This window comes from Rhinatrema bivittatum, chromosome 2 (assembly GCF_901001135.1).
Source record: "Rhinatrema bivittatum chromosome 2, aRhiBiv1.1, whole genome shotgun sequence".
NCBI classification, from domain to species: Eukaryota; Metazoa; Chordata; class Amphibia; order Gymnophiona; family Rhinatrematidae; genus Rhinatrema; species Rhinatrema bivittatum.
In genome coordinates this window covers 676261402-676333490 of record NC_042616.1, presented here as the reverse complement: position 1 = coordinate 676333490, position 72089 = coordinate 676261402, and the positions used below count along the sequence as shown (strand labels likewise).

Here is a 72089-nt window from a genome sequence, read left to right as displayed (position 1 = left end):
GAAGCCAAAAATTCTCCCTTGTGGACGGCCGCAATAACAGACCGCAGCGTCTCCATCCGAAACCGAGGGACGCGCAAGGCCTTGTTTACCCTTTTTAAATCCAAGATCGGCCTGAAGGTGCCCTCCTTCTTTGGAACCACAAAGTATATGGAATACCGTCCCATCCCGCGCTCGGCCGGTGGAACAGGCAGCACCGCCCCCAGAGTCCGCAACCGGTCCAAAGTTTGGGTGATAAGTAGTTGCTTTTCCCGAGGACCGCAAGGCGATATCATAAAAAGATCCCGGAGGGGCCGAGCAAATTCCAACACGTAACCATAATGAACCACGTCGAGGACCCATTGGTCCGAAGTTATCTTGACCCATTCCTCCCAAAACAGGGACAACCGACCCCCGATGCGCAGGACGAAGGAATGGGTCTGCGCGTCTTCATTGAGTAGTCTTGTTGGGGACAAAGCTCTGTGAGGATCCCACTCGCTGAGGCCTCCTGCCCCGAAAGGAAGGAGACCAAGACTGAGACCTGGACCCTTGTTGTCTTTGGGGAAAGGAACCGCCTCTCCCCATATGGAATCGTCACTGACCCTGAAATCGAGCCCTGGAGTTTCCAAAGGACCAAGATTCATGGGGCTTATCCTCAGGCAATTTATAAACCTTATTGTCTCCCAAATCCTTGATGAGTTGATCCAACTCCTCTCCAAATAACACCTTACCCTTGAAGGGAAAGGAACCTAAACGGGACTTAGAGGAAGCATCCGCCGACCAGCGACGCAGCCAAAGCAACCGTCTGGCAGAAACTGCCGATGACAAAGTGCGAGCCGAGGTTCGTAGCAAATCATACAAGGCATCCGCTGTTTAGGCGACCGCTGCCTCCATGCAGTTGGCCTGCTCCGCTTCGTCTGGCGGAAGTTCCTGAGCTGTAAGCAGTTGTTGAATCCAGCGGAGAGATGCCCTCTGCACCATACTGCTACAGGCTGCCGCTCGGACCCCTAACGCTGCAACTTCAAAGATGCGCTTCAACAAGATCTCCAACTTACGGTCCTGAAGATCCTTCAACGCTACCCCCCCCCCCCCATAACGGGGATGGTAGTATGTTTAACCACTGCCGCGACCGCCGAATCCACTGAGGGGACCTTAAGCAGTTCCGACGGTAGGGGATACAACTTGTCCATAGCCTTGCTAACTCGCAAGGAAGCTTCCGGAACATCCCATTCCTTAGCGACAATCTGTAATACATTGGAATGGAAGGGAAAGGTTTGCGGAGGGGCCCGCAGGCCCGCCATAGCTGCATCCCCCGTTGACGTGTCCGCTTCCTGCTGCGGCGCCTGGATCTCCAACTCCTTCAAAACATGAAGGATCAAAAAGTTGAGCTCATCCTTACCAAATAAGCGGAGAACCTGGGGGTCATCTCCTTCAACCGACCCCTGACCTTCAGCAAGATCCGCTCCTAGCGCATCCGGGGGGTCTGGGATGAGAACCGGGGCCTCCAGAACTCCTGCAGCTCCCAGTGGCCGAGGACATCTAGCCCCATCCTTCCCCTGATCCGGGACCTCCCTTGGAATCTTTTGGGGGGGGAGGGGGGTCATCCACCTCCCAACCTGCTTCTGCCTCCAAAAATGCTTTGTGCATCAACAGCACAACTTGGAGGAGAAAGGCACTGGCCCCTTAAATATTGCCACTGCGGGTCGGGCGGGAGGGGGGACCGAGGAGAATCTGAATCGGGCGCACTCTGCGGGCTTAAAGCCGGCGGCGAAGGAGGGAGAGAATCCTCCTCCTCCGACGCTGAATCAGGAGCCTGCCGTGTGGTCAAAATGGCCGCCGCATCGGGAGCCTACCGCGAGGTCAAAATGGCCACCGGCTCCCTCTCAGACCGGGAATCAGCTCCCCTTCGCCGCCGCGCTGAAGAAGCCAAAGAAGCACCGCTGCGGGCAACACTCGGCCCCCGAGAGGGTCCCTCGCCCCCGGGAAGACATCGGGAGCAGAGGCCCTCTCGGGAGAGTCGTGCCCCTGCCTTCCCACAGGCCGTGCAGGCCGAAGATCGTGGCATGAAGAGGACGGCAGTAGTAAAAGCGTGCCAAAAGTAAGTACCGTCCCCAAAATGTAAGCGTGCCGGGTGAACCAGCCACCCTGTCTGGAATCCCTGGTCCAACGCACGGCAGGCCGGGGCTGCAAGCACCAAGCTCACTGCCTGTCCCCAACAGGGCTTACGTGGCCTTCTTAAAACAAATAAAACTTGTTACTGTTTTTTTTTTTAAACAGAATTTCTAAAAGCAAGCCCCCCTCCAGAGGAAACCTCTGGGAAACAATCACTGTGGGGGGGGGGGGGGGGGAGGGTGACAGGCCCACCTGTAAGCTCTCCCCCTGGACCTAGAGGGACACTAATACCGGGAAAACACTTGAGGGCATAGCCCTCTACGCCTGCCTGATAAAACTGCTACCCGCTGCGCGGGGAACAGAATGAGAAAAACAAGATAAACTATACAGACACCTACTTTTTTTTATTTTTAAAGCAAGCAAACAACCAGTTGATCTAGCCAGCGTAGCCTTAACCACTAGAAAAAACCTGGAAATTCCAGAAGAAATGTTAAGACAAATCAGGACCGCAGGTTATGCCTCTCAATCTGCTGGAGTCAGAGAAAATACTGAGGGATCGCAGGTGGCACACCGGTATATCTAGGGGGTGCTGTTCAGTTTTTCTCTCTGACTCCATCTGCTGGAGGGGAGGCATAACCCAGCAGTCTGGACTGATCCTGGTACGTACAGGGAACAGTGGGTTATGCACCGCTACCAGCAGATGGAGATGGAGCAAAGCTGACATCACGGTACATATACCCTTGCACTGACATCAGCCCACCAGCAGGGCTGGTGGAAGCACTAGACAGACTAGGTGGCCACCTAGGGTGCCACCGGTCTAAAGGGGCGGTGACAGCACAACTTCTCCTTTTTCCCGCCCATGCGGCCCGGAAGAGGAAGCAGTGGATCCGCACAGGTGGGAAGAAGAGGCGACCATGCAGGAAAAAGGATAGCGCATCCCCCGGTCCAACGTAGAAAGAGGAGGCATTGGTACCAGGTTCGCACGGTATTCGAGAACAGGAGGAACAGAAACAACGCCCCCTCCCCGCAGGAAACAGAGTAACATCAGCGCCAGTGTCCTCAAGAAAGAGGGTGCTAAAAGAGGAGGCTGCCGCTGGACCTGTACTTCTACTGGGAAGGGGGAGGAAGTGAGTGAGAGCATGCGTATGTGTCTGTGAGAGCATATGTGTGTCTATAAAGGAAAATTAGTTTCTTACCTGATAATTTTCGTTCCTGTAGTACCAAGGATCAGTCCAGACTGCTGGGTTATGCCTCCCCTTCAGCAGATGGAGTCAGAGAAAAGCTGAAAAGCACCCCCTAGATATACTGGTGTGCCACCTGCGATCCCTCAGTATATGCGATATCAAAGCAGAAGTAACCAAATGATCACTTCCGGCACAGCCCCCATTTTTTTTTTTTTAACCCACTGACCAGATCAATCAGTAACATCCTTGAAAAACAGGAAACAATTCTGCCACCTTATGCCCTATAGTAGAACACAAAACCAACAAACTTACCGTTCAAACTTTCTAGATACTTGTAAGTATAACCTGTAACCGTAAAGTACTGAACACGAGCGGACTCCCAGAAACCTTGGGTGGGCGTCTGGACTGATCCTTGGTACTACAGGAACAAAAATTATCAGGTAAGAAACTAATTTTCCTTTCCCTGTACGTACCAGGATCAGTCTAGACTGCTGGGATGTACCCGAGCCGTCTTAACTGGGGTGGGACCCCGAACGTCCTGCTCGAATCACGCTGCTCCCAAAAGACTCCGTAGACGGACCATGAACATCCAAGCGATAATGCCTGGCAAACGTATGCAAGGATTTCCAAGTGGCCGCCCTGCATATCTCTTGGCAAGACACCAACTGGCTTTCTGCCCACGAAGTCGCTTGAGAACGCAATGAATGAGCCCTAGGCCCATCAGGGACAGGCTTACCACAGCCAACATATGTGGACGCGATTGCGCTCTTCAACCAGCGAGCGATAGTTGTCTTAGATGCCTGAAGACCTTTCTTGGGCCCATTCCACAACACAAAGAGGTGATCCGACCTCCGAAACTCGTTGGTGACCTCCAAATACCGCAGGAGCACCCGACGGACATCCAAACGCTTCAAGTCCCGACCTTGAGAAGACTGGAGTTCCTCCTTCGAAAAAGAAGGTAATTCCACCGTCTGATTAACATGAAACGCCGAAACCACCTTTGGCAAGAAGGAAGGTACTGTGCGTAAGGAGACTCCCGACTCCGAAATACGCAAGAACGGCTCCCTACAAGAAAGAGCCTGCAGTTCCGAAACACGAAGAGCTGACGAGATGGACACAAGGAATACTGTCTTGAGAGTTAAATCCTTCAAAGAGGCCCTCTTCAGAGGCTCAAAAGGGGCCGCGCAGAGACCACGGAGAACCAAGTTCAAGTTCCAGGAAGGACAGGGTACTCTCACCGGAGGACGCAAGTTCCTATCTCCTCTCAAAAAACGAGCAACATCCGGGTGACACGCAAGGGAAAAACCCTCAACCTTACCTCTCAAGCAACCCAGAGCCGCTACCTGAACTCTAAGTGAACTGTAGGCCAAACCCTTCTTCAAACCGGCTTGCAAAAACGTAAGAATATGTCCCATGGAAGAACGTCGTGGTGAGATATTTAAATCACCACACCAAGAGTCAAAAACCTTCCAAACTCTAGCATAAGCAAGCGTAGTCGAAGACCTGCGCGCCCGAAGAAGAGTAGCAATGACTGCGTCCGGATAACCCTTCTTCCTCAACTACCTCCTCTCAAAAGCCAAGCCGCCAGACAAAAGTGATCCGCCAGATCGAAAAATACCGGACCCTGTCGAAGGAGATTCGGAAGATGACCCAGCCGTAGCGGACCGTCCACCACCAGATTGACGAGATCCGCGAACCACGGACGGCGCAGCCATTCCGGAGCCACGAGAATCACAAGACCCCGATGGGATTCTATGTGCCTTAGCACCTTCCCCACTAGGGGCCACGGAGGAAACACATATAGAAGGATGCGAAGAGGCCACAGAAGCACCAATGCATCTACGCCTTCCGAGCCGTGTTCCCGCCTTCGGCTGAAGAAATGCGCCGCCTTTGTGTTTAGCCGAGTCGCCATCAAGTCCAAGAGCGGGACCCCCCAACGCTGGGTGATGAGATACATCGCCTCGGCCGACAGCTCCCACTCCCCTGGATCTAGATGCTGCCGACTGAGGTAATCCGCCTGAACGTTGTCCACGCCCGCAATATTTTTATTTATTTATTTAGCATTTTTATATACCGACTTTCCAATAACAGAATTACTGATCAATTCGGTTTACATTCTAAACAATAACATTGACAAGTAAATGTCTTACAATGAACAGGTCGATATAACCTGGATTAGTACATATGGGTTAATAACATAAGTAGAAGATACGGTGCCTAATGTAGGCTAAATAAACAGTTGATAGTTATAAGACTGGGTTTTGATATTAGACTGCCAAAGTTCAAGTGAGTTCTAGAGATGATCTAAATAGTTCTCTAGTGGATTACCACCGAAGGGATCATTGGCAGGGATATTCCGCAGGTTGATGTTATGGGAAAGCTTGGTTGAATAACCAAGTCTTGAGTCTTTTTTTAAATGTAGTGGAGCATTGCACTGATCTGAGTTCTGGCGGGAGAGTGTTCCAGAGTTTGGGACCAGCTGTGGAGAAAGCTCTTTTGCTTAATGCTGACTTCATCGGTGGGATATGAAGGTTGTTTCTATAGGCTTGTCTCACTGGTCTGGTAGAGGTGTGGAATTGGAGAGGGATTTTGAGCTCGAGTGGTGCCAAGTTGTGTAGTGCCTTGTGGGTTACTGAGAGCACTTTGAAAAGTATTCTGAATTTGACGGGAAGCCAGTGTAGGCTTTTTAAGATGGGTGAGATGTGGTCTCTTTTGTTGGACTTGGTTAAGATCCTTGCTGCAGCGTTTTGCAGCATCTGTAGCGGTTTTATGGCGTTAGCAGGAAGGCCTATGGGTGGCCGCGATGCGTGACAAGTGACGTTCCGCCCAGGCCATCAACAGTGACGCCTCGTCCGCTACCTGACGACTTCTTGTGCCTCCTTGCCAATTTATGTACGCCACCGTGGTCGCGTTGTCCGACAGAACTCGCACCGCTCGACCGCGCAACATCGGAAGGAGATGACACAATGCCAAACGTATCGCTCTGGTCTCTAGACGATTGATGGACCAGGTGGCCTGGTACGCAGACCATGTCCCCTGCACCGCTCGGGACTGGCAGACCGCCCCCCAGCCAGAAAGGGTGGCATCCGTCTTCACTACTATCCAAGACAGAGGCTCCAGGTCCACTCCTTGCAGAAGATGGTCCGGGGTTAGCCACCAATAGAGACTGGACCGAGCCGGCTCCAGCAATGGCAACTCCAGGTCGTACTCCTCGGACCTGGGATCCCAACGAGAAAGAAGCGCTCTTTGTAAAGGATGCATATGTGCAAAAGCCCACGGTACCATCTCCAGAGTAGACACCATATGACCAATGACCTGCAAATAATCCCAGGCCGTAGGTAACGGGAGGTCCATCAGGTTCCGCACCTGTGTCATTAGATTGTTCATGCATTGACGCGGCAGAAAGACCTTGCCCACCAAGGTATCGAAACGGGCGCCCAAGAACTCCAACTGTTGGGACGGTTGTAGTCGGCTCTTCATGAAGTTGACTACCCAACCTAATGCCTGAAGTTGCTGCACCACCAAGCGAACCGCCTGTTTGCACAATGCTTCCAATTTCGCCTGGATGAGCCAGTCGTCGAGATAGGGATGTACCAGGATCCCTTGGCGGCGTAGGGAAGCTGCCACCACAACTAGAACTTTGGTGAACACTCTTGGAGCGGTCGCCAGTCCGAACGGAAGGGCACAAAACTGGTAATGGGTCCCCAACACCATGAACCTCAGGTATCTCTGATGATCCTTTCGGATCATCAGAGATACCTGAGGCGTATCAATGTGAAGATACGCCTCGGTCAGATCCAAAGAAGCCAAAAATTCTCCCTTGTGGACGGCCGCAATAACAGACTGTAGCGTCTCCATAGGAAAACGAAGAACGCATAACGCTTTGTTCACGCGTTTCAGATCCAAGATTAGCCTGAACGCGCCCTCCTTCTTTGGAACCACGAAATATATGGAATACCGACTAGTCCTGTGCTCGGCCGGCGGAACCGGCAATACCGCCCCCAGTGCCCGCAAGCGGTCCAAGGTTTGAGCGATAACCTGCTGCTTTTCCGGAGGACCGCATGGCGATATCATAAAAAGATCCAGGAGGGGACGAGCAAAATCCAACTTGTAACCGCGCCGAACCACGTCTAGGACCCATTGATCCGAAGCTATCTTGACCCATTCCTCCCAAAACCGGGACAAACGACCCCCGATGAACGGAACGGAGGAATGGGCTTGCACGCCTTCATTGAGCAGCCTTGTTGGGGGCGAAACTTTGGGAGGATCCCACAGGCTGAGGCCGCCGGCCACGAAAGGAAGGAGACCATGACTGGGACCTTGTCGCCTGCTGTTTTTGGGAAAAGGAACAACCCCGTCCCATACGGAACCGCCGCTGACCCTGACAACGAGCCCTGGCATTCCCAAAGGATCTAGACGGACGGGGCTTATCCTCCGGCAACTTATAAACCTAATTTTCTCCCAGGTCCTTAATGAGCTGATCCAGCTCGTCTCTAAACAATAACTTAACCTTAAAGAGAAAAGAACCTAGCCGGGCCTTAGAAGAGGTGTCCGCCGAACAACGACAAAGTCAAAGCAACCGTCTGGCTGAAACCGCAGAAGACATAATGCGAGCCGAGGTCCGCAACAAATCATATAAGGCATCCGCAGTATAGGCGACCGCAGCCTCCACGCGGTTGGCCTGCTCCGCCTCGCCCGGTGGGAGCTCCTGTGTAGTAAGCAGCTGTTGGACCCAGCGGAGGTTGGCCCTCTGCACGAGACTGCTACAAGCCGCCGCCCGGACACCTAAGGCCGCCACGTCGAAAATGTGCTTCAATAAGATCTCCAACTTTTGATCCTGGAGATCCTTCAACGCTATCCCCCCCGTGACGGGGATAGTAGTGTGCTTAACCATGACCGTGACCGCCGAATCCACCGAGGTGGTCTTGAGAAGATCCAAGGATTCCGCCGGTAGGGGATACAGCTTGTCCATAGCCCTGCTCACCCGTAGCGAAGCTTCTGGAAGCTCCCATTCCTTAGACACAATCTGCCAAACCTTGGAATGGAAGGGAAAAGTTTGAGGGGGGGCCCGTAGGCCCGCCATAGCCACATCCCCCGTGGACGTGTCCGCTTCCTGTTGTGGAGCCTTCAAAACATGTAGAATTAAGAAGCTTAACTCGTCCTTACCAAATAATCGGAGTACCGGGGGGTCATCACCTTCCACAGGTCCCTGCTCGTCCGCAACTAGCCCATCGGGCGCAACTGGAGAGTCCGGAACGAGATCCGGCACCAACAGACCTCCAGCCCCCCCCCCGCGGACGAGGGCAACGAGCCCCAGCGTTCCCCAGATCCAACACTGTTTTGGGGATCTTCGAAGGAGAGGGACCTTCTGCCTCCCAACCTGCTTCTGCCTCTAGAAATGCTTTGTGCATTAGTAGCACAAACTTAGAGGAAAATGGGACTGATCGCTTTAAATTTAAATTTTCCCCCACGGGACCAGAGGGGGAGGGGGCTCGACGAGGCTCCAAATCGGGCAGACTCCGCGGGCTTAGATTAGGTAGAGAAGGAGGAGGGGAGACTTCCTCCTCAGACGCTGAACGCTCTGCCTGCCGCGTGTCCAAGATGGCCGCCGCCCTCCTCTCCAAGGGAAGCGGGGCTGAAGATCGGGTGCCCAGTATCCTTCACTGCCGCGCTGAGGAGGGGAGAGAGGACCCGCTGCGGGCAGCGCTCGGCCCCCGAGAGGGTCCCTCGCCCCCGGGAAGACATCGGGAGCAGAGACCCTCTCGGGAGAGTTGCACCCCTGCCCGCCCCCCCCCCCCCCCCCCCCCCCCCCGCAGGCCGAAGATCATGGCATCCCGAGACCGGGCTGAAGAGGAGCAGTCAAAAGCGAACACTCGCCGGGTGAACTAGCCACCCTCTCCGGAGTCCTCACAGGCACGGCAGGCCGGGGCTGTAACAGAGAGTTCACTGCCTGTCCCCAACAGGGCTTAAGTGGCTCTGCAGAATTAAATTTAAACTTTTTTTTTTTTTACCGAGCCCCCTTCAGGGAATTAAACCCTGGAATAGTGGGGGGAGGGTGACCGGCCCACCGGTAAACTCTCCCCCAGCCTACGGGACACACTAGTCCAGGAAATCAAAAAGGGCAATGCCCTCTATGCCTGCCCAGCCACTAGCCTCCACGCTGGGCTAAGAAGCAAACAATCAATCAAATATACAACTTATCTCCAACAGTTTTCTTTCTCTTTTTTTTTTACATAAAGAATCCCCGGGAGGGAAGAAACCAGTTGATCTAGTCAGGGACGTAAATAAGTAAATTCCCAGACAAACAAACCGAACCAGGACAGGACCGCAGGTTATGCCTCTCAATCTGCTGGAGTCAGAGAAAATACTGAGGGATCGCAGGTGGCACACCAGTATATCTAGGGGGTGCTTTTCAGCTTTTCTCTGACTCCATCTGCTGGAGGGGAGGCATAACCCAGCAGTCTGGGCTGATACTGGTATGTACAGGGAACTGCGACAGCATGTCTGTGTGTATCTGTGAGAGCATGTCTGTGTCAATCACAGAATGTGTGTCTATATCTATGAGAGCATGTGTGTGTCTATAAGTGATTGTGTGTGTAAAAGAGCATGTCTGTGTGTGTTGCTGTGTCTGAGAGAGCATGTCTGTGTGTGTTGCTGTGTCTGAGAGAGCATGTCTGTGTGTGAGCATATTTTATGACTGAGCATGTGTGTGTATATATATATATATATATATATATATATATATATATATATATGAGAGAGAGAGAGAGATTGTGAGGATCAACCTCTCCCCTAATCCATGACAATCTTAGGGCATCTGGAAATCAAATGATCCCAGGTATGAACAGCCCGGGATTTTTTTATCCTTTTTAAGTTGTAAGTATTGGATGGTGTTTGAAATATTTTATTGGTCTTTGGAAAATTTATATGAGTTTTAAATTATTAGATGTTATTCTATTTGGCACACACCAGCACATCCATTTTCGTACAACGCAATCTCTCTCTCGCCGCCAGATCCAGGGGGTATAGCACTTTTAAGGCTCACCCCCACTTTAAAATTAGCTTCCAGGGCGCCCCATTCAAGATCAATCAACTCTTCAATAGCATCCATAATGAGGAAGAAACACGATGCTTTATGCAAAAAAATTAAAATGGGATTTTCATTGGCTAGACATGGAATCAGCACCTGGCACCCCCAGCATCTTCAATGTCTGGGAGATCAGAGCCAGGCTCCAACCCGAGGAATTTCCCCATTCTCCAGGGATAAGGATCACATTCATCATCTGTGCCATCTGGGTCCCTATCAGGGTGACCCGCAGCAGATCTAGACGTACTCCGATGCTTACCCGCAGTACCAGGTACGCGGGGATCTGCAGCCTGCAATCCTGAACGTTTAGGTTTGGCTGGCACTGCTAACTGCGCCTGATAAAAGGAATGCAGCCCTTAAAAAAAATTCCACCCAAGGCAGAAGGATCCATACCAAACCAAGGGGGGTGTTGGTTCTGCACCCACAGAGTTGCTTTCCCCTGCTGACAAACCAGTTAGGGGAGCCCCAAAACCAGGAAAAACCTCTGGCAGTTCCCCTTCTAGTCCCATTCCTGAATCATGTTGGGAAGGGCCAGACTCAGCAAAATCAGTTGGAGACAACTCTCCCCGAGCCTCCAAGCAGCGCTGACACAAGATAGAGGGGACGACACGCTGAGATACCCGAATATGGCAAGCAGCACAAAGGGTAAGGCGCTTAGGCTTTTTTTGCTATTGGTGCCATGGATAAACACCCACTAGCAGCACACTCCCAAACGCGTATGACAATTGTGCGCCCAGCTGCGCTCCCGCACAAGCAAACCGGAACAGAGTGCTCAAAAAACAAGCTCTCTCCAATAAACGCACACTATGGACGCCCAAAATGTAAGCTCTCACATAAGCACACACCTGGGCGCACAAGCGCAAACCAACGTCACACTTTTTTGCGGCAGCCTTGTGCATAGAAAAGCACGTGAATGCCGCCGCGGCCTACCACGTGGCATCTAAGCAAAGCCTGAGAGCAGAGTCTAGTCAAAAAGGTTGTGCAACTCTCCAAGCTGCCATGACTCCCCAAGCTCCCCTGGAGACGGGAACAGACGTAGGATCGGTGCGCCGAGCTTGGAGACCAGAAGGGGAATAGAATCCTTTTTCTTCTTTTTATATATTTATTCTTTACCTGAGCTCAGCCCATCCTGGCCGAGTACATAGTCAGTCGCCAGTTGCAGGGGGAGAGGGCAAAGGTCTTCACCGCCATGCTCGGCTTCCTGCACTCGGTAACCTCTCAGCTGTTTGTCTCTCTACAACTAAGTCCATGCTGGAAAACGAGCTACTGGACCAAGGCACTCTACTGATGAAGGGATCCACATATATCACCTCAGGAAAACAGAGGGAGGAACCTTAAGGTATCACCACAAAAGAGTGGGGCAAATTCATTTCCTTCTCCTTCTAATATTTTTTGTAAGTAATCCCTAGTAGGAAGATGCAATCCACCATCTGCAGGAGACTGAGAATACTGGCGGGCTGATGTCAGTGCAGGGGTCAGCTTTGCTCCATCTCCATCTGCTGGTAGAGGTGCATAACCCACTGGTATGGATTAACCTGTCTGAATGCTAAGAAACTAGGGTAATGGAAATCTCCCATTATTATCTAGCCCAACAGCCTGATTTTTTTAGAATTGTTCCATCACTTATGTACATAATCAAATGATAAATCCTGCTTACAAGTTATCATGAGGCCGGCCCTTTGCCTCCCTCCTATGTATATAGAACTTTATCTACACTCTCCCTCTCTTTATTTCCCACTCCCAGTTAAGGCATCCTTGTTATAATGTAACTTTTATGCTCCTTGAATTGTCTCTTGTTGATTGTTTTGGTTATAGTTACTGCCTAGTTCAATGTAAACCGAGTTGATTTGATTTGTATCAAGAAAGTTGGTATATAAAAGCCTTTAATAATAATAATATTATTGTGTTGCCAAATTTATTTGCATTTTTAATTTCGGCTAGCATTGCAGTTTGTTTTTTCATCTTGGCCAGGTGGCCGTAGCACACCCCCACTGCAATACCCTTATCTAATACATATGAAATTACTTTAGATAAGGATTCCCAACAGTGCATCTAATATCTTTATCATGCTTGACTCTATGCCATCTTTTACATATAGTGCTACCCTTCCATCAATTCAATCTGCCCTGCCACGTTGATATAATTGATATTCTGGTATCACAGTGTGCCACTGGTTATCCTCCTTCCACGACATCTCTGAAATGCCAATAATGCCATATAATCTAACTCACAAATCTTACTATTCAGAATTCTGGCATGCACATGCAAATATTTAAAAGTATAAATTTTAGTTGTACTTTTCATGTATCAAGAGTTGTCCTGTTGAGTTTGGAATTTTGCTGGAGAACTTGGGGTTTGTGTGTGTGACCCAAAAGACTCCTCCTCTCCACTTTCATCTCGCCCATACTTCCATTCTTTTGTCTTCCACCTCTCCATCTCCAACTTTTATTCCTCCACCTCATTCTACATTACTATAATTTCTCATTCCCATCCCTCCCTTTCTTCACTTACAGATTTTGTCCCTTTCCTTTTCCCTAGCATCCTTTCTCAGCATCATCCCCTTATCTATCCATTCACTTTCTCTCTCCTATCCTTCTATTCCGTTTCCCATTCCTTCTTTCTAAACACCATCCCTCATCAAAGTCTCATTTTCCATTATTATATCTTGCTTCCACCAAACTTTCTTTTCTCTCCTCAGAATTAATCCTTATGTCTTCTACTCGGCATTCATCCCCCTGCCTCTTTCCTCCTCCTTCCATTGAGCATCCATCTCACTGCATCCCCCCAGCATTTATTTTCTGCTTTACCTTCTTCCACAGCATCTGCCCCTCTTGCCCCCTTTCTCTAGCATCTGACCCCCCGTTTTCCACCTACCCCTTGCCTCTCCCACTTTCTTGTCCATCTACGTCCTACCTCTCCCCCACCATCTGGCTCCTACCTCTTCACCAGCACATATTCATTCCTTGATTCTCGCTTCAAGTTTCCCAACATTCGCGCTCTTCTAATTCTTGCCCTTCTTTCCCAGTATTCACTTTCCCCTGCCAGGTGTCCACTTTTCCCAGCATTTTCTGACCCGTTGCTTGCCCCTCCCCCAGCTCTCCACTGTTGCATGCCCCCTCTTCCCAACCGTTCACTCTGCCCTGTTACTTGTTCCCACTGTTCACTATCCCCATCTGCTTCCCCTGCTACTTACTCCTTTCCCCAGCATTCGCCGTCGCCTCTTTCTTGCCCTCCACACGCTCAGCATCCACTCCCCTCCTTAACATACCACCCCACCATCCCCTGGATCAGAACCTCCTGTGGCTGATCTAACAAGCTTTGAAGTTGCTCATCATGATGCCGGCAGAGAAGAAACCATGCGACGGGCGCTCCATGACAAGCTCGGAGGCAATGGAATTTAACTTCAAAACCCAGATCTGGCCAGACATCAGTAGCTCCGGCCAACCTCGCCCTCCTCCTCTCCAAGCGCCAGAAGCAGTGTTGCCAAATTTGGATGCTTTTTACATTTATAGGCGGTTTGGGTTTTTTTTTTTTTTCCACTACGATCTCGCTAACAATGAGCCACGACTCGTTGCCTGCCTAACTCACACCATAGAAAAGAAAGGGGAAGGCGCACTGCGCATGCGCACCAATACAGAGACGTCACTGGCTGCCTGCTGGCGAGAAGATCCCGGAATCAAGCGGCCACCTCTGACCTTCACCAGGACTCATAATACCGCGCATGCGGCCTGTGGGCTGCCGCTGCTCGTATCTCAGGTATTGTAGTCTTTCCTGGCTGTAAAGAGCGAGAAAGGTTTGTTTTAGAAGTAAGGTTGGGCTCAAATAAAATAGCTTTCCTTGTATTTCATGAATATGTTGTGCAGCGCTGCTGGCACGCTTTTGGGGAAGGGCGGGTGGGATAGCTGGGCTGAGGCTGGTCGGAGATGGAAGGCCTCGGGGTGCAAAGATGCTGTGAGAGCAGCGGGATCGAGAGAAGCGATGATTCGGGGATGAACTGGTGCTAGGTTCTTGTACACACGGTGACGGCATGAACAAATCTTTCTGGTGGGCTGTCGGCCTGCGGTTGTCATAGGAACCTGTGTCTGAGCACTGTGACTCCAGAGGCCCTGAAGAATCGATATATTTGGGGAAGGGGGGTGGTGCTAGTGCTGAGTCACCTTCTCTTCGACTCTTTCGCGCCCCCCCCCCCCTCCTCCTCCCCAAAACAAAGCAATCAAACTACACCTATGATCGAAGCTCGCTTAAAGTCACTGAACTTTTCAGAGCTTGGGCACTGTCAGTGGAGTAGGTTTTACTTGCTGACCCCTCCTTAAAATCAGATGTATGCTGGGATTCAATAATATTTTAGGTTTTATTAGAATTATAAACAGTCTTTGGGTGTGTATGGTGACATCTGCTTGGAAATCTAGGGTGCTTTGTGAAAGAAAAGCTAATCTTAGCAAGTAAAACAGATTATGGGAGTTTAAATCAGATTTATCGCTCATGTCTCTTAGTTCAGTTCACGGTTTTCTGAGTTTTTAAATACATAGGTTTCACCTAAACTGCAGTAAATTTGTGATTATTAGTCCATTTGATTATATAGAAGAAAGAGCCAACAAACAAGTTGCAGATTATACCTTTATATGGAACTAACTTAAACCTAGATGTATTATGTTTGACCAGTAAAAAGGTATTGCCTACAGTTTGTTTACTAACCCCTATTTCTTCTTAAACTGCACACAATTAATTTCCTCTACACTATAGTTTACATCTTTGAGGCATGTTGGTTAAAAGAGCTAAGGTGTACATAGTTAAGTCCCTGAATCTGTGATCGTGTTTGCCAGTCCCTGTCTCATGCTTAGATATCACAGGAAGACAGCCTGTAGAATAAGTATTTTGTTCTTTTTTATTATTAGGAACTTGTAAGTTACAAAACACATTTGTAAAAAGAAAGGCTAGACGCAGAAGCAGAGATAAAGAAAAACACGGTAAGTGAAAACACAGGGATAAAGGGGGGAAAGCCCTGTCTTTGTTATAGGTTATATACAGGAAGAAATTGCAAATTTACATATCTTCTCATACATTTTCCATACATGATGACAAGCTAGTTATGTTCATATCTGGTGACATTACATTGATCTGATATTGAAAAGATTGCTAGTATCTCAGAATTACTTAGACTATGTGGCCATGTAACAATGCAAACTCCATACAAATCCAAAAGTTACTGCAATATTTTTCCTAACCTTTTGCATATATCTGCTCTACCATTAGCACAGCAAAATTATTATTGCATGTTACATTTGTGTATAACCCCTTTCTTTCTTTACATGCTCACATAGAGGTGAATTTTAAAAGCTGCCCAGATGAGCACGTATCTAGACTCCTACAGCTCACACATCTCAAAAGTTTTCAAAGAACGGCAGGGTATGGTCAAGAGATTTGCGTGTAAATACTTATGCACCAGGGTATGCACCCAGATCACTACCACATAAATTTACTTCTGCTAGGCACTAGGTGTAAGTTTTTTTGTTTGTTTTTCTTTTAACTAGCCATACCTGAGGATTTTAAGAATTTGTGGTAACTGGGAGAAGTAGAAGCTATTCAACTAGGGGGGGGGGGGTTGGAGGTCCTAGCTGTTAACTGGACAAGCTGGTGAAACTGGAAATGGTGTGCACCTTTTAAAATTCCCCGACTTTTGTGGTGGAAGCAGGATTTACATGTCCATGCGCACACCCATTTAAAATTGTGTGCACAGTCAGACTATTTTAGAACATGTGCGCATATGCATGTAAATTATAAAATAGCTATGTATCTAGGTGCGTGCCAGCACGCATGTACCAAATAGTGCCCATGCACCACTTTGAAAGCTATAGTCCCAATGAGAGAAATCTGTCTGTAGCTCATATGGCCTTAAAAACTGAAAAATGCTGCTTGCAGAAGTATTCAACCCCTTCAGTCTAGTATTTGGTAGAACCATCTTCTGCTGTAATAACTTTGTTAGGGTAAGTTTTTTTTTTTTCTTACCAGCTTTGCACACTATTTGTATGTGATTTTTTTTTTTTCCCCCCATGCTTCATGGCAGATTTGCACCAGGCTGTTTGGATGACACTTATGGACTCCAGTTTTCACATAATGCCACATATTCTCAATTGGCTGGAGACCTGGATATTGACTAGGCCATTGTAGAACATTCACTTTTTTGTTGTTCAACCACTCCTGAGTTGTTTGGCCTTGAGCTTGGGATCATTGTCCTGCTGAAAAGTGAACTTTCTCCCAAGTTTTAGTTTTTTTAGCAGGCTGAAGTAGGTCATCTTGCATTATCTCCCTGTATGTCGCACCATCCATCTGTCCATCCTTCAGTGTTAACAAGATGCCTAGTCCCCGCTGAGGAAAAATATCCCCACATACTTTACTGTTAGGATGATGTTTGCTGCGGTTTGGGCAGTGTTAGGTTTCCACCACACACAGGCCCGGATTTTAAAAAGGCCCGGCCACGCGCGCAAAGTCCCGGGATGTGCGCATGTCCCGGGGCTTCGAAAAAGGGGCGGGTGGGGTCAGAGGCTCCCGGAAAAGTGGCCAATTGCCGCTATGCCGGGAGGGGGGGCGGGGGTCGTGTGCCAGCAGGCTAATGGCGTGCGCAACATGAGCCTACACAGAGGCAGGCACAGAAGGTAAAACAAAGGTCAGAGGGGGTTTAGGATTGGTCTGGGGGGATAGGTTATGGGAAGGGGTAGGAAGGTTAGATTAGGGGGTTTGGAACGGGGGAAGGCCACGGGCGTCTGCGCACACAAGTTGCACAATTGTGCACCCCCTTGTGAGCACCAACCCCCTGATTTTATAACATGTGCGCACCATGGTATTTTGAATTTTGGCCAAAGGCTTCATTTTTGTCTCTTCTGACCACAAAACCTTATTCCACATTTTAGCTGGATCACTCTGATGCTTTCTGAAAAACACCAGACATGCTTTGATGTGTGTTTTCTTCAGTAATGGCTTCTTTCTAACAACCCTCCCATGCAGGCCAGTTGTATGCAGAACTCTTGATATGATTGGCTGGTGCACATCCACTTCAGTCTCAGCCACTGAACTGTAGCTCTTTCAAAGTGATTGGCCTTTCTGTGGCTTCCCTCACAAATTTTGCTCCGATGCTGGCTTTGTCTAGCTTCCATTTCCACATAATTGATCCAACAGTGTTCACTGGGATATCTAAATGCATGGATATAATTTTGTAGCCTTTTCCTATCTTGTGCACTTTATCTTTATCTTTAATTTCCTTAGAATGCTGTTTGGTCTTCATTTTCAAGTTTCTTCAGATTCACAGCCTGACCAATGATACTGGAATGTGGAGGTGGGGGTCTTTTATCTAGAAAAGCTGACCTGTTTTAATGATTCACAGGTAGAGGCCAATTGTAAGTCAATTGTTAGGGCGATATCTTTCATCCATGTAAATTGAGAGCTTCCACAATACAGGGGTTGAATACTTATGCAAGCAGCATTTTTCAAGTTTAATTTTATTTTACAAAAAATGTAGAGAAATAATGAATTGTGACTTTTTGAAAATTTACTTTGAGCAAACTGGTTTGCAATAAACATACTGTCTGAAACACACAAATCTGAATTTTTAGGCACTCAAATAATTTTGCAAGCTAATATATATATATATATATTAGCTTGCAAAATTATTTGCAAGATCAGATCCACACAAATCTGAATTTGATTATTTGAGTGCCTAAAATTCAGATTTGTTTGGATTACACACAGACTGTTTCAGACACATACACACACACACACACATATATATATATATATATATATATATATATATATATATATATATATACACACCCACATACATATCTCATAATTTTCTTGTTTCACAAATACTAGGTTTTAACAAAATACCAGAATTGTAAAAAGTTACTGTAGTTGAGTGTTCGTTAGATCGCCACTCCAGACTGATTTTGAAAGCCTTGTCTTTTTGTTTATGGAAGTGTTTTTTTAACTGGACATGGGATTCTTTGTAGGTGGTGCTACAGTATTGGATCAACATAAATATTTTCCCCCGTAGATAAGCAGCTGAATTAGCCATGCTGTATGGGAACGTCCTCCGTGCCACTAGGGGGCGGAGCTCTCAAAGTCTATTACAGACTTTTAGCTAGGTACTCCCTCCCTCCTATATCCTGGCAGGATCACCTCAGATACCTCAGTCAAAATTTTTCCACGTAACTGCGTGCGCGGAGCTCTCCCTTCTCCCTTCATAAAACAAACAACTAATAATCTCTACATATCAAAAAATTAGAAGAAAGAAGAGAAGAAAGAAAAAAAAAAACATGCCTCTGATGACTTGCTCTCACGAGATTGTAATAAACATCTCGGGGCATCCCCCCCTCCCCCCCCCCCTTCCAGCCTATTGACTTTCCACCTCTCGGTATGCCTCACAGTCACCCGGGGGAGGGGCTCTAATGCCACAGTCAGTTGACTTATCGCAGTTAAACAGGAACCTGATTCCAGCACTGAGGCTTCACCTCCATTGTGGCAGCAATTTGGAAATCCCCTGACTCCAGGGACTTCCATCGGGCCATGCGCTCCTTTTTCTGCCTGACCTCCTCTGTAGCCTCGTGGGCAGGCACTAGTCGAGCTCCCGTGGCATTAATGCCTGTTAAGAAGGGGAAATGGATACATCAGCGCGTCGACGCACGCGTCCGCCGGCGCATCGATGCACCGGGACACATCATGTGCAGGAGATGACAACCTCGATTGCCTCTTTCTCCATCGGGTACTTTCATGGGCATCTGTGAAGCGACGATACGATCACCGCTAAACATGTTTTTTTCATCCCACCAGTGTTTACACAAACAGAAGGTGGATAATCCCTTTACGACGGACTATCCTACAGAAGTGCAAATTCCAAACAAATACAGCCTTCATAGGAAATGTCCGCCACTATTTCGTATTGAACAAAAAAAAAAAATTAAATAACACATACTACTAGCTCGATATGTCAGCTGGGGACTCCCATACAGCATGGCTAATTCAGCTGCTTATCTACGTGAAAAGAGCAAGTTTGCTTACCGTAAACGGTGTTTTCCGTAGATAGCAGATGAATTAGCCATGCTGACCCACCCATCTCCCCGGACAGTTCTAGCATATCTACCTTGCTTTGATACTGACTGAGGGTACCTGAAGTGTTTTTTCTGCCAGGATATGAGGGAGGGGGTACCTAGCTAGAAATCTGTAATAGACTTTGAGAGCTCCGCCACCTAGCGGAACGGAAGACGTACCCATACAGCATGGCTAATTCATCTGCTATCTACGGAAAATACCGTTTACGGTAAACAAACTTGCTCTTATCCAGGGCTACTGATATACATGAGCTTTGGGACTACAGAGACTCCTTTTTTAGATATGGTGCAGAAAGTTCATGGATATTGACTTCAATGTTTTTTTGTGCTGGGCTATTACGAATTCCCACAACTGAAAAGCTGGGGGTGGGAAAGTATTTATTTAGAAAATGTCACCAGGCCAGAATTGTAAGAGCCAGGGAATTTTTTAAAAAAATTTTTGGTCTTATGTTTTCTTCATTTTGCTCATTTTTGTCAAGTCTAATATGTGATGTACCAGTAATTTGCATTTTAATTTTATTTTTATGAAATATTTAAATATATTCATAAAAAAACACATTACACAAGAAATGGTGCAGAGAATTGTTCCATCAGAAAGAGAAAATTCCCTAGTCCATGTCATCTGTCAAGCTCCCAAATTAGAGGTTAAAGAGGGGATAGAGCGAAAAACAAAGGAAAAACATTTTTCTCTCTATTGTAAGTTCAATATAAAGGCTACCAGTTAAAAATCTTTTTCAAACTATACATTCCCTATTTATCCCAATTGGGTCTGCTTTCCATTTTTTGAATGGTGCTCTTTTGGCTTTAATTGTCTCTTAACTCACTGTTAACCACCTCGGTAGTCGTTTTGATTTTCTTTCAAACCTTTTTAGTGCACGGAATTCATTTTGTGTGGGCCTCAAGGATCGGGATCTTGTATGTGTGAGTGAGGGGAAAGTGTGTGTGTTTGCAACAGAGTGTGTGAGCGGGTGGGTTCATGGAGGAGGAGGGGGTGTGAGTAAGAGAGGATGGAAGAAGGCTAAATGAGAGAAGGGGTTGGCAGGGGTAGATATAGAATGGAAGGAGTTGAACCTGGCGGGGGAAGGAAGAGAAAGTGGTGAGCGGACATGGCAGAGTGAAAGAAGTCTGACCGGGGGAGTAGGAAGAGATGTGTAAGGGCCACTTTTACATTGTATTAGGGGAATTCTGCTCAAAATATTTAAATCTCTGTATCTTTGAGTAAGAACTCTTCTGTATTATATTTTAAATTAATTACTTGATGTCTATTGTTGTTTTAATGTGCAGAATTCCCCCAGGAATAAAATGTATCTGATACCTCAGACTAAATCATGATGCTTCAAATTGTAAGGCCTGTACAAGGATGTCCCCTATGACCAAAAGGATAAGGGAACTGATTCTGGTAGAACTACTTGTGTCCTCTTCATCAGCGAGTAAGAATTGCTTGACTTTTAAAGGAGCTTAAGATACCCTCTTCTGAAAAGGTCGAGAGGCATGAGAAGAAGCCCTGTGACTTGGATGAGTCCAAGCACCAGGAATCCTCTTCGTTTGAAAGAGGGAAGAGCACCTCATTTTATCAGACGACACACCAAGCTGCCAGGAAGGATAAAAGAGCTCAAGAAGCAGAAAAGACAAGTGTCTAGTAGTGCTGAATGAGAAATAGCCCATTTAAAACCAAGAACAGACAAAGTGCAAAGCGAGATGTTTTTGTCTTTACCTGAACCATCCTCTGCATAAAAGCTCAGAAGTAATATCTGTGCAGACAAATCCTTTTGCTATGCAAAATATTGAAAGGTGTTTGAGGAAAAAATGCCTGTTCCCTGTATGTACCAGGATCAGTCCAGACAGTGGATTATGTCCCCCGTCCAGTAGATGGAGTCAGAACAAAAAGCTCGGGGGGGGAGGTCCTATATAACCTCACCTCCCTTGCCTCAATCCTCGGTATCTCCTGACTCCAGCAGATGTGAGCAAGGGACTGGCAGTCCCCAGCTCAGGAGCTTAGGTTTCCTAGGCCTCTTTGTTCTGTTCTCTGAGGGATCAAGTGGAAAAAAAAAAAAAGCAAAAGCAAAGTGGCTTGTTTTGTTAGGGCAGGAAGGGCTTGCTGACAGGTCTGCTCCCTTGTCTCTCTTCTCCTGCCTTCTTTCCCTCTTTCCTTCTCCTTTGCCTTCAGGTATTGGGGTAAGTGTGTGATTTTTCTTTTAGCTGTACTCACCGGTGCAGTGGGCCGTGCCGGATCGCTGGGGTGCACGTTAGTGGTGCTAACCTCTCCCTGCTCCTCGCCGCTGCCGACCCGCGGCCCTGCGAAGTGCCATTCCCCGGGGCCGCCAGCCGCTGGGAGGTCCAATTCCCCGGCGGCTCCCTCGGGTCGGTGAAGGGGTGATCCGCGCATGTTGGTCCGTTGGGCGCCAAGGTTTTCGCCGCGCCTATCTGGTTCCTGCCCCCCCCACCGGGGACTCACTATGCCGCGAGCGGTGGCTTGTTCTTCTTGCGGCCGCAGGGGAGCCGGCTCTCGCGGGAGGGGCTCTGCACGAGCTGCCTTCCCATAGGGAAGATAGCTCTCCTCAGGGGGACGGCACAGGAGCCCGCGGGGAGGACCGCGTGGCTCGGAAGCGGCAGGCCCCGTTCTCTCTGAGCGCGGGAATGGCGGCCATTTTGTTTTCAGACGAGGCTGGCATTTTGGAGGAGGACTCGGGACCCGATTTCAGCGACGCCACCAGTTTTAGCTCCGTTCGCGGAGCCGGAGCCAGATTTCCAGGATGGGGAGGCCCCGGCTTGCCCCCCCCTCAGGGATGCCTTCGTTCTCACCGGAATTTGTGGTATTGATGCACAGGGTTTTCCTGCAGAGCAGGAGCCAGTCTCTGGATTTTCCCATGGGGCCCCTTCTCCCCCCCCCCCCCCGAACTGGTGCGCACGGCCCCATCCCTGGGGGGGGGGTTCTCCCCACAGGGCAGTGCCCAGCCACCCGGGGGAATGCCAGGTCCCTCCCGGGAACCCCCTGTGCCTTCGAGTGGATCGCACGCCCCTCTGGAGGGGGACCCTCTCCCGGATCCAGCCGGGAACAATTCCACCTTGGCGGGCCCAGGGTGGAGGGTGACGATCCGAGGGTCCTCCGCATTTTTCAGTCAGATGAGCTGGAAGACCTTATTCCCCATATTCTACAGGAGATGGATATCGATGCTCCTCCGGAGGCTGTCGGACCAGATCCCAAGGTGAGGAAGGGGGATCCTCTCCTGGCGGGCCTTCGGCCTCTGGCTAAAGCCTTTCCGACGCATCCCACCTTTTTGCAATTGATCTCCAGGGAGTGGGATGCGCCAGAGGCCACTCTCAGGGTCAGTAGAGGGATGGAGAAGCTCTATCCCCTCCCGGAGGAGTTCCTTGAGCTGCTCAAGGTCCCGGCCGTGGATTCCGCTCTCTCGGCAGTCACGAAGCATACCACCATCCCGGTCACAGGCGATGTGGCGCTGAAGGACCTACAGGACAGGAAGTTGGAGGTATATCTCAAGAGAGTCTTCGAGGTTTTGGCGCTCGGGATGCGGGCGGCCACCTGTAGTTCGTTAGCGCAGAGAACGGGGCTTCGTTGGGTACAACAGCTTCTCACATCACAAAACCTGCCGGCTGCGGAGGCTCAACAGGCGGATAGATTGGAGGCCGTGGTGGCGTATGGGGCGGACGCCCTATATGACCTCCGGGTCCTGGCTCGTTCAATGGTGGCGGCGGTTTCGGCCTGTCATCTTCTGTGTCTTCGAAACTGGTCGGTGGATGCCTCGTCTAAGACCCGGCTGGGGTCGCTGCCCTTCAAGGGCAAGTTTCTCTTTGGGGAAGATCTGGATCAAATCATCAAGTCCCTCAATGAGAATGCGGTTTATAGACTCCCGGAGGATAGGCCTCGTTCCACAAGATCATTCAGTTCCACCAGGAACCGGTCCCGGAATCAGCGCCGGTCTCTGACTACAAGGCAGCAGCAGCCACCCCGGGCTCTGTCGTCTCGTTCGCATACCTGTAACTGGTCCTTTTGAGGGCGCAGGCCTGGCAAGGAGGGCCAGGGTCCGGGCACCTCCTTGAAATCAGCTCAATGATGCCAGGCTGACCCACGAGTCGACTCCTCGGTAGGGGGCCGGATTGCTCTCTTCTACGAAGAGTGGGTCCAAATCACTTCGGATCAGTGGGTCCTGGATATTCTAAAACACGACTACGTATTGGATTTTGTCCACACGCCCAGGGACAGGTTTATTTTCTCCCCATGCGGGTCTCTTCACAAGCGAAGGGCCATTCATCAGACCCTCGATCGCCTACTCTCATTGAGGATGATAGTGCCGGTTTCCGCCTCCGAGCTTGGTCGAGGACATTATTCCATCTATTTCATGGTACCCAAAAAGGAAGGCACTTTCTGGCCCATCCTGGATCTCAAGACCGTCAACAGGTCCCTCCGGGTCCCGCGTTTTCACATGGAAACCCTCCGCTCGGTGCTGGTTGCGGTCCATCAAGGGGAATTCCTCACTTCTCTGGATCTCACGGAGGTGTTCCTTCATATCCCGATCCATCGTGCTTGTCAACGCTATCTTTGCTTCAAGATCCTGGGGCAACATTTTCAATTCTGAGCCCTTCCCTTCGGCTTGGCAACGGCTCCATGTGTCTTTACGAAGATCATGGTAGTAGTGGCGGCGGCACTACATCGGGAAGGGATCCTGGTGCACCCTTACCTGAATGACTGGTTCACTCGGGCGAAGGTTTTCATGGGTAATGATTTAGATGGACTGAATCAAATCACGGTGAACCTAGAAGATGTGGTAGGGCCTGATTGACAAACTGAAGAGTAGTAAATCACCCGGACCGGATGGTATACACCCCAGGGTTCTGAAGGAACTAAAAATGAAATTTCAGACCTATTAGTAAAAATGTGTAACCTATCATTAAAATCATCCATTGTACCTGAAGACTGGAGGATAGCAAATGTAACCCCAATATTTAAAAAGGGCTCCAGGGGTGATCCGGGAAACTACAGGCCGGTTAGCCTGACTTCAGTGCCAGGAAAAATAGTGGAAAGTGTTCTAACCATCAAAATCACAGAACATATAGAAAGACATGGTTTAATGGAACAAAGTCAGCATGGCTTTACCCAGGGCAAGTCTTGCCTTACAAATCTGCTTCACTTTTTTGAAGGAGTTAATAACATGTGGATAAAGGTGAACCGGTAGATATAGTATACTTGGATTTTCAGAAGGCGTTTGACAAGGTTCCTCATGAGAGGCTTCTAGGAAAAGTAAAAAGTCATGGGATAGGTGACGATGCCTTTCATGGATTGCAAACTGGCTAAAAGACAGGAAACAGTAGGATTAAATGGGCAATTTTCTCAGTGGAAGGGAGTGGACAGTGGAGTGCCTCAGGGATCTGTATTGGGACCCTTACTTTTCAATATATTTATAAATGATCTGGAAAGAAATACGACGAGTGAGATAATCAAATTTGCAGACGACACAAAATTGTTCAGAGTAGTTAAATCACAAGCAGATTGTGATAAATTGCAGGAAGACCTTGTGAGACTGGAAAATTGGGCATCCAAATGGCAGATGAAATTTAATGTGGATAAGTGCAAGGTGATGCATATAGGGAAAAATAACCCATGCTATAATTACACAATGTTGGGTTCCATATTAGGTGCTACAACCCAAGAAAGAAATCTAGGTGTCATAGTGGATAACACATTGAAATTGTCGGTTCAGTGTGCTGTGGCAGTCAAAAAAGCAAACAGAATGTTGGGAATTATTAGAAAGGGAATGGTGAATAAAACGGAGAGTGTCATGATGCCTCTGTATCGCTCCATGGTGAGACCGCACCTTGAATACTGTGTACAATTCTGGTCGCCGCATCTCAAAAAAGATATAATTGCGATGGAGAAGGTACAGAGAAGGGCTACCAAAATAAGGGGAATGGAACAACTTCCCTACGAGGAAAGACTAAAGAGGTTAGGACTTTTCAGCTTGGAGAAGAGACGACTGAGGGGGGGATATGATAGAGGTGTTTAAAATCATGAGAGGTCTAGAACGGGTAGATGTGAATTGGTTATTTACTCTTTCGGATAGTAGAAAGACTAGGGGGCACTCCATGAAGTTAGCATGGGGCACATTTAAAACTAATCGGAGAAAGTTCTTTTTTACTCAACGCACAATTAAACTCTGGAATTTGTTACCAGAGGATGTGGTCAGTGCAGTTAGTATAGCTGTGTTTAAAAAAGGATTGGATAAGTTCTTGGAGGAGAAGTCCATTACCTGCTATTAAGTTCACTTAGAGAATAGCCACTGAGATTAGCAATGGTAACATGGAATAGACTTAGTTTTTGGGTACTTGCCAGGTTCTTATGGCCTGGATTGGCCACTGTTGGAAACAGGATGCTGGGCTTGATGGACCCTTGGTCTGACCCAGTATGGCATTTTCTTATGTTCTTATCTCTGACCCAGGGTCTTCAGGCGGTGGACCGGGTGGTACAACTGCTTCGGTCTCTGGGTTGGATTATCAACTATGGCAAGAGCAACCTTACTCCATCCCAGTCGTTGAAGCGCGCACCCAGAAAGTTCAACACAAAGGAGGGCAAGGTGTTCTTGCTGCCGGAGAAGGCACAAGTGCTGCGCGAGCAGATCCTTCGTTTCACGGCGCTCCTGACCCCCACAGCATGGGGTTATCTACAGGTTCTGGGAACCATGGCTTCCACTATCGACCTAGTTCTGTGGGTCTTTGCGCACCTGCATCCTCTCCAGAAGGCATTGCTGTCCCAGTGGAAGCCGATATCACGGGATTTCCAGGCAGTACTCCCGTTCCTGACACCAGCCCACCTCAGCCTCCGCTGGTGGCTGAATCCTCAACGCTTGGCCCAGGGGGTGTCCCTGGAGGTTCCGGACTGGGTGGTAGTCACCATGGACGCCAGTCTCGCCGGCTGGGGAGCGGTCTGTCAGTCGAGCTCAATCCAGGGCCGTTGGATGGCGGATCAAGCACAGTGGCCCATCAACCACTTGGAGACCAGAGCGGTTCACTTACCATTGAAGGACTTTCTTCCCCTGGTTCGTCATCGGGCGTTCAGGATCCTCTCTGACAACGCAACCACGGTGTCATACATCAATCACCAGGGAAGCACGAGGAGCCGACACGTCTCGTGGGAGGCAGACAAGCTGATGCAGTGGGCGGAACTCCATTTGCTCCGCCTGGCAGCCTCCCACATTGCAGGCCTGGACAATGACAGGCGGACTTTCTCAGCCGTCAGCATCTAGATCCCAGAGAGTGGGAGCTCTCGGAGGAAGCAATGCGTCTGATCGTACGACATTGGGGGATTCCCCACATGGATCTCATGGCCACGGCCGGCAATACAAAGGCACCTCGCTTCTTCAGCCGCAGAAGAGAACATGGCACGGAAGGGGTCGATGCTCTGTTTCTCCCGTGGCCCAGGCAGATCCTGTTGTATGTCTTTTTGTCGAGGCTTCTGGTGGGGAAGGTGATTTGGCGGATAGAGTGCCATCAGGGCCCGGTAATTCTGGTGGCGCCGGAGTGGCCCCAGCGGCCGTGGTTCGCAGACCTTCTGAACCTGGCAGAGGAGGGGCTGGTAAGTCTCGGTCATCTCCCGCGTCTTCTCCGTCAAGGTCCCATATTTTTCGAGGAGGCAGATCGCTTCTGTCTTGTGGCTTGGCTTTTGAGAGGCACAAGCTGAGGTGTCGTGGCTACCAGAGGCGGTGATTTTGACTCTTTTGCGGGCACGTAAGACGTCCACCTCCATTACTTACGTGAGGGTGTGGAAGGTTTTTGAGACATGGTGCGGTTCACATACCATTCATCCGTTGCACGCCTCTGTGGCACAGATTCTTTCGTTCCTGCAGGATGGTCTGGATTTGAGCCTCGCGTATAACTCCATCAGGGTCCAGGTGGCGGCTTTGGGAGCTTTCCTTCACAACGGGAATGACTCGTTACTCTCATCCCATCCGGATATACTGCGTTTCCTCAAGGGGGTAAAGCACTTGAAGCCACAGTCTAGGCCACGTTGTCCTTCTTGGAGTTTCAACCTGGTACTCCACGTCCCCAGTGGTCCACCATTCGAGCTTCTTCGAACTGCCACCCTCAAGGATCTCTCCTTCATGACTATTTTCCTGGTAGCGATCAGCTCGGCGCGTCGCATTTCCGAACTTCAAGCGTTGTCCTGCCGTGAGCCATACCTCCGTTTCACTGAGGAGGGGGTTTCCTTGTGCACGGTACCCTCTTTTCTACCTAAGGTAGTCTCGGCCTTTCATCTCAACCAGTCGGTTGAATTGCCTTCCTTTTCCTCGTTGGACTCCAGAGATCTTCGCAAGCTAGATGTCAAGCGATGTCTGATGCAATATTTGGCGGTCACTAATGATTTTCGGCTTTCGGATCATTTGTTTGTCCTCTGGTCGGGACCTAAGAAGGGTCGTATGGCTTCCAAGGCCACTATCGCCTGTTGGCTGAAGGGAGCGATTGTCTCCGCATATCTTGGTGCTGGACGGCACCCTCCGCTGAGAGTTAAGGCACACTCCCTTCGTTCTCAAGCTACGTCCTGGGCGGAGAGTACGTTGTTGTCCTCGCAGGAAATCTGCAGGGTGGCCACATGGAAGTCGCTCCATACCTTTTCGGGACACTACCGTTTGGATGTGCGGGCTCCAGTTTTTGGGTCCTTCGGGGAAAGAGTCATTCGAGCAGGGCTGTCTACGGCCCACCCATAGTAGGGAAGCTTTGGTACATCCACCGTCTGGACTGATCCTGGTACGTACAGGGAAAAGAAAATTATTCCTTACCTGCTAATTTTCGTTCCTGTAGTACCATGGATCAGTCCAGACGCCCTCCCTGTTAGCTTTTGGGGGGTTTGTTGGGGTTCGCCTCTGCTCGACTGTTATTTCCGATTCTCCTCTGAGCTCCCTGGGGATCCAGGGTCTGTTTTGTCTTACAGTTCTGTTTGCAAGTTCCCATTGGGGTTTTGTTTTCTGCAGTTATGAATTTTTCTAACGTTACCTTGAGAGCATTTAGTTCCTTGATCCTTCTGTCTCTTCTCTTCTTAGCTTTGTTAGTCTAGTTACTGAGGATTGAGGCAAGGGAGGTGAGGTTATATAGGACCTTTCCCCGAGCTTTTTGTTCTGACTCCATCTGCTGGACGGGGGACATAACCCACCACCTGGACTGATCCATGGTACTACAGGAACGAAAATTAGCAGGTAAGGAATAATTTTCTTTTGATGAAAAAATTCTCCAAAATGAAGCTCACTGCATGACAGCCATCCTTCATTACAGTTGCCTGCTGCTCTGAAGTCAGCCTCTGTGCAAAGACAGCAATTAAAGTCGGCACAGGTAAAAACCCCATTCCTGTGCTCAAATTGGATGATTCTCTGTTGACAAACAGGATTAAATCAGCCATAACCAGTGGGTCATGTCATTTGATGGTGCCTATGCAGAACCAGTTCAAAGAGCTTGTACGTCTTTCTGAGGATGCACAGGAGTTCTCACATGAGATCATTATCGTGTGAGCCGGTCTGTCTTCTAGCCAAATTATCACACAGATTAGTTTTTGGTATCATATTTGTTTTGCTTTTTACTTAGTTTTTGTAAGTTTGCCTCTGCAAAAAGAACTTTTAAGTTCTAGAAAAAAAAAATATTTTTGATGGAGATATCTAAGATAAAGAAACCCACAGTTGCCAGGTTCAAGACCTAGAGATGTGGGTGTCTCATTTCCATCACAGTGCCCCAACCTGCCCTAATTCCATCAGCATGTCACTGCAAGCACTGCATACTAGTTCCTAGAAAATGGAATAGCTGCAGAAGTCCATTTCGAGTAAGGCCTCTTAACCTTGGTGAGATGGTTCGCAGCAAAGCCACTTTCCCTCCTAGAGTGGACCCTGTTTAGACTCCTGATACTGTAGGAAGCATTGGTCATGCCGGAACTCAGCCTCTCCTCCTTCCCACACTGTTCTTAAAGGGCTCCCCTCCTCTTGGTAACAGCTTCCGGATCTTCCACAGGTCAGGGTATGAGCATGGCATGGAAGCCAGCGAGCTGAAGGAGGTGCCATGAAGAGCCTAAGTTGCACCAGGGACCTCCTCTTGTTTCCTGTAATGGGGCTGTCTCCAGCATTAAAGAAGACAGTGCCATTGATGCAGAGCTCAATTGGGGTGGCTCCTGTTTCAACACCAAGAAGAACACTGGTCAATCACTTTGGCGCAGATAATGTTGCTCTTCATGGCGCTGAGCAGCTTATTCTTCCTGGGCATTCCAGTCCCAGTACCATCTAAGATGCAGTCGACGTCACTGGTGCAGAGCTTGCCAGTGCAGGCCAAGGTGCAGTCAGCCACCTCTGTGTAGAGGTCCTCAACTAAGGCATCAGTTTGTTTGTTTGCAAGAGAGCAAATACCCATCAATGATAGATCATGGTGAACCTTTACTGCAGGGGTCGGGAACCCATGGCTCGCGAGCCAGATATGGCTCTTTTGAGGGCTGCATCTGGCTCGCAGACAAGTGTCGCCATACTTCGCGGTTCCCCGCTGACCCAGCTGCTCCCCGGTCCTCCGCCGCTCGGGCTTAAAATGCTGTCAGCCCGGGCGGAACGCGGCCGGACAGCTGGAGTCAGCGGCCCCGGCGTGCTCTCTTCTCCCCCCCCCCCCCCCCCCCGCGGCCCGGAAGAGGAAGTGGTGAGCATCGGGTGCCTGCGCGGAAGAAGAGACCACGCTAGTGTGGTCTCTTCTTCCCGCGCAGGCACCCGATGCTCTCCACTTCCTCTTCCGGGCCGCGGGGGGGGGGGGGGAGGAGAAGAGAGCACGCCAACTGGAGTCATCCGGGTGCCTGCGCGGGAGTCATCGGGTGCCAGCGCTGGAGTCATCGGGTGCCTGCGCGGGTCTTGCCGCGCAGGCACCCGATGCTCTCCACTTCCTCTTCCGGGCCGCGGGAAGAAGAGAGCACGCCGGTGCTCTCTTCTTCCCGCGGCCCGGAAGAGGAAGTGGAGAGCATCCCGCGCAGGCACGCTAGTGTCCGACGGGAAGAAGACTGCAGCGCGGCTCGGAGGAAAATGAAAATCTTCAACCGCGGCCGATGGGACTCCGCCTTCGCCTCCGCGAGGGCTGAAAATGAAGGAGGTTAGCGTTGGGAGGTGGCTGCTGCTGCCGCGAGTTCCGGGGGGGAAGGGGGAGAGAGAGAGTGAATGAATGAGCGAGCAAGCATGTGTGTTTGAGATCCTGTGTGTGTGAGTGAGAGATTGCATGTATGTGAATGATTGAGAGCCTGTATATGTGAAAGAGAGTATGTCTGTGATTGAGATCCTGCCTGTGAGAGAGAGAGCATGAATGTAAGTTTACCATTGGGAACCTGTATGTGTAAGTTTGTAATTGAAAACCTGTTTGTTTGAAAGAGTATGTGTGTATGATTGAGATCCTTTGTGTGTGAGAGAGATCATGTGTATGTATGATTAAGAGCCTGTGTGTATAAGTAAGAGAGAGATCATGTGTGTCTGTGTCTGATTGAGAGCTGATTTAGGTGAGGGAGCATGTGAGTATGTGATTGAGAGCCTGTGTTTAAATGAGAGAGAGAGACCATGTGTGTATGTGTGTGATTGAGAGCTGATTTAGGTGAGGGAGCATGTGAGTATGTGATTGAGAGCCTGTGTATAAATGAGAGAAAGAGAGGACATGTTTGTAAGCATGTGAATGAGAGTCTGTGTGTGAGAGAAAAAGACAGCATGTATTTATGTGATTGAAAGCCTGTGTGTGTGTAAGCGTGAAAAGATAGACAGCATGTGTGTAAATGTGTAATTAAGAGCCTATATAAGTGAGAGAGAAAAAAACATTTGTATATGTGAGTGACTGAGAGCATGTGTGTATAGGTGTGTCATTGAGAGCCAGTGTGAGAGAGAGCGCTGGTATGTGACTGAGAGAGGAGAAAGTTCCAAGCAAACCACCCCACCTCCTGCTAATTCAGAACAATCTCAGGACACCTGGATATCAAACGTTCCCAGGTATGCAGAGCAAAAAAATTTTTGTATCCTTATTATTTTTCATTACTGGATCTTTGTGTCTGCTATTTTGAAATATTTTGTTGGTATCTGGAAATGTTTTATATGAGTTTTTAATTATTGGATATTCCATTCATCAGCTGTTTCGAAATATGTTCTTTTTGTTAGTACAGTTTTACTGCTGATGATTTTATATTTCTTGATTTGTTTTATAAGGATGTGTGATGTTTCTTTTTTCCTTTGTTACACTGCATACAGAGACTCTGGCTTGTTGCAGTTTCCAATTCAGTTTTTGTCTGCATGCTTCTTGTTATGCGTTTTGGTCTCTTTATTCTATGTTAGGTGAGGGACAGCACGTGATTCAGGTGAGGTTTTCTGCTGGCGTGTAGTTTCTGTGTAGGACTCTATAGCAGCCTGACTTGGTCCGTTTTCCTAATAGGAGATGTATTGGTGTCTTAAGGCCTGGTGTAATATTTTCAGAGACTTATTGTACTTTAAAAGTGTGATCTTACATAAAATGCACACATTTACTTGTATTTAGTTTTAAACATATTGTATGGCTCTCATGGAATTACATTTTAAAATATGTGGCGTTTATGGCTCTCTCAGCCAAAAAGGTTCCTGACCCCTGCTTTACTGGCATGAAGGTGAGACCTGTCTACAGCCAAAGAGATGCATTTTCTCAGCATTTGTCTAGAAGCACAATGTCTGCTTCTCCAAACTCATATTTGGTGCTGCCCACTACAGTGGTATTTGGTGAGAACTAACCCATCTGTATGTCATTTACTAAAGTCCCTTTGGAGTTTCGCCAGTGAAAATGAGTCTGTAAATATCATGACAACTTCCCTTCTCTGCAGGTTGTCCCCACCTCATGATTCGGAGAGTGAAAAGGGTGGAATCAAATCACTCAGGTCCTTATAATCATCTCATCTTTGAGTCATTGAGTATACTGCTGTGATCTGGTAATGAATGGTCCACAGGAATACCTTCTGACCCACCTCCCTACTTTTGAAAGCATACAGTGCTTTGTAAAAGTCTACACACCATTGTATTTTTTCACATTCTGCTGTCTAAAAATAAAAAATACAAATGAAAATGCATTAAAGTAGGAGTTTGTTTCACTGATCTACACATCATACTCTTCACTTTCAGCAAGAAAGATCAATTATAGAAATATTCCAAAAACAATAAATAAATAAATAAATAAATAAACATCTTGATTGCATAGCTCTTCACATCCTTTGTGATGTCAAACCTAAATTAGTTCAGGTTCTAAAAGTTGCCTTACCAAGACCTTAATTTAAGGTGTCCAGTCACAATAGTTGAGCTTATTTGAATACTCCTGACTGATGAATCAAGCTGTTTCTATTTTATGAAGTAAATTTGAAGCAAAGGTCAAAACATGCTGAACAAGGAGATGCCAAAAAAACTCCAGGATAAAAGTATTCATTGTGTTTGAATATTCCTTGGGACACTGTCAAGTTTATCATTGTAGTGAGAAAATAATTTGGCATCACCAAGATGCTGTCCCTCCAAAATCAGAAGCAGTGGGGTAAGGAAATTGCTGTGGAAGGTAACTGTGAAGTCTAAATTTACTTTGAAAGAAATGTAGAGGTCTCTGAGTTTGGGGAAAATGTTAATTTCAAGATTGCCTACAAACATGGTCTGTATGGGAGAGTGGCAAGAAGGAAGCCATTGCTGTAGAAAAAGCATGTGATGTGCTGCATAGTGTTTACAAGGAAACAGGGAAAACTGCATGCTTGTGGGAGAAGGTTTTGTGTTCTGATGATACCAAAGTGGAATGTTTTGGTCTAAATGCTAAACAGTGTCTGTGAAATAAAACAAATGCAGCACATCACCCTGCCAGCACATTCCTACTGTAAAGCATCATGGAGGCAGCATTAGGTTGTGGAGATGCTCTGCAGCAGTGGAAACAAGGATGCTTGTGAAAATCAAGAGAAAATGGGTGGTGCAAACCTCAAGCAGATCCTGGAGAAAAACTTGTTCTAGTCTGCCACAAACCTGGGACTGGGGAGAAGACTGACCATTCCTGTGCTTAACATGTATTTAAATTAAACACTATTATACTCACAACAGGTGTTAATAAGATTCTAAGCAATCTAAGAGGCTGAAATACAGTGTAAATCCCTGTAGACTGTTTCTTGGACTACTTGATAATGTTTGTGCTATCTGTGTTTTCAAAAATATGATTGTTTCTAACCAGTGAGATCTGATATTAAATTTTGCTTCTTACACACTACACTGATCAGTAACTCTGGAAAGGCACTGTAATAGTACAAACTAATCCAACCTGTAATGGCAATATGAGAGTAATAATCTCTAATGGATTGGGCATTTACTGGCAACTAATGCCCTGTCTGGAGGATCTGAGGATCCAAGAAAAAACCTTGCACTTTAATGTCAGACATGTAATGAAATGATACTAAATCTGTCTGGAAGTTTTTCTTTCCTATTCTAAGATAGTCTGATTCACTAAGGCTTCTCTTATTCTATGTCTGTGGGGAAACTTCTTACCCAGTTAGGCCCAAATTGTGTTTAAGTGATTTTTCTAATAAAGTTTTGGATCATTGCATTCTAGTTTATGTAATTTTCCATGGAAATGTATTTAATTCTTCCTGGATGTTTAGAAACAGATACTGAAATCATATTTGTTGTGAAGAACATTATGGAATGCTTCCTAGAAGTTTAATGGTTACAAAAATAAAGATTTTTATATTATGGTTGTTGAATCAACATAAGTGATAAAAATATGGATACATTTTAATCAAAAATGAGTGTATTCATTTAACTAGCTAGTAGTAACTTTCCATTATACATACAGATAAGGGTGAACAATTTATTTTGGGTGGAGTAAATAATCTCTCCACAGTGTTTATCTAACAGAGTAAAGTTTCCTGTAATCCTTGGGCCTCGCTCAACAGGTCTGATTTTCAGGATACAGTGGACCTTTGAGTTACAACCGGCTTGACCTACGAACAACTTGGGTTACGACCAAGTTGTCTGGTTTTGTGTTACAATCCGAATACCGCTCGTGCCGCGCATGTGTGCTTTTTTTTTTTTTTTCGCGGATTGCTTGTAATTGGTTCTTTGTTACTGCCAATCGCGTTTTTTTGGTCCTGGTGGGCAGGACTTCTACAGCGATTGGCTGACTGGTGCTGCTGCTGCAAATGAGGCCTGTCCATCTCTGGCGCACATGGGCAGGCACGGCATTGCAGCAAGCAACAGCATCGCGGGACAGCACTCCGCTGGCAAGGTTTAGTATCAGGAGGGGAGGAATGAGTATGCTGGGAGGGGGAATGAGCATGTGGGGGGCCAGAGATGTGCTCATTTTATAACTTTTTGGTGAATACACTAGGAAATTATTGGTGTTTCTGGTAATTACACACATTATACAACCCTTTTTTATTATAGAAATGGTTAGGTAAGGGGTGCTTTGGGAGGTTCAGAACGCATTATGGGTATTTCCATTATTTCTTATGGAAAAAATAGTCTTGACTTACAACCAACTTGAGTTACAACCAGCCCTCTGGAACCAATTGAGTTTGTAAGTCAAGGGTCCCCTGTATCTTTAATAAATATGCATGAGAGAGTTGAATACATTGGAGGGTGTATAGAAAAATAACCATAATTCCTGAATGTAATCTGCTTTGAAGTGACTGAAAGGCAGAATATAAATACAATAAATAAATATTCATATTTTTTGTGGATATTTTGAAAACCAGACCTGTTATTTGACACTCAAGGATCTGGGAATCATTACAATAGAGTAAATTAAGGCGTATTAGTCAATATCTTTATTAAAACTTTTAATATTGGTGGTTATTTAGAAACCCCATTTGAAAGAGGTTTTAATGCTGAAGCCTTTGAGGTAGATATTCAGAAGAGGTTTTCTAGCAAAGTTTGGGACTTAACTAGGCAAATCCCGAAGATTAAATATCCCTGCCCTGCAGACTGAGTTTTAATCGGGTAAGTCATTATTTCTCCGTTGTCAAGCAGGGCTGAATTAGCCATAACACGTGGGTGACATCATCTGGCACCAAACAGACCCTTCTCCCTAACTCAGAGCTTTTAGATTCTACTGAGCATGCATGGGAGTTCCACGAGATTACTGCCTTATGAACCTCCTCAGTCTCTCTTTGTCCACGCAACAGCACAGAGGGTTATTCTTGCTCTCTTCAAATGTTTGTGCAGTTTGTGGGATTTTTTTTTTTTTTATCATGCTTTGCTGCCTTGCTCCCTCAGTAACTCCCCAAGAACATTTTTCAGAGCTACAAAAAAAAAAAAAAAAAAGAAAGAGGTTGGAAGATTCAGGATGCTGGAGAATGGCTCCACCCGGAGTTGCTTCTGGGCCTGTGATTGGCCTGGATCATTTCCCTTTCTGATGGGCATGTGGTTTACTACCATTGCCTCAGCCCTGACTACAACTCTGCCAATTGCTACTATTGCTGCAGAATGTCTCTGAGGGTGCAGAAGAACCAAGCTTAAAAAAGGCTGAGTTCTGCTGGGCCCTTGAACACAGGTACTGCTCGTCCTCCCATGCCTCAGGTGCCCGTAAGGAATCATCTTTTCAGTCTCTTCTTTCTCAGGATCATCTAGATCGATTAAAACAGAAGAAGCATAGAATGCCAGAACATCCAGTTTCCATGCTGCATTCTTGGATTTCATCCCCCATGGGGGCTTCTGAGGTTACTCACAGAAAGCGCTGCTTATCTTCAGAGAAATCCCCTTCCAAACTAGCAGGCCACAGAGAGTACTCTGCATCGTTGATGCACTCTGTACCATCGACCAAAACACAGTGCTGACAAGACACCCAGCGCCATAAATGAACCTGGTGCCGATAAGGCAACCAGCACTATTGATGTTCTTGGCACAGATGAAGCAATTGGCACAGCCAGCACCATCAAATCACTCTGTGCCATCAGTGAAGATGACATCATCGAAATGACTGGTGCCACTGTGCATCTCAAGTACTCCACACTTTTGGCTTCACCTTTTTGTTCCCTAAAAGGTACTGTTGATCGGGGAACAAAGGAGGGAAGGTTCTGTTCAAGTCCCTTCATCTTTTCTGGTTAGGAAGATCCCACTGTTGCCTTCTCACCTTTTCTATTGAGATCCCAGGTCTCTGGAGGACCCCTTCCCGACTGCCTGATGCCAGGCTCAATACTTCATATCCATTATGCCCTTCACATCTACAAGGGTACCTGTGGAGCAGCCTTCCTGAAATTCTCTAGGGGTATTGTAGACATATGTTCTGATCCTGGACTTGGAAAATTACATTTCTTCCCCCAACACTGGCCTAGAGCACACAGCAGACCAAGGACAAACTCGGTTAGTGAAGTTTCTTCACCTCAGTGATTAGAGATTTTCGAGAAGGCATGTTAAAGTGGATCCTAACCCAGCTATCCATGTTAAAACCCAAGTGAATCCTTCCCACAGAAGTCCTTAAAGTGAGACCTGTTTAATGTCCCTGCTTAAATTCCCCAGTCTCCTCCATTGACAGGGGTGTTTGGGCCACCTTGGAGGATGACCTAGTGGATCTAGAAGATCTAAACCCACACAGAGTTTTCTACTACATGGCATCAGAGACATAAGGCTCAATTGCCTTCATCATCATCAGAACATTATTTCCCGCCTGAATACTAAACTTTTATATCAAGTTCCTAATTAGAATTGGGAGGATGCTGGGAGTCGCCCAGAGGCAGGACACTGACTCCAGAATGGAGGTCTTCAGTATCCTGAACATAACATAAGAAAAAGTATAGAGGATGTGAATAAGAACATAAGAACATAAGAAAATGCCATACTGGGTCAGACCAAGGGTCCATCAAGCCCAGCATCCTGTTTCCAACAGCGGCCAATCCAGGCCATAAGAACCTGGCAAGTACCCAAAAACTAAGTCTATTCCATGTAACCATTGCTAATGGCAGTGGCTATTTTCTAAGTGAACTTAATAGCAGGTAATGGACTTCTCCTCCAAGAACTTATCCAATCCTTTTTTAAACACAGCTATACTAACTGCACGAACCACATTCTCTGGCAACAAATTCCAGAGATTAATTGTGCGTTGAGTAAAAAAGAACTTTCTCCGATTAGTTTTAAATGTGCTCCATGCTAACTTCATGGAGTGCCCCCTAGTCTTTCTACTATCCGAATGAAGTGAAGAGGCTTGGGGGCGGCTTGCGGGAATGTCGGCTACTATCTGGAGATTAATATTCTAATTAAATAAACATACACATGGTTAATGCGACTCTAACATTGCTCTATACTTCAACGGCAAGAGGAAATGTGAAAAAAAAAAAGGATTTGCATCCACAAAAAAGCAGGGGAGTAACTTGTTTGATATGGCGGTTACTATCCCAAACCCAATTAGCCTGATACTTCACTTTCAAAGATATATCCAGCATAGTTCTCTGCTTCAACGGCAGGGGGAATGATGAAAAGATGATTTGTGTTCGGACAACAACCAACAAGGACTGAGTTGCACAGGCTGGATAAACATAAAGCGTGGGAGTTGCTTGCTATGACAGTGGGGGTGGAAGGGAACTAGATCGATGGCGGGGTGGAAGGGAAATAGAACAAAAAAGTCACAGGGGACAAGAGAAACAGATAAGTACCGGGGTGGGAGTGAAAGCTTGCTGGGCAGACTGGATGGACCATTTATTTATTTTGAACTTTTATATACAGACATTCCTGTAGAGACTGCAAATCATATCAGTTTACAATAAACATAACATCGCATTAAGCTGTACATGGAACATAGTGAAGGGACAGTAAATACCAGGATAATCGGGACTGTGAACTTGCCCGTTGAGGAACATAACAATACTTAGAATAGTTAATAAATAAATTAAATACTTCAAAACTGAACTTGATACATACTTAGTAAGTTCAATTAACATAATTTCCGGACTGGGATGTAAGAATCCATTCAAGTGGGAAGAAGGTGAAGTCAATGTTTCTCTAATTAACAGAGGATCTTGATAGAGGTACGGGTCTAAAGTCGAACTTAGACAGGTCAGGACTAAAGTCTAGCGCAGAAGGTGTGTGAAGATCAATTGGGAGTTACTCTCATAGGTGAGGGGTTCAATTGAAGTTAGCACATCGATTAGAGCACATTTGGTCGTCTTCTGTCGTCATTTCTGTTATATGTTTCTATGTAATTGCCAAACTGAGTCAGACTAAGGGTCCATCAAGCCCATCCTGGTTTACAGCAGTGCTCAATCCAGGTCGCAAGTATCTGGCAAGATCCCAAACAATAAATCCCGCGCTGCTGTTATGCAGTGATTTAGTGGCTATTCCCTAAGTCTGCTTGGTTAATAATTGTTTATGGACTTGTCCAGGAATATGTCCACACATTTTTAAACCCAATTATGCTGCCTTATCCATATCATCCGGCAGTGAATTATGGAGCTTAATTGTGCATTGAGTGAAAAATAATTTTCTTCAATTTTGATTTGAATGTGCTACTTACCAACATGGAGTGTCCCCTAATCTTTGTATTTTTTACATTTAACTGCTCTATGAAGAATTATTTATTTCATCTAGAAACTTTCCCTCCCTAGCATGTCCTGATGTTATATTTACCCAGTCAATATTGGGGTAATTAAAATTTGTCCAGAAATCAGCAGAAGCGACCTTGCACATAAGCAAGCACTCACATAAACATAGTGCAAGAACAAAGATACAGTTCCATCCAAACTTCACAATTATTTTTATTGTAAGTTCAGGTATTTATAGTTCATTTAAGTAAGGCAACTCCAATCAAGTGAACATGAAGAATACTTATAAAGTCCCCCGACGCGGTCCGCGTTTCGGGTGAGCTGCATCAGGAGGGACCACAGTAAAATTTTTAGTCTACAATAAAATAACATCAATCAAGAACGGAACAAAACAGGCTGCAAGTGAGAGATATAACATAGAAAATTCATACCTTTAGAGTTGACATCAGGAGCGCGAATGCCCCATACCAGTGACAGCCATTTAAATGAAAAAAGGCGCGAAAGAAAAGAGTTTCTCTCGCGAGATGCTGCAAGCGGTAAGTACACAGAACCACACATGCCAGATTAATGATCAATCAATAAAATAGATGCCATTCTATTTCCTTGTTTAGACCATTGGGTGAAACTGTGTCCAAGATAAAAATCCAACGCTGCTCCCTCCTGCCTAAAATCCCGGCGTAGTCTCCCCCCCGGTGAGGGTGTGGGACCACCTCCAGAACAAGGAAGGAGAGAGCAGCGACGGAGTGGCCAGCCTGGAGCCAATGTGCCACCAAAGGCTCGTCAATTCTACCAGATCTAATATTGCAGCAGTGCTCAATAATCCTTGTCTTAGTCATACGTGAGGTTTTACCCACGTACAACAAAGGGCAAGGACACATGACCACATACACAACTCCTCTGGTGGTGCAATCAGTCCTAGAAAATAACTTAAACACTCGTCCAGTTTTAGGATGCACAAATGCTGTAGATAATTCCGTATGATGGTGCAGTGGCCGCACGGGGAATGTTCCCCTCTCATGTCTGATCGCAAATCACGTTCATGCATTGCCGTATGCACCAACTGATCCCGTAAGTTCGTTCCTCTTTTAAAGGTAAATCTAAGTGAACCATGCATGAGATCATTCAAAGAAAGAGCCACCCAGTGTCTTTTTATCATCTTGGCTACAGTTCTACTGACAGTAGAAAAAGGGAGAATACAATTGAGAGATGTGTCATCAGAGGTTGTGGGTGGTGTAAAAAGCCACTCCCGGTGGGTATATAGTGCCCGCTTAAACGCCTTCTTTATCACCCTCGACGGATATCCCCTCTCTGAAAACCGAGTGGTCAAAATCTGAGCCTGTGCCAAAAAATCTGCGCGATTTGAACATAATCTGCGAAGTCTCAGAAATTGCCCAGTCGGAATGTTGTCACGGAGTGCCCTAGGATGACAACTGTTATAGGCCAATAGGGTGTTCCGGTCTGTATCTTTACGGAATAGTGACGTCTCAAAGTGATCACCCTTCCAACAGATAGCCACATCCAAGAAGGACACATCTGTGGAGTGAATAGTGAAGTTAAATTGAATATGAAGATTCAGCGAATTTAACCAGTCAAAAAATACAAAAAACTGTATGTCTGAACCTGTCCATATTATAAACACATCGTCTATGTAACGTAGCCATATGTGAATGAATGAAGCCCATTCCGAAGAATAGATGTTAGATTCCTCATACTCATCCATATACAGGCACGCGAGGCTCGGTGCCATTGTCGCCCCCATGGCAGTCCCCTTGTTCTGCTGATAAATCTGGTCTTGAAATTGAAAAAAGTTTTGCGTCAATGCAATCTCCGCCAATTGAACCAAAAAAGGGGTGGTGACCCGATGGGGAGCCGGACGAGTGTTTAAAGCCTTCTCAATAACTGTCAAAGCCTCAGATTGGGGAATGTTGGAATAAAGGGAGACTACATCAAGGGTAACAAGGAATACATTTGACTGAGTTATCTCCATTTGGTCCAAGATAGACATAAAGTGGGTAGAATCTCTTACAAAGGATCTCGAGCAGGATACCAGGGGCTTTAGAAAGACATCCACAAACTGGGATAATGGCTCTAACAAAGAGCCTATACCGGATACTATTGGGCGACCCGGAGGACTGGTTAACGATTTATGGACCTTTGGAAGCATGTAAAACAAAGGCATAATGGGATGAGCAGATACCAAGAATTTAAATTCCTTATTTGTAATCATGCGTGCATCAAGGGCCATTTGGGCCAAGGATTTAATCTCAAGGAGTAGAGACGCAGTGGGATCTGAAGGCAATGGGGTATAGCACGCGGTGTCTCCTAATTGTCTAAGCGCCTCAGCCACATAGTCAGATCTATCCTGAACCACTATGCCTCCCCCCTTATCTGCTGGCTTAATCACGATAGACAAATCCTTGGCTAAGTCCCCTACTGCACGAGCCTCGTCCAACGTCAAATTATGCCTAATGTACTGTTTTTGGGAACAGATCAAATCAACGTCTCTACAAACAAGGCGCTCAAAGGCACCTATTGATGCATCAGTAGCTCCCGGCGGAGTCGGGACTCAGGCCACCCACAACCGAGGTCAGACACTCGACAGCTTCGACCACGAGGAGTTATACCCTCCCAGAACAACTCACAAACCCGTGCAGCTCGTCTGCCCCGGTCTCAAGCAGATCTATGGCAATAAAGGAAAACACCGTGTTTAATCTTTCTTCCCGTCAGCTTTCCTTTTCTGAGCTACAAGTTCTACAGAAGGGACTATCGTTCGTCCCTACCAAGAGAGGAGACAACTTTGATCTTCAGGTTCATTTGCACAGGTTCCTTCGGAGACTCAAATTAAAATTGTTCTTTGAAGATTCTGTGCCGTCCCCTGATTTTTCTGTGGTTCATCCAAGATCGAAATGGACTCCGCCGGGAGCTACTGATGCATCAATAGGTGCCTTTGAGCGCCTTGTTTGTAGAGACGTTGATTTGATCTGTTCCCAAAAACAGTACATTAGGCATAATTTGACGTTGGACGAGGCTCGTGCAGTAGGGGACTTAGCCAAGGATTTGTCTATCGTGATTAAGCCAGCAGATAAGGGGGGAGGCATAGTGGTTCAGGATAGATCTGACTATGTGGCTGAGGCGCTTAGACAATTAGGAGACACCGCGTGCTATACCCCATTGCCTTCAGATCCCACTGCGTCTCTACTCCTTGAGATTAAATCCTTGGCCCAAATGGCCCTTGATGCACGCATGATTACAAATAAGGAATTTAAATTCTTGGTATCTGCTCATCCCATTATGCCTTTGTTTTACATGCTTCCAAAGGTCCATAAATCGTTAACCAGTCCTCCGGGTCGCCCAATAGTATCCGGTATAGGCTCTTTGTTAGAGCCATTATCCCAGTTTGTGGATGTCTTTCTAAAGCCCCTGGTATCCTGCTCGAGATCCTTTGTAAGAGATTCTACCCACTTTATGTCTATCTTGGACCAAATGGAGATAACTCAGTCAAATGTATTCCTTGTTACCCTTGATGTAGTCTCCCTTTATTCCAACATTCCCCAATCTGAGGCTTTGACAGTTATTGAGAAGGCTTTAAACACTCGTCCGGCTCCCCATCGGGTCACCACCCCTTTTTTGGTTCAATTGCCGGAGATTGCATTGACGCAAAACTTTTTTCAATTTCAAGACCAGATTTATCAGCAGAACAAGGGGACTGCCATGGGGGCGACAATGGCACCGAGCCTCGCGTGCCTGTATATGGATGAGTATGAGGAATCTAACATCTATTCTTCGGAATGGGCTTCATTCATTCACATATGGCTACGTTACATAGACGATGTGTTTATAATATGGACAGGTTCAGACATACAGTTTTTTGTATTTTTTGACTGGTTAAATTCGCTGAATCTTCATATTCAATTTAACTTCACTATTCACTCCACAGATGTGTCCTTCTTGGATGTGGCTATCTGTTGGAAGGGTGATCACTTTGAGACGTCACTATTCCGTAAAGATACAGACCGGAACACCCTGTTGGCCTATAACAGTTGTCATCCTAGGGCACTCCGTGACAACATTCCGACTGGGCAATTTCTGAGACTTCGCAGATTATGTTCAAATCGCGCAGATTTTTTGGCACAGGCTCAGATTTTGACCACTCGGTTTTCAGAGAGGGGATATCCGTCGAGGGTGATAAAGAAGGCGTTTAAGCGGGCACTATATACCCACCGGGAGTGGCTTTTTACACCACCCACAACCTCTGATGACACATCTCTCAATTGTATTCTCCCTTTTTCTACTGTCAGTAGAACTGTAGCCAAGATGATAAAAAGACACTGGGTGGCTCTTTCTTTGAATGATCTCATGCATGGTTCACTTAGATTTACCTTTAAAAGAGGAACGAACTTACGGGATCAGTTGGTGCATACGGCAATGCACGAACGTGATTTGCGATCAGACATGAGAGGGGAACATTCCCCGTGCGGCCACTGCACCATGTGCCATCATACGGAATTATCTACAGCATTTGTGCATCCTAAAACTGGACGAGTGTTTAAGTTATTTTCTAGGACTGATTGCACCACCAGAGGAGTTGTGTATGTGGTCATGTGTCCTTGCCCTTTGTTGTACGTGGGTAAAACCTCACGTATGACTAAGACAAGGATTATTGAGCACTGCTGCAATATTAGATCTGGTAGAATTGACGAGCCTTTGGTGGCACATTGGCTCCAGGCTGGCCACTCCGTCGCTGCTCTCTCCTTCCTTGTTCTGGAGGTGGTCCCACACCCTCACCGGGGGGGGAGACTACGCCGGGATTTTAGGCAGGAGGGAGCAGCGTTGGATTTTTATCTTGGACACAGTTTCACCCAATGGTCTAAACAAGGAAATAGAATGGCATCTATTTTATTGATTGATCATTAATCTGGCATGTGTGGTTCTGTGTACTTACCGCTTGCAGCATCTCGCGAGAGAAACTCTTTTCTTTCGCGCCTTTTTTCATTTAAATGGCTGTCACTGGTATGGGGCATTCGCGCTCCTGATGTCAACTCTAAAGGTATGAATTTTCTATGTTATATCTCTCACTTGCAGCCTGTTTTGTTCCGTTCTTGATTGATGTTATTTTATTGTAGACTAAAAATTTTGCTGTGGTCCCTCCTGATGCAGCTCACCCGAAACGCGGACCGCGTCGGGGGACTTTATAAGTATTCTTCATGTTCACTTGATTGGAGTTGCCTTACTTAAATGAACTATAAATACCTGAACTTACAATAAAAATAATTGTGAAGTTTGGATGGAACTGTATCTTTGTTCTTGCACTATGTTTATGTGGGTAATTAAAATTTCCCATTACTATGCTGCCAGATTTAACTTCCGTAATCTCTTAATATTCCATCATCAATCTGTTCATGTTGGCCAGGTGGATCGTAGGTGGTGGAACTCCACCACTGTATGCTTCCCCATCACACATGAAATTTCTACCCATAAAGATTCTACTGTGCATTTAGTTTCCTGGAGGATCTTTATCGTATAACGTAGTGGACTCTATGCCATCTTTAATATAAAGTGCCCCTCCCCCTAACACCAAATTGATCCATCCTATCATTGTGATATTTGTATCCGGAATACTACTGTCCCATTGGTTATCTTCCTTCCACGAGATCTCTGAGATGCCAGTTAAGTCTACCTGTTCATTCAGTGCAATACATTCCAACTTTCTCACTTTTTTAGAATTCTGGCATTATCATACAGACATTTCAAGGTATGTTTTATTTGTATTAATAGTCTGCTTATGAGTTGACAGGTGTAATTTTAAATCTTTTAACTCAGGTGGTTCTTTACTTATAAGCATTTGGACTACTTTTGCTTTTATTGGAACCACTCTATCGGAATGCCCTAACTACTCTTGTTGTTTTAGTATCTTTTAAAGATACCTCCCGCTGAACCATGTACATCTGAGTGACTGTCTGCTTTCCCCTGTGTTCTAGTTTAAAAGCTGCTCTGTCTCCCAGAAGCCTAGTTCCACCCTGGTTAAGGTGGAGCCATTCCATTTTGGAATAGGCTCCCCCTTTCCCAAAATGTTGTCCAGTTCCTAACAAAAGTTAAGTCCTCATCCATGTATTGATACTTAGGAGCTCTGTCTGCTTCTGCGTGCCTGTATGTAGAATGGAAGCCAACAAGCTTTGCCATTGCCAGAGTAGTATTATAGATTAACGAGACCTCATATGTGTGGCGGGCTATTCAAACACAAGCCCTACTGCCACTATTAGAAAGAAATGCGGTGATGTTGATAGCTTTTGCACCGTCTTAATGTTATAATCATTGGTCTCACAGAAGAAATGGGTATGTAACCGTAACTTATGTCAGTTTACAAAGCAGTAAAGGTTTTTTTCACTTATCGTAGCGTGGTGTTGCAGGTGGGGTATAACGCTGGCTCTGGCCCGACACGGTCCGTGTTTCTGTGAACCTTCTTCAGGGGCCGCTCAATGCCATTGCTAGAATGTAATGAAAAAAAGTTAAGAAACACCAAATAGGAATATCTTCGACGCAAACCATGGCTACTTGATACCTATGGTTCCCAATACTGCCAACCGGTTCCGCTACTAGGCTGCAAATGTGTTCGGGCAGCAGGATCCGCCATCTTACCTCAGGTGGTTATATATCTACCACGATGGGCGGAGACGATAGATAGTGACATCAGAGCGGCTGACATGACGTGTCAGAAGCACTAAATGAGCGAGGACCACTCGACAGAATCGTTGAGGCCAAATGGGGATTGTGCCATCAAGGTGTAAATCCACCATTGTTCCCGAACGTTTAAATATTGATCGGAATCCCCTCCACGTGGATTGGGGGGTATCTGTTTAAGAATCGTCCATCGGAGCTGGTCAAAACTGTGTCCCAACTGGGTGCAGTGATTTACCATGGGCGCCTCCAGATTGACTGTGTTAAGACGGCTGCGATGTTCAAACAGCCGTGTTTTAATTTTTCTGCGGGTGCGTCCGACATAAAGAAGTTGACAGGGGCATTGAATGAGGTACACCACCCATGAGGAATCACAGGTCGTGATTGATCTTTTGTAATATATGTGACCGGTTTGAGGATGTTGCCAGGAGGATCCCTCTATTGTGATAGAGCACATGTCACATTTGCCACAGCAGGTATGGTTGCCTGAGAGTCCGGTGTTGGTACGTTGGGTAACAGATGCATGTACTATTTGATCTCGTAGATTTTTGCTCCGCTGGTATGCAAACATGGGTGGTTCTGCAAAAATCGGGTGTAATTGGAGAATGTGCCAATGTCTTTGAATACTTTGCATTATGAGATACGATTTGTCTGTATGAGTGAGCACACAGATGTCAGAGGTTACAGGTTCTCGGGTTTTATAGTTCAACAGGGCTGCACGGGGAGAATGCCATGCTCTTTTGTATGCCTTGTACACCGCATTATAAGGGTAACCCCTTGTAAAAAATCTTTCTGCCAGTATGCCTGCTTGATATTTAAAGTCATTATCTGTGGAGCACAAGCGTCTAAGCCGGAAATATTGGCTCACTGGTAGGCCTTGTTTAAGATCAATCACGACCTGTGATTCCTCATGGGTGGTGTACCTCATTCAATGCCCCTGTCAACTTCTTTATGTCGGACGCACCCGCAGAAAAATTAAAACACGGCTGTTTGAACATCGCAGCCGTCTTAACACAGTCAATCTGGAGGCGCCCATGGTAAATCACTGCACCCAGTTGGGACACAGTTTTGACCAGCTCCGATGGACGATTCTTGAACAGATACCCCCCAATCCACGTGGAGGGGATTCCGATCAATATTTAAACGTTCGGGAACAATGGTGGATTTACACCTTGATGGCACAATCCCCATTTGGCCTCAACGATTCTGTCGAGTGGTCCTCGCTCATTTAGTGCTTCTGACACGTCATGTCAGCCGCTCTAACGTCACTATCTATCGTCTCCGCCCATCGTGGTAGATATATAACCACCTGAGGTAAGATGGCGGACCCTGCTGCCCGAACACATTTGCAGCCTAGTAGCGGAACCGGTTGGCAGTATTGGGAACCGTAGGTATCAAGTAGCCATGGTTTGCGTCGAAGATATTCCTATTTGGTGTTTCTTAACTTTTTTTCATTACATTCTAGCAATGGCATTGAGCGGCCCCTGAAGAAGGTTCACAGAAACACGGACCGTGTCGGGCCAGAGCCAGCGTTATACCCCACCTGCAACACCACGCTACGATAAGTGAAAAAAACCTTTACTGCTTTGTAAACTGACATAAGTTACGGTTACATACCCATTTCTTCTGTGAGACCAATGATTATAACATTAAGACGGTGCAAAAGCTATCAACATCACCACATTTCTTTCTAATAGTGGCAGTAGGGCTTGTGTTTGAATAGCCCGCCACACATATGAGGTCTCGTTAATCTATAATACTACTCTGGCAATGGCAAAGCTTGTTGGCTTACATGATGTTGTTTAGAAATTAACATATAGATTACATCATACTTCAACAGTTTCTTTAAAAAAAGTGTATGTAGAATGGAGCATTTCAGGGAATACTACTCTAGATGTCCTGCATTTCAACTTTCTACCTAAGAGCCTAAATTTGGCTTCCAGAACCTCACTCCCACATCTTCCTATGTCATTAGTGCCCATATATACCAAGACAGGTGGGTTATTCCCAGCACTATCTGAAATCCCATCTAGGTGATGCATAAGGCCCACCACCTTTGCACCAGGCAGGCAAGTTACCAAGCAATCTTTATGCCCACCAGCCAACCTGCTGTCTACATTCCTAATAATCAAATTGTCAACTTTGATGGCTGTGCTAACCTTTCCTTCCTGAGCACTAGCCCTTGGAGAATAATCCTCTGTGCAAAAGGATAATGCATCACCTGGAGCATGGTTCCTTGTTACAGGATCACGTTCTTCTACACCAGGGTGATGCTTTCTGACCAGGTGACCTTTTTTCAAAGCAGAATAGGGGCTGTTGGAATGGGGATGAGACTTGGCTTCTATGTCCCTAAAGGTTTCCTCTGCTGTAGCTCCTCCAGATCTTGCACTCTGGCCTCCAGAAATCAGACTCATTTTCTGAGAGCCAGGAACTGTTTGCACTGGGTGCGCACACATAGCCTTTCACCAACTGGTAGATAATCCTACATGTGGCGCTCGGTGCAAAAGACAGGCCCCCATCTCACTCTTGGATTTCTGTTTGCATCTTCGTATTATTGAATTTTCTAGTTAATGTATGTTGCTATAAGAGTAGGGATGTGTAAATCAGAGTCCTTTAAATGTATGTATTGTATTTAATATTAATTTGACAATGACCTACAAAGGGACAATCTAACTGATAAGAGCTTGTCACTCCCTTGTTTTAGATATATTTCTGATTTGGTTTTTGATTAGAAATGTCCTCTTTTATATGGGATAAGTCTGTAAATCAAAGAATGAGCTTAGGGGGAGGGGTGGGTGGGAGGGAAAGAGACAGTCTAAAATAATTTTACTTGCCTTTCCTAACCTTTTAATCAGGGCACACACACTGAAAGTTACTTTACCACACAATGCCTCTCCCCAAACTTTTAAATCCTAATATTACCTAGCAAGCAATACTTGCTGATCCTCTTCAGACACCAGCAAAATCCTCTTCACCACTCAGTGCGCCCTCAGGATTGAGGCTTACATTGCAGGGGGACAGCTCAGTATCTTGTACTTCAAAAGCAAATTAGTACTAACAAACCTCTTTGATACAAACTTTAGTTAGTTTGCCAGAATGGCCCTCACCTATTCCTGTTTAACAACTTGACATCTATTCAAATCAATCACACTTTCCTTGACACTTTTCAAAGCTAATTATCTACTTTTCCTAGCCTTTTAATCAAGATAAATATGCAGTAAATATTAATTTACCTCACAATTTCACCTCTCCCCAACTTTTAAATCCCAGTATTGCCAAGCAAGCAATACTTACCGATCCTCTTCGGCCACCAGCAAAATCTTCTTCACCTCTTAATACCCTCTCAGGATTAAGAGTTACTGAGTTCTTCTGCTGAACATTCTGGAGACCCCAGTGGAGCCTGTTTCAATCCCCATTCATAAGATTCTATGGGATCTTCCAACTTTAGATGTGGGAAAATCCTTTATCATGCCTTCTGGCCACCCGTAAGCTCAACCTTAAGTACAGAGTTCCAACAGTCCCCAGGTCTTGGGGTGCAACTCCCCTTTCAATCAGTGGTGGTCGAATCTGCTTTGAAATGAGCTAAGAAGCCCTGTCTTTTTTTTTTTTTTCCCTGACACCCATCCGGGTAAGGACCTGAGATTGTTGGACAAGTTGAAAGGAAGTTAATCCCCAGCTCAATGCTGGAATTGTGGCCCACCAATTATACATGGTATAATACCTGCACGACTATGCGGTGAAACTAAACCCTCTGATACTCTCTCCCTGGAAGGGGAGTATGAGTCTTATATCATGTTCTTCTGAACTCAGGAATGTCAGTCACCTCTTTGTTCTCTATATAAATCTTTCAACATTGTAGCTTATTCATCATCTGGCGCCATTAAAGCCAATCACATTACTTGGCTTTGGGCTAGCAGCTTTACCTCTTCAGGGACAAGATCAGAGATATGGTTGCACAAAGAAAGGAAACGATATGCTGCAATTCAATCTCTGTCAGGGATGACAGAACAGCCATTGAGACATCAATTATCTTATAAGTGGCCCTTCTATCAGCGACACCTTTTCCAGCCCTTCCAATCTGCCTCTACAACAGCTTCCAGTGAGGGGATGCCAGATTGAATGGCAACAGCCAAAGCAGCAGCCAGAGGCCAAACCAAAGCCAGGCCCTAGTTTTTGAGGATCCTGCAGTCACAGATCCCCCAGTCAGAGACAGGAACCAATAGTTCCTATCCAAATAGAAGAACATAACTAAGCATCATTGGGGCCTCAAGAGTTGTGGCGTGTAGTTACCACTTAATTTCTCCTGCACCTAGTGTTTTTCTTGCCACCCAGACTTCAATCCAGACCTGTCTCATGCAGGTCAGCTATGGTTGGAGGTGGAAATTGCTACTATACTGATGAGCAATAAAGCCAATCCCAGTGCGGGACCTGGCCAGGGATTTTCCTCCTCGCATTTGTTTATTCTCAAGACGTCAGGAGGCTTGAGACATATTCTGGATTTACAGAAACCAAACAAAAATTTATATGGGAGAAGTTCAAGATGAATGCATTCCACACTATTATCCCTTCATTTAGTGGGGAGATTTGATGTGTGCCCTGGCCCTGAAGAATACTTACGCCCATATCCCAGTCCATCAAACCCACTGGAACTTCCTTTGTTTTTGTGGTGGATATATATCCCACTATCAATGCAAAGTCCTTCCATTTGACTTCTCAGCAGCCCCAAAGGTCTTCACAAAGTGTTTTTTTGTGGTGGTGGTGGTAGTGTTTCTGCATCTTTCTATGCCTGGATGACTGGCTTGTGATGGGCTTATCTCGAGAGAGAGTTCTCAACACTCAAAACAGAACCTTCGACCTCCTCCAGTCCTTGGAATTTCTCATCAACTGCTTCAAGTCCAATCTTGTTCCAACTCAATGGATCAAATTTATTGGAGGATAGATTCCTTGGACGGGGGAGGATGCCTACCAGTTGACAGAGCTCTGACTGACTAAGATCCTTAAGCTCCAACTTGTTGTTCTACTCGCAAGCTATGGCCAGTGCTGATTTAGTGGTTGTGGGCCACAAGGCAACAGCAGTACATGTGGTACGTGTCACACATCTCAATATGTGGTCTCCACAATAGGGTCTCTGCCTTCAGTGGAATTGGTTGACTCTGCCCATTTCGATGCTGGTCTGCATAACCCTGGCGATGAGGTCATCCCTTCAGTGATGGATGAACCCAGATGTTCTGAAGACAAAATCCCCATTAAGGCCCCTGCTGTATTATGTCCACCAAAGGCTGGGGAGTTCACACCAGGATGATGAGCACGCAAGTGATGTGGACCAGGGTGGCGCATCAGTTTCACATGAACTTGTTGGATTTAAGAGCCATTTAGAATGCTCTTGGTGTTTTCTCCAGATCTCTTAATAGGATGAAAACTCTGATCCAGACAATTCAGTGGCATTGTTCTATGTCATCAAACAGTATGGGATCTTGGGCCCTTTTGTCAGAAAATAGTCGATTTGGCAGGGGTGATCAACCATGGATCCTTGTTACAAGCAGCTTACCTCCCAGGGACTGCGAATACACTAGCAGATCACCTCACTTCGATCTTCCTCCCTTATGAGTGGTCACTGAGCTAGTCTGTAGTGAATGGCCTTTTTGACCTTTGTGGTAGTCCTGTGATCAATCTATTTGCCATGGAGAAAAACACGAAAGTTGTGGAGTTCTGTTTCTTTCACACAAGCAGCCTTTGACTCGCCCAAGATGCCTACCTGATTCTGTGGGACACAAAGCTTTTCTGTGTGTTCCCACCTCCATTTGTGGCAAAACTATACAAAACATGCTCAAGGACTGAGTCTGTCTTATCCTCATTGCACCAGCCTAATCCAGCAACTATGGTTCTCTTATTTCATCAAATTATCAGTTTGATCGCCATTTAGCCTGGGAGCAGACCCATTGTTGTTGACTGAGGAGGATGGATGCCTGTTCTATCCAAACTTATTAGCTCTCAACTTGAATGCATGGATCTTGAGTGCTAAAAGTATCCTCATTGGAAGATGTGCTTGTCTCAGCCAGAAAGCCATCTAACAGGAAGGGTTTATAGTTTCAAGTGGATGTGCTTCTAATGGTGCAAAAAGTGTTCACTAGACCCATTCGCTTACGAGCCCAAGGATTTGCTCAAATATTTGATGCACTTACTGACTTCAGATTTGAGTACCTCATTTTCTATATGCACGTGATAAGCTACAGAAGCTTATCACGTGCATATAGAAAATAAACCAATCTTCATTCACCCATTGGTTTCCAAATTTGAGAGGTTTACTACATACCAAACCACCAGTTTCAAAACCTGTCATTCCATGAGATCTCATTGTAGTCCTAACATAAATCATGAAGCCTCCATTTGAGCCACTGGAGTCGTCCTCATTGAAGTTCCTTACGTGGAAGATAGTGCTTCAGCTAGGCCTGTCAGTGAACTTCAGGCCTTGGTGTCTTACTCTCCATATCTTCAGTTTATCTACAACAGAGTGGTGCTCTGCACCCATCCCCAATTTCTACCTAATGTAGTTTCTGCTTTTCATATCTATTGTCTTTCCAAAGCATCATGTACATAAAGGAGAAAAGGCCCTTCGCACACTGGACTGCGAAATATCCCTGGCCTAATTCCTAAAGAGGACACAGCCAATAAGCTTCTCAGCTGTTTCTTTTAATCTTAATAGGATGGGTGTCTTTTATGATTCTAATAGAATGGGTATAGCTGTTGCTAAACATACCATTGGCAACTGGCAGGCACACTGTATTCTACAATGCTATGTGCTAGCTGGACTTCAGATCACAGAATCCATTAAGGCTCATCAGGTCAGAGCCATGGCTACTTTATCTGCTTATCTGAGAGCTGTCTTTATTAACAACATCTGCAAAGCTGCAACCTGATCATCTTTTATATCTTCCTATCCAAATACTGTCTGGATAATTCTCCAGAATTGACAATTTTAGACAAGCAATTTTATATTACTTTTTTGAGTAGTCCACTTTCCATGGGGGAATTGGGTTGCTTGTTTCAGTAAGTGCTCTGCAATACAACCCTCCTCTTTCAACTACCCACATGTCATGGTTAATTTAGTCCTGCATGTCGACAGAAAAAATGTTTGCATGCTGTAAATTGTATTCTCCAAAAACAGCAGGATGAATAAACTATACTTAATATCTGTCCGCCTTCTAGAGAGTCAACTATTTAGCTGAAGCTAAAATACAGGCAAATGGAGGAAGATGAGGCAGGACCCCATCACGTGCTCAGTCTGAAAACTCTACTGAACTATAGAGAAGGGTTCATTTGGAGCAGTCAGATGATGCCACCCATGTGTCATGGCTATTTCATCTTGCTGTCTTGACAATAAGCAAACATGCCTTAGGCTATTCATAAATGAAAATAACAATCCTGAGGCTCTAGGCAATGTGCAATAAAGAGAACCATAAAATGCATGACAAATATATAAATCACGATTAATTAAAAAAAAAAAAAAAAAAAAAGATACAAGCTTAAAATCTATAAATTAAACAAACATAAAACTCAAAGCAGATCCAAATTGCAGATTTATATCAAACTCATATTCAAATAATGCCCTTAATGCTTTTTGAAACATAGGTCTTCAAAAGCTGTTTAGTCTTAAGTAATTATTCCAATCTCAGTTCTTTATATAAATAACAAGCCGTTAAGCCCGTTAAAACGGGCTACATTACATTTTGTTTTCAGTCCATTTTCTAACACAGCACCCTTCTACACTTTTTCTCCCTCTCTCCCCCTTCCCCTCGTTCACTCCTCCCCTTTCCTCCACTCAGTCTTACTCACCCTCTGTCTCCCACTGCCTTCTTCCCCTCACTCTCACCTCCCTCCCCTTCCCTCAGTCACTCCCACCTCTCTCCCCTTCCCTCAGTCACTCCCCACCCTCTCTCAATCCCATCCCCTCCCCCTCAGCCCTCCTCCACTCCCTTTTTCTCTGCTCCACAACTTCTTACTCTTCCACTTACTCACATCCCTGTCTCTCACCTCTCCCTCATTCTCCCTCTCCCCCTTCCACTTACTCACATCCCTGTCTCTCACCTCTCCCTCATTCTCCCTCTCCCCTCACTCTTCCCCACCCCCTACCTCCCTCCCACACACTCACCCACTCCTCCCTCTCTCTCACTCAGTCCCTCCCTCCCTCTCTCTCACTCAGTCCCTCCCTCCCTCCCTCTCACTCAGTCACTCCCTCCCACTCCCTCTCTCCGTCCCTCCCTCTCTCTCTCTCCTCCCTCCCTCGCTACTGGCTGCTGCCGCCGCCCGCTACCGCCGCTGCCACCCGCCGCCGCCATGTTTTTTTTTTCCTTACGCTGCCTAAGACCGACGTGCTCGCCCGCACATGCGCAGTAGAGCTGCTCTCTACTGCGCATTTGCAGCACGTCGGTCAACCTTCATTTATTAGGTTGATTCTTTAGATAAAGAGAGTGGTGCTATGCAAGAAAAAAGCTGAAGATCTGTTGTTGACTAGCTTAAATCTTTTAAAAAAGGGAACCTACAACAAATGGTCATTCCCTTATTGCAAACACAGGCCCAGGAAATACTTAGAAAGCTAATTGGATAAATACTCTGGGGCCAGGCCATGGATAGACTTAAATGTAAGGCAAATCTTAAATCAAGCCCTATAAGGAATTAACAAACAATGAAGGAGAGACAAGATTGGTATAATATAGTCCCTCATTCTGCTGGTAGAAATAAACATTTATTTTATTTATTTAACATTTTTCTATACCGAGAAACGTGACACGTTGCTCCATCTGCAGGCCGTGAAGAGACTTAGAAGTTGCAATAATCCGGTGAAGAAAGAACCAAAACGTAAACAATTTGCAGTTGGTTACTGAATAAATAAGGTTTAAATTTCAAACTAGATGAAGTTTGTACCAAGCCTTCCTGCAGACTTCCTGAATGTGGGTTTAGAGATCTGAATCAAAAATCAAGATCAAACTCTTAGCCTCTAACTTCACAGAGAGAAGTCCCTTCTAAATTAATCACTAAATTCTCTTTAACTATTTTAGCTTTGTCAATCACAAGTACAACAGTCTTGGATGATTTTAAACCAGCTTTGGAGGAGTTGCGTAGTGGCTAGAGCAGCAGGCTTTGAACTAGGGAAATCAGGGTTCAAATTCCACTGTTGCTTCTTGTGACCTTGGACAAGGCAATTCCTCCTCCATTGCCTCAGATACAAACTTAGGGTCTCATTTACTAAAGCTTTTTCCCCCAGTTCTATGTTTATGGGGAACAAATGTTTAGTAAATAAGGCCCTTAGATTATAAGCCCTCTGGAGATAGGGAAATACCTACAATACCTAAATGTAATCTGCTGTGAAGTGTTACACAAAGCAGAATATAAATTTTAGAAAATTATATAAACATGTCTTTTTTTTAATTCTCTCTCATTCAGGAAGAAACTGCCTCAAGTCTGGCATTAATCCCTTGGATAGATTCAACAAAATTACGCTGAAGAAGAAAACAAATTTGCAGGTCATCGGCTTAATGATGGAATGAAAAAACAAAAGACCTGATTGTATTCAAAACAAGACATAAATATTAAGATTATAGGGAATAAAATTGCCCTCTGAGAAACCCCACAGTCAAGAGGACTAGGTAATGAAGTTGTACCTTTCCATACAATTGATCGGATGTGGATAAAAACTAACAGATAAAAATGAGGCAAGAGTGAGGGTGTTCTGGGGCCTTTGTTTAAATTTACCCAGCTAATGCTGAATGAATTTATCCAGCCAACTCTGTTTGGGGGAAAAATAGCAGGCTTGAAGTTAGCCAGATATTTCTTAGCATTCAGATAGATGAACTCATGACCGGTGGGTTATGCACATCTACCAGCAGATGGAGACTGAGCAAAGCTGATATCATGGTATATATACCCCTGCACTGCCATCAGTCCGCCAGTATTCTCCATCTCCAGCAGATGGTGGTTGTGCATCTCCCTACTGGGGATTGCGTTAAAAGGGTTTTTTTTTTTTTGTAAAAGGAGAAAAGAAGAAAGAAGTTTATTGCCCTGCTTTCCTGTGGTAATACCTAACGGTCCCTCAGTCAGTCGAGTTTCCTGAGGTGATTTCTTCATATCTTTCCCTCAGATGAGTTCCTTGGTCTAGTAGCTGGTTTCAGGGGAGTTGCTTTTAGGGATTCCTCTATCCTCTGGGCTCTGTGCTCTGCGCACCGATCTGATGTCTGTTTCCACTTCTGGGGAAACTTGGACTTGGGCAGCTTGGTGGGTTGAGCATCCTTCTGGGCTAGGCACTGCTCCCAGACTTAGATTGTTCACTGCGTGGTAAGCCATGGTGGCATTTGCATGCTTTTTCTCTGCGCATAAGGCTGCCCTCTTCAGGTATGTTGGTTCGCGCTTACACGCCTGGCTGTGCATCTAGTTGGGCGCATAGGGGCACCTCTCTGGGTGCTCAGTTGTATGCATAAGGGCACCTAGGTGGATGCACAAAGGTGTGCGTAAGGGCATCTAGGTGGTACCCAAGTTGTGCATCTACCTGAATAGTGCATTAGATGCCTAATTTTTTTTTTTTTATAAGCACCTATTGCCTGCACAACTGGGTGCACAGTTCTCAGGCACATATTTGGAGCGTACTGACATGACTATGGCTCCGATGGCAAAGAAGCCTAAGTACCTTACCCTTTGTACTACTTGCCATATTTGGGCATCTCAGCCTGGTGTTCCCTCTAACTTGTGTGAGCACTGTTTGAGGGCTCAGAGAAACGTCTCCATCTGATTTTGCTAAACCTGGTTCTCTCAGCATGATGCGGGCATGTAAAAAAGGTTGCCAGAGGCTTCGGCTTGAATTGGGGCTCCCCTAACTGGTTTGTCAGCGGAGGAAGGTAGTTCAGTGGGTGCAGGACGGACACCCCCTGATTTTGACATGGACCCCTCTGCCATTTCTTGGGTGGAATCTTTTCAAGGACTGTAGTCCTTTCTTCAGACACAGTCGTCGGCACCAGCTAATCTTAACAGATCAGGATCAGAGGCTGTAGATTCCCATGCGCTTGGTGTTGCAGGTAAGCGTCTGAGTACATCTAGACCTGCTGCGGGTCATGCTGATAGGAACCTGGATTACACGGATGATGAAAGCCGATCCTTACTCCCTGGAAGATGGGGAAATTCCTCTGGGGCTGGAGCCATATAGAACTATGTTGTGTTTCTTTCATAGAGATGAGTACTGACTAATTTCCCAGACATTGAAGATGCTGGGGGTACCAGGGGCTGGATCCATGCTTGAGCCAAAGAAAGATCCCATGTTGATTTCTTTGCATAAAGCCTCTTGTTTCTTTCCTATTATGGAGGCTATTCAAGAACTGATTGATCTTGAATGGGGCACCCTAGAAGGTAATTTTAAAGGGGGATGAGCCTTGGAAGGGCTGTACCCCCTGGCTCTGGCTGTGAGAGAGCAATTGCGCTTTCCAAAAGTGGATGCGCTTGTGTGTGCCATCGCCAAGCAGATGACTATCCCCGTAGAAGAGGGGGCGGCAATGAAGTATGTATAAGAGAGAAGAATTGAGGCCATCCATAAGCAGGCCTTTGAAGGGATGGCAGTGAATTTTCAGATATCTTCTTATTGTTCCCTAGTGGCTCACTCTTGTTTACTTCTCTCTCAGGAAGTCGATGAATCTGGTGTGACTTCCAGGGCAGTGATGGAACTGGCTGCTGCCTTTTTGGCGGATGTGGGCTGCATTTCGGCCAGAGGGGTTGCTTCAGTAATAGCGGCCAGACGTCGGCCATGGCTCAGGAATTGGTCAGCCAATACAATTTTGAAGTCTAATCTTACCAAATTGTCCTTTAAAGAATCACTCTTGTTTGGGAGTGAGCTGGAAAAAATGGCCAATAAGTGTGGTGAGGCACAGGTTCCTCAGTTACCAGAGGATAAAAACCAGGCGCAGCACTCCTTCGGCATGAGAGGTCATGCTAGGGGTTTCTGACACTTTCGACCCTGTAGAGGAGCAGCTTCCCAAGGACTCAGCCCTTGAGTAGTAGGCCTCACTCTTTAAGGCTCTAGGCAGCCCACAAGGGGTGCACGCTTGGATAGTGGTGCCCCCCTCCCCTTGAGCCTCTCAGTGAAATTGTGCCGACTCACCCCTGGGAACAGGAGATAGAGGATCACCTCTTTCTTTTTTTTTTATCTGAGGTGGGTCGAGATCATGTCAGACCAGTGGGTTCTGGAGATGATAAGAGATGGTTACTCTCTATAGTTTCTCAGTGCCTTTCAGAAGTCTTCATGTTGTCTCCCTACAACTCTCCACAGAAGAGACAAGCAGTGGAGTGTACATTGTCAAGGCTCCTCAGCCTGTGGGCTGTTTCAGTGCCCAAGTCTCAAGAAAATATGGGGGCGATATTCCATTTATTTAGTTGTGCCCTAAAAGGAGGGCTCCTTTTGCCCCATTCTAGATCTCAAGGGAGTCAATTGTCATTTGCGGATGACTTGTTTTTACATGGACACCTTAAACTCAGTGATCATGACAGTACAGTCAGGAGAGTTTCTGATGTCTCTGGATTTGTCAGGGGCCTACGATCATCGTCCTGGAACATCAACGGTTTCTGTGTTTCGCTGTTTTGTCGTGTCATTAGTTTTAAGCTCTGCCTTTTGGGTTGGCCATTGCATCCATAACCTTTTCCAAGGTTATGGTGGTGGTTGCAGCAGTGTTGAGAAAAGATAGAATTCTGATTCATCTGTACTTGTCAATTGATTCGGGTCAAGAGTCTGGAAGAGAACGTGATCTCCTCCTTGCTACAGGAACTAGGTTGGGTAATGAACTTGGCCAAAAGCAATCTGCAGCCATCCCAGACACTGGAGTATCTCTGTGTTCAGTTTGACATGAAGCAAGGTGGGGTGTTCCTGCTGGAGGGCTGCATTCAGAAGCTGATGGCGCAGGTGCAATTATTGACAGAATCAATATGCTCGACAGTGTGTTCTTATCTACAGGAGCTCTGGTTGATGGTGGCCACCCTAGAAGTGGTTCCGTGGGTAAGGGTGCATATTCACCCTCTGGTGCACTCTGCTGGCTTGTTAGTCCACTGTCTCAAGACTTTTCAATATGGCTTCACCTGCCGGTTGAGATCAGCATACAACTGCAGTGGTGGTTGCAAGCAAACCATCTAAGGAAGGGGTTTTTCCTACAATTATCGGACTGGCTAGTACTCAGAACAGATGCGAGCCTCCAGGGATGGAGGGCCCACTGTCTAGAGTTGAGCGTAAGGACACTGGAGTACAGAAGAGTCTCTGGAGCATCAATCGTCTGGAAATTAGGGCCGTCCAGTCATGTTTACGATTCATCGACAAATTGAAGGTGAGAGCGGTCCGAATAATGTCAGACAATGCAACAACAGTGGCTTATATTAATTGCCAGGGGGAACAAACAGTCATCAAATGTCGCAGGAAATAGCCCAACTCATGGAAGTGGCAGAAGTGCATCTTCAGGAATCTCACATTGCAGAAAAAGACAATGTAAGAGCTGACTTTCTTAGCCGACAGAGTCTGGGCCTAGGAGAATGGGAATTGTTAAATGAGGCATTCCGGCTCATAGTGGCCGCTGGGGCCTCCCATTCCTAGACCTGCTGGCGACATCTCACAATGCTGCTTCAGTTGCGGGAGAGATCAGTAGTCCTTGGGCATCGATGCCCTCTTGCAGGAGTGGCCGGATGGAAAGCTCCTTTATGCCTTTCCCCCATGGCCCATGTTGGGCAGAATGATTCAGAGGAATAAGAAGCATAAGGGGATGATGCTTCTGATGGAACCAGATTGACCCAGGAGTCCATGGTATACAGATTTGCAAAGGCTCCTGGTGGACCCTCCTACCCGCTTACCGTTTCACAGGGATCTGCTAAAGCAGGGGCCTGTTCTTCATAAAGATCCAAATTGATTTTATCTTACAGTTTAGCCCTTGAGAGGACTTGGATGCTAAAGCATGGATATTCCACTGTGCCGATTGCCATTTTGCTACGAGCGAGAGAGGCTAAGGAAATGGAGAGCTATGTGCGGATTTGATGAGTGTTTGAGGCTTGGTGTGAGGATCAAGGGTTTCTCCCTCATTTTGATTAAGATCCCACTCATTTTGGAATTTTTGCAGGATGAATTGAGAAAAGGGTTAGGTCTTAATTCATTGAAGGTGCAGGTGGCAGCTCTTGCCTGTTTCCGAGGTCAGGTGAATGGTGGACCCTTGTTGGCTCATCCAGATGTGGCTCGTTTCTTAAAAAGGGTGAAGCATCTTGTCTTCCCCTGTGGTTGCTGGTGCCCTTGTAAAGTCTTTAATTTGGTTTTGGATTTTCTGGTGGGTCCCACCTTTCTTCCACTGCGTAGCCTATCCTTGTGGTTACTTACCTTGAAAATGTTTTTTCTTGTGGCAATTTGTTCTGTGCATAGGGTCTCCGAACTGCAGGCCTTGTCTTGCCGGGAACAGTTTCTGCGAGTGACTCTGGGTACGATACAGTTGCATACTTTTCCTTCCTTTTTTCCAAAGCTGGTCTTTGGATTTTCACTTGAATCAATTTCCCTTGCCGAGTCTGCACAGGAGGGAATGTGGATGAATATCGCCTGTTATAGTCCTTGGCTGTCAAGAGACGTATCTTGAGGTATTTAGAGGTTTCTGAACCTCTCAGGAAGATGGATCAGTGGTTTATATTCCATGGTGGGGAATATACAGGGTGAGCCGGCGTCATGGGCTACACTGGATTAAGAAGGTAGTCACGGCTGCATACGTGGATGCTGAGCTGCCGTTGCCTAGTTAGGTTAGGGTTCATTCTACTAGGGCTCAGACAGTATCAGTGGCAGATATTAGATTGCTGTGTCCTGTCGATTTGCCAAACTGCGACTAGGTCTGCCTTACATACCTTTTCCAGGCATTACCGCCTGGATTTGCAGGCCTGGGAGGACTCAGCCTTTGCAAATGTGGTATTGATAGGACCATGGGCAGCCTCCCACCCTGTTTAGGAGTAGCTTTGGTACATCCCACTGGTCATGGATCCTCCTTTCTGAATGCTAAGAACGGAGAAATTATTACTTACCTCATCATTAAGAATAGGAAATTAAGATAGGTAGATCTACCTTCCTACCCTTGGCTGTCGGATGGTGGTGCTGTTGTCCTCCTGCATGGCTAAGTGTTCTAGGAGTTACTGGTAATTGTCAATCCAGTCCCTAGACTAGTATTATTATACTCCTTGTCTGAGCTCAGTGGTTCCTGTTAGTTAAGTGCTGGAGTGGTTGTCTGTTAATAATCAAGTTTTTGTTAGTTTGTCCACAGTTGGCTTTTGCAGAGAATACTGGTGGGCTGATGTCAGTGCAGGGGTATATATACCGTGATGTTGGCTTTGCTCCATCTCCATCTGCTGGTAGAGGTGCATAACCTACTGGTCGTGGATCCACCTGTCTTTATTAAAGAAAAGGAAATTATCAGGTAAGTACAGTAGTAATTTCTCCATTTAAAAATAAATATCTGTATATTAACACTGTACCAAGCTGGTGCTTATTTTCCCTTCCTGCCACCTTTTTAAAAAAAGTGTTGGCCAAAATTGACCCACTGGGCTGAATAATAAGTGTCATCTATTCTTTTCACTTCGAGTGAAAAGACCCTTCACTGACTGCTGTCAGTGAAGGGACCAATACCCATACAGAACTGAGTAACTAACTTTCTAAAGTTAACCAGTTAAAGCTGCTGAGTTCTGAATGGGGATTATTTTCTTCACTTGAAAGGTGAAGGGTCTTTTCAACTGGAGTGAAATGAGTACATTAATATTAATGCAGTTGCTGTCTGCTCTATGGCATTTAGTATTTATATTAGCAGGACACTTTTTGGGGGGTTTGGGAGCTGGGATTTTTGGGAAACTTTTTTTTTTTTTTTTTTTTAACTAAGGGCTAGAGGGAATTGGCCTCTGTTCGGCATGCTACTTTTTTTTTTTTTTTTTTTTACAAAACATCAAGAGCCCAGTGTATGGCAGAGTAACCTTGGGTAACTTGAGCCAAGTATATCCAGCAGAAGAATTAACCGGTGAAGTCCCACTAAATATCCTGACTAAACTTAGCTGGTTTACTTCAAACACTGAATACTGGCCTATTTGCAAGAGTTGTGTTGTTTTGTTTGTTTTTTTATAGGTATGGAGAGAGAAACCCTTTTGGAAAAAGGAGCCTGTTATTTATTTCTAACATGCTTTAATGAGTCTATTTGTTCTTGCAGGGCTGAAGTGAAAAGATGACTTCCAAAGAAGAACATTTTGCAAACGTGACCCCTGTCCTGAGAATAAGTCAGCTGGATGCTCTTGAATTAAACAAGGCACTCGAACAACTAGTTTGGTCCCAGTTCACCCAGTGCTTTCATGGGTTTAAACCAGGGCTTTTAGCCCGCTTTGAACCAGAAGTCAAAGCATTTTTGTGTATTTTCTTATGGAGGTTCACAGTCTACTCCAAGAATGCAACTGTTGGACAATCTGTTTTGAATATACAGTATAAAAATGACCTTTCTCAGATTCAGAAATACTACCCCTTGAGTAAACAACAAAAATTATGGTATGTGATTTTCACAGTGGGTGGAAGATGGCTGGAAGACAGATATTATGATTTATTCAGTAGCCATTCATTAGGCTCAGCTTTCCACAAAACCAAGTATTTCATTAATATTACAGCTGGACTTTTGAAATTATGTGGACTACTGAATTTCTTGGTCTTTCTTCAGAAAGGAAGATTTGCATCATTAACAGAACGCATTTTAAGAATTCGATCCGTTTTCTGTAAGCCTCAGGATGTTCGTCAAGTGGGATTTGAATACATGAACAGGGAGCTTTTATGGCATGGTTTTGCTGAATTTCTTGTATTTCTTTTGCCTCTTATTAACTTTCAAAAACTCAAGATCAGACTGATTTCTTGGCTTAAGCCTGTTGATGGTCTTCCTATTTGTGATGCCTCATTGGCTGTCCAAGGCAAGGAATGTTCTTTGTGTGGAGAGTGGCCTACCATGCCTCACACTATTGGTTGCAATCATGTTTTCTGCTATTACTGTATTAAAAGTAACTACTTGTTTGATATGTTCTTCACTTGTCCTAGGTGTGGCTCAGAAGTACAAAATCTACAGCCACTGAAATCAAAAATTGAAATGATAGAAACGCACGCACTCTAGAGATTGTTCAGTGTAACTGTGTACACCCTGAACCAGATTTACAGTTATAAGGCAGACAGCAAAATAATGTCATTTGCTTTCCAGTGTGATCTAAAATAGTATAATTAAGAATTAAGAAAATAATACTGAGATTAGGCAATTATGAAAGTGATTTTACTTTTCAGTTTTGATCACGCTTGTTTTACATCATGATGCTAACAGGAAGAAGACTTCTGCTCAGTGACTGGAAAAATTATGAGGAGACTGTATTACAAGAATTTTTGGGGCAGTTTCAGTGAGTTGCAGGAGAACAGAGACTTTGTCCTATGAGGTACTAGTTCAGCTGTATCAAGTTTAATCAAAGGACTGTTTGCTGGCCTCAGTGATGCAAATTGATTGCTCTACTCTGTTTTGGGAAAGTTGCCACGTCCTAAAGCTAATTAGTTAATGCTTGTTAATCTGAGGTGGCAAACCAAGGATGATGGAGTTGATCCAAGACCCAGGTATTCATTAATTGTTATAAAAACTTGTAGAGCTGGGTTGAGACAAGCGTGGGACAGTTGGTCTGATGTCCTATGTGTATAGTCTAGAGATCTAAAGGAGGGCTTCATTTTGTCAACAGGACTCTCCTTCACAAATGCTAACTTGAGAGAATTCACTAGAGATAATATGAAAAATTGTACTATTGGATTTATTTAGTTGTATTTGAATATTTTAGCTAATAGTTGCATATTGCAGTGTGCCTCAGTTTCTGTAAGTTCATACTGAAGATGGGACCTTTTATAGTCCCAAAAGCTCATGCACAACTATAGTATCTCTTTGGTTGGTCCCTTTTTAAAGGTGTCACAACCTGTAAAAATTCTAGTTTTCTTAAGGACCAATGCAGTCAGCAATATATGGTTTTCAGTTTAGTCTGTGGGCATAATGTCTGCAAACGTGGTGACAAAAATAAATATCATAAGCACAATATACAGTAAGGTGGATAACTAACTTGTCCCATATATTCAGCGGGATAAACATCCATCTAAATATACTAGCCTAACGTTATCCAGCTACATATAGCCAGGATAACTTTAACCCTAACTGGCCAGTGTTTGAATATGGCCAGTTAAGTTTAGGCCTAATTGGCCTTGTGTGGCTGGGTAACCTGCCACTTAACTGGATATCCAGTTAAGTGGCGATCCTTTTAAAAAAAACAAAAATATCCACAGACCGCCTGCCCAATTCACATCCCTCACCATAAAAATCTGACAAACACCCCCCCCTCTCCGGTCAGGACACCTCCGCCCACCCCCCCACCCTCTATAATTTAAAAATCAGATATTGGAGGCAGCTAGCCCAGGCCTCCCTGCTTAAATATATTGCCGCCTCAGCCTCCCAAAGCACCCCACCCCTCACACTGCCATCCTCACTCCTAAAGCCCTCCCACCCATCCTTTACCTGAATCGGGGCCTTCTTTTTAAATCCAGGCTCACAGTGCACTGCAGTCCCAGGCAGTTCCAGCTATGGTTACTGTGGAAATGGAGGTGTACTGATCTTACAGAAACAGAGGTCCCTTCTTCGTTCTGAGCTGTAATAATGCTGGAACCATTCAGGATCACAGCATATTGTGGTCCTAGGCTTAAAAAGGAGGCCCTGGGTGGGTGGGAAGGCAGTGGCATTGGGGGAGGGGGTTGGGGAGCAAAGGAGTCAATACTTGGTGTATTCAGCAGGGATGGAGGGAGAGGATTGGGCCCGGCCACGTCCAATATCTGATTTATTTTTACATTTCTGGAGGGTTGGGGGGGGGGCGGGGCCTGGCAAGGGGGTGAGGTCAGACTTTCACTTTTTTTTTTTCTTTTTAAATGACCACCACTTAACCGGGTATCAGTTGAAGCTGGATATAACTGAAATTTGGTTAAGTTAGCCAGATAACTTTGGCATGCCCCTGGAAAGCTTCTGATCAATCTGACTAAATTATAGCTGGATAATGACTTTAGGCTACAATTTAGCTGGATAAGTGGCTGAATATGGTAAAACTTACCATTTAGATAGATAACTTGTGGGTTATCCATCTAAATGTCTTTTGAATATTGACCTCGTACATAGCAGAATTTCTTGTGAACTTGTAGTCAGCAGAAATGTTGTGTGTTTTGTTTTGTTGTTGTTGATTTGGCAGTTTTCTCCTCCTTTGGGCTTTAGCTTAGTTGGATCCAGCCTCTTATTGTGTTATAATGCTGTCCGCCTTCCTCACGGTTAGACTGGTATTTTTCACTTTTTTTTTTTTTTTTTAAATATCTTCCTCTTAACTCTGTTTAGCTATTGCAGTATCACTCCTTGAACAGGGGCCACAAACTGCAGCTGTTGCTGCAAACTGGCTAATGTGGACCCTAGTTGTCACTACTGAATGTTGTCTGACATCTTCCCCATCTCCTCCATGCTCTGTAAACATTCCCTTAGCAGCATCCCCAACCCTAGCCAGCCTGAGAGAGCAGAAGATTGGCTCAACAATCAAATGGGCCCTTCTCATGGCAGTGGATGTCACTTGTCACTGAGCTACCAGGCTAGTCCTAATACGCAGAAATTTGAAATCAACCTGGTTTGATTACCATGATTTTAGAAAGTAAACCTATTTCAGTCATGTGTATCAGTTTCTCTTTTTGCAGTATTTATTCTTATTTTTCACCTACCCTGCTAAGCAAAGATGTCAGAGTATCTTTGCTTAGCAGGGTATCTAAAAATAAAAGTATCTAAAAATAAAGTATATTTGGCATGACAAAGACCTTTAAAAGTATCAAAATATTTTAATTTACTAAAACACTGTTACTAATAGAATTTTAAATAATCTAGTTGACAGTTAAACATAGTAACATGACATTTAATAAAATTACCAGAGTACCCAGTTATTTTGGCCTGTGCTACCAAGGATGTATCACAGCTGCCAGCTGTAGAAACTTGAGAATGTTGTCTTATCATAGTCTTGTTTTTTATTGGTTTCTTTGTCCTGAGAAAGATGCAAGTTCTCATACTTAATCCAACAGCCAGGCCTACCCAGCCCTTCATACTGTATGAGCTTTGCAATAGTCTAAATCACTACCAAAACTATTGAGGTTGTTCCTCAAACACCCAGCTGTTTATGTCCTTTTGGCCTTAGTGGATGGTAAATGGGCACCACAAACCTGTAGGCATCGACTTAGTTGATTTCGGGGAACTGTAGCTGCCTGGTTTCCACCGGACTACTCCATGGCCTGCAGTGTCTGTAGATCATAATTCTTTTATCTGTGCCTTATCTCCTCTCCCCTTGCTCTGCTCTTGAGGGAATGAAGCCTGGCTTGTTTGCAATACTGCAGTCTTCTCAATGTGTGTTTTTTGTTTTGTTTTTTCCTACTCTCGCTGTCCTCTATACCGTCCTAAAAATGCTTAAATTCTATCAGAGTTCTGGTTTCCATTACCTCTACAAGTCAATTCCAGGTGTCTTTTACTCTCTAAATAAAGAAGTATCTCATGTCTTTTTTCCTGCAACTTCATCCCAGGATTTCCTTGTGTATAAAAAAAAAAAAATTAAATAAAATCTGCTCCCTTTTTTTTTTTTTTTTAAGAATTTTATTTTATCCTTTAGATATTTTAAAGTTTTTGAAATCTTACTTTCACTGCCACTTTTATGAATGTAAGTAAATGTCTGCTGCTATGTTCTTCTCTAGCAAATTCCTGCATATCAAATAGGAATCCAGCAGGAACAAGTGGAATGGATTTAAGGAAGGTGTTTTGTTTTGTTTTTTAAAGTATGTTTGTCTATAATAAAATGTGAATTTTATTCCAAACAATAAAGATGTAAATTATCATGAACAAAACGCTAGCAACATAGGGTAAGACATATTACCATTTGACTAGAGCATACATTTCTGTGGTTCACTGTTTTTGGATGACATTATCAGTTTCAAGCACTGCCCTTCTGTTTGGCCACCGCTCCCAGAACCTTCTCCAAGTTCATGGTGGTAATGGTACTGTTGAGAGAGGATGGCATTCTGATCTACTCGTACCTAGATGATTGGCTAATTCTGGCCAAAAGTTTGGAAAAGAGTCTTCAAGCCTGACACAAGGTGGTATCCTTGCTGCAGGAGTTAGGTTGGGTGGTGAACTTGGTCAAGAGCAATTTACAGCCATCTAATGCACCAGAGTATCTCTGTTTGTTTCGACATGAAGCAAGGCAAGGTTTTTCTGCCGGAGATCCACATTCAGAAGCTGATGGCTCAGGTCGACTATTGATAGAGACAGTTTGCCTAATGGTATTGTCTTACCTGCAAGTACTCTGTTTGATGGTGGCCACCCTAGAAGTGGTCCTGAGGGCAAGGGCGCATATGCGTCCACTTCAGCGCACACTGCACATGGAGTCTAAAGTCTCAGGACTACTCGATACAGCTCCAGTTACCATCCAACTGAAATGGTGGTTGCAAGCGGATCATGCAAGGAAGGGAGTTTCCTTGCAAGTTCCAGACTTGCTGGTGCTTACGTCGGATGCAAGCCTCCAGGGTTGGGGGCTCACTGTCAGAAGTTGATGGTGCAAGGGTGCTGGAGGCAGAGAAGTAGCTTTGGAGCATAAAATATCTGGAAGTACATGCCATTTGGTTGGTATGCTTGCAGTTCGTTGACCATTTGCAGGGTCAAGTGGTCCATGTATGTCAGACAATGCAACAGTGGCTTACATAAATTGCCAGGGAGTCAACAAGTGTTGCAGGAAATAGACCAGCTCATAGTATGAGTGGAGGTACATCTATGGGAGATCTCTGCCTCCCACGTTGCAGGAAAAGACAATGTGTGAGCCGATTTTCTCAGCAGACAGACTCTGGATCCAGGAGAATGGGAATTGTCTGGCAAACCATTCCAGCTCATAGTAGGCCACAGGGGCCTACCGTATCTGGATTTACTAGTGACGTTATACAATGTGAAGGGTCCTCATTTCTTCAGTCGCAGGCGAGATTCAAAGTCTCTGGGCATTGATGCTTAAGTGCAGGATTGGCCGAAGGGCAAGCTTCTGGATGCCTCCCCCACCCCTTCCCGTGGCCCTGTTGGGTAGCTTGGTTCAGAGGATTGAGAGAAACACGGAGATGGTGCTTCTGGTGGCTCCCAGCTGGCCCAGAAGACCATGGTATGCATATCTGCAAAGCCTTTTGTCGGGCTCTCCTTTCCTGTTACCGGTCCAAAGAGATCTGTTTCGATAGGGGTTTATTCTTCATGAAGATCCAATTCCATTTTGTTTTACAGTATGGCCCTTGAAAGGGCTCGATTGCTGAAATGTAGTTATTCCACAGCTGTGACTTCTATCTTGCTCTGAGCTCTAGCCTATGTTGTTTGGTGACTGTTTGAGGCTTGATGTGAGGAACGAGGGGTTCATCCTCATTTGGTTAAGATCCCTCTCATTTTGGACGTCTTGCAAGATGGGTTGATTAAGAGCTTGGCCCTTACTACTTTGAAGGTATAGGTGGCAGCTCTTGCCTGTTTCTGGGGTCAGGTGAATGGTGGATCCTTGTTGGCCCATCCAGATGTTTCTTGAAGGGGGGTGAGGCATATTTGTACTCCCTTGTGGTTGCTGGGCCTTTGTGGAGCCTTAATCTGGTTCTGGGTTGTCGGGCAGGTCCCACCTTTCGACCACTGCGTAGCCTGTCCTTGAGGTTACTTACCTTGAAGATGGATTTTCTTGTGGTTATTTGTTCTGCACGTACAGTTTCCGAACTGCAGGCTCTTTCTTGCCAAGAACCGTTCCTGCAAGTGACTCTGGAGATGGTCTAGCTGTGAACTGTTCCGTCTTTTTTGCCAAAAGTGGTTTCAGATTTTCACTTTAATCAGTTGATTTCCCTGCCGACACTAGACAGGGAGAGAGATGCGGTTGAATATAGTCTATTGCAGACCTTGGATGTCAAGTGACATCTCTTGACGTATTTGTAGATTTCTGGTGGCTCTGGTCCAGAAGACTATGGTATGAAGATCTGTGGAGACTCTTGTCGGATTCTCTTCTACAGTTACCGGTCCAAAGAGATCTGTTACGACAGGGGCCTAATCTTCATGAAGAGCCACCTCTGTTTTATTTTTGACTCCTAAGAAGACTTACCGACTGTTTATTCTCCATGGTGAGGGTAAACAGGGTGAGCTGGCATCACGGGCTACTGTCGTCTGCTGGCTTAAGAATGTTATCTTGGCCACATTTGTGGATGCTGAGCAGCCGTTACCTAAATAGGTTAGGGCTTTTTCCACTATGGCTCAGGCAGTGTCATGGGCAGAGCTTCGATTGTTGTCTTCCGTCAAAATTTGCCAGGCAGCGACGTGATCCTCGTTATACACGTTTTCCAGGTTTTACCATCTGGATGTGCAGGCCTGGGAGGATGCAGCCTTCGTGTGTGTGTGGTGTTGATTGAACCGCAGGCAGCCTCCCCCCCCCCCCCCCTCTCAGGAGTAGCTTGGTCCACTGATGGTGTATTAACCTGTCTTAATGCTGAGAATTGAGAAATTACTACTTACATGATAATTTCCTTTTCTCTAGTGAAGACAGGTTAATCTACCTTCCTGCCCTTGGCTGTTGGTTTGTGATTCTTTGCTTCTCCTGAGTGGCTGCGTTTCCGGGGATAACTGGTAAGTGTCAGTTTCATTCCCTAGATTAGTGATGCTACACTGTCTGAGCTCAGTGTTTCCTGTTGGCTGAGTGCTTGAGTGGTTGTCTGTTAATGTTTATAATTAAGTATTGTTAGTTGTCCATAGTTGGCCTTTGCAGAGAATACTGGCAAGCTGATGTCAGTGTAGGGATATATATATAAGTGACATTAGCTTTGCTCCATCTCCATCTGCTGGTAGAGGTGCATAACCCACTGGTCGTGGATTAAGCTTTCTTCACTAGAGAAAAGGAAATTATCCGGCAAGTAGTAACTTCTCAGTTCTGTATAAGGATTAGAAATAGTTTAGAAAATGTGATACATTTGTATAAATGTATATTCTGCAGCTTGACTATACTTTCAAACTTGCTTGTCTCCAGAATATGAGCTAGCCTTTGAGTAAGCATTTTCTGAATGTTAAGATAGTCATCCCTTGCCTTCTGCAATACTTATTTGGTTTGTTCAATTTGTTTATTGGTAATGTTGTCTCATATTAAAGTGTGTGTGACTTTCTGTACTGCCTTAAGATATAAAATAAAATTAACTAGAACTGATATGAAAAACTTCAAGTACAGGCTTTGAGTGTATCTGAATATCTTTTCTTTTTTCCTCCTACTTTTTCTACTTTCTTCTTGTAACAATTCCTCTCTTGCTGTAGCCAGCCTCCCCCCTCCTAAAGGTATGCCTCTTCTAACTTGTCTCTGCTACCAGCTTTTCCTATTTTTCCAGTCTCTCCAGATTCTCCTTTCCTTCCTTTTTCCCTCAACCCCTCCAGCCTCTAATCCATCCCTTGTAGCTTTTTCCCTCCTAACTCTTGTCTCTCCTCCCCACCACTGTCCATAGTCCTTGCACTTTTTTCTGTTGTGAACCTATACCATACCTTCTGCTATTCACTGCCTTTCTGCTGCGTGGTTTCATTCCAGTAGGATGGACACTTCTATAGTTTTGGCAGAAGCAGGTGGGAAGGAGCGTTTGACATGAGAGAAGGAGCTGTGCTGGGCACTGGTGGCTGCCATGTTCAATGATAAAAGGAAATGGTGGTGGGCTGGCAAGCCGAAGCAGTAACAGCAGCAGGAGGGAAGGAGCTATGGCAATGACTGTCAAACAGTTTGGCATAATTCTTCAGAAACAAGTACATTCTGAGCTAGTTACCGTGGCTGTAAAATCAGGGCAAACTGAGGCAATAATAGTAGATGAACAGGCAAAACTGTGTATTTTAGGTATATGCTATAAGGGCCAGATTTTTAAATCTACGCCTGATTTTATAACATGCTCACGTAGCCGCGTGCATGTTATAAAATCCGGGGTCAGCGCGCCCAAGGGGGTGCACACTTGTGCACCTTGCGCGCGCCGAGGCATAGGGGAGTCCAGATGGCGGCCTCGGAGGGAACGTTCCACCCGCCCCCCAGCCCTATCTAAACCCCCCCCCCCCCCGACCTTTGTTGGCGAAGTTGCGCCTGCCTCTGGGCAAGCGTAGGTTGCGAGCACCGGCACGAACACTGTGCCGGAGGCCTCTGTCCTGCCCCCGGCCCGCCCACTCTCCGTCCATTTTTTTCAAGCCCCAGGACAAGCGCGCGCCGCCGGGCCTATGCAAAATAGGCTCGGCACGCGCAGGAGCGGGTTTTTGGGGTTACGTGTGTAATATACGCACGTAACCCTTTGAAAATCCGCCCCTAAGAGTTTAGTTATATTTTCTTCCATGTATAAGGTTTATGTTTTAGCATTATTTTTCCAAAATAATTTTTATTATAATTATAAATTAATGCAAAAAAAAAAAAACACAGCTTACAAATACAGAAATCAAAAACACAATACATAAACCATAGAATCTAACAGAGCCAATACTATGAAACTTCTAAAAGTCATTCAGCTTACGCGTTCAATTGCCTTGACATAAATCTTTGTTATAAACAGTCATACCCCGTCACACAACATTCATACATTTCCTCCCACCCATTACAGGAACCTCCATTTAAGACCAGATATGTTTATAACCAGTATCAATCAACCCAGCTTGTAAATCTTTTGGAAGTAACGCATAATAGGCTTGCCAACAAGCACAGTACAATTTATCAGGTTTACGTGTGCCACTGAGAAAGTCCATAAATTCCAATTGTAGTAGTAATACCATTCTATTTGTCCATGCTGCTAAAGTAGGCATAGCCATTGGGTCAGTCCAGTCCACCAGTATGGTCCTACATGCGAGCATAATAGCAAGACGCTCAAATTTTCGTTTTGAATTATTAACAGGTAAGTATACCAAGTGGGAGCTAGCCAACAATATATGCCCGGTAACAGGTATGGGCACATCTGTACATTTAGTAATCGTCAAACACAGAGTCCCAAAAGGTTGTTAATTTTGGACAGGTAAACAATCGATGGTATAACATCCCATCCGTTGTTCCACATTTACTACACAAAGAAGTAGATGCCAACTTCATTTTATTTCTGCGTACATCATCATAATAAAAACAGTGAAGTATTTTAAATTGGACTTCCCGTAATCCCAAGTCAGGTAAAGACACATACAGTGCCTTAAAGCAAGATTTCAAATATGATGGTGTGAGTTGAGTTGTATTCCTATCATATTAGACCAGCGAGTTGCCAAAGAGTCCAAACAGGCAACTTTTAATAAATTTTTCCCTAATTTTTTCCAGCCTGTGATTGAATTAGTCATACACGCTGTATCAAA

The 72089-nt window shown here is 45.7% G+C and overlaps 1 protein-coding gene across 2 annotated transcripts; it reads left to right on the top strand.

Annotated features, from left to right (window-relative positions):
• Window positions 1-13958: 13958 nt before the first annotated feature.
• PEX2 (peroxisomal biogenesis factor 2) lies at window positions 13959-64438 on the top strand. Of its 2 annotated transcripts, none has more exons than XM_029591505.1 (4): window positions 13959-14115; window positions 15255-15326; window positions 55078-55280; window positions 61863-64438. In XM_029591505.1, the coding sequence occupies exon 4, from the start codon at window positions 61878-61880 to the stop codon at window positions 62796-62798; it is 921 nt and encodes a 306-aa protein (XP_029447365.1). In that variant the 5' UTR covers window positions 13959-14115; window positions 15255-15326; window positions 55078-55280; window positions 61863-61877; the 3' UTR covers window positions 62799-64438. The 2 variants fall into 2 exon arrangements, with proteins under 2 accessions (XP_029447365.1, XP_029447366.1); XM_029591506.1 differs by having other exon boundaries at window positions 13959-14152.
• Window positions 64439-72089: the final 7651 nt, after the last annotated feature.

What these genes read in the sequence shown, in the direction of transcription:
- PEX2 (XM_029591505.1), top strand. Translation starts at nt 61,878, where the DNA reads ATGACTTCCAAAGAAGAACATTTTGCAAACGTGACCCCTGTCCTGAGA.